General features: G+C 41.7%; 1 protein-coding gene across 1 annotated transcript; it reads left to right on the plus strand.

The window, feature by feature from the left end:
- Positions 1 to 49,746: 49,746 nt before the first annotated feature.
- On the plus strand, positions 49,747 to 50,808 carry CLDN14 (claudin 14). The gene has a single exon (XM_084617067.1). The coding sequence runs from the start codon at positions 49,822 to 49,824 to the stop codon at positions 50,530 to 50,532; it is 711 nt and encodes a 236-aa protein (XP_084473193.1). The 5' UTR covers positions 49,747 to 49,821; the 3' UTR covers positions 50,533 to 50,808.
- The last annotated feature ends 15,621 nt before the right edge of the window (positions 50,809 to 66,429 follow it).

Here is a 66,429-nt window from a genome sequence, read left to right on the forward strand (position 1 = left end):
GAAGTGAGCTGTAGCTCACGAAAGCTCGTGCTCAAATAAATTGGTTAGTCTCTAAGGTGCCACAAGTCCTCCTTTTCTTTTTGCCTGAAAACGTCAGCCCAAGTAACTCATCCGTAGCCACCAACTTCAGGCATTACTTCATTGATTACCGGTTTCAGAGTAGCAGCCGTGTTAGTCTGTATCCACAGAAAGAAAAGGAGTACTTGTGGCACCTTGGAGGCTAACCAATTTATTTGAGCATAAGCTTTCGTGAGCTACAGCTGTAGCTCACGAAAGCTTATGCTCAAATAAATTGGTTAGCCTCCAAGGTGCCACAAGTACTTCTTTTCTTCCATTGATTACAGCAGGATTCCCCTGGTGGTGGGGAGTCTCCAGTTTGTTTTGTGAAAAGGTGTTCTACTAGCAGAGACATCACCACCACATTTTACATTTGTTAAACATCCCTGAAAAGTAATCCTACAGAGAACTCATATTTGCTACAAAAACTATTCACCACTGGAACTTTTGCATGGTTCTGGTTCTAAGCTTTTACCATAAATTTTTACCATTCCAAGTACTAGAACCTAAAATCAGGACTCACATGCACTCACCTGAATAATATGACCAGTTAGGCAAGATAGGGTAGAAAGTTAGGCAAGGTGGGTAGAAAGCTGGCTAAATTGTCAGGCTCAACGGGTAGTGATCAATGGCTCCATGTCTAGTTGGCAGCCGGTATCAAGTGGAGTGCCCCAAGGGTCGGTCCTGGGGCCGGTTTTATTCAATATCTTCATAAATGATCTGGAGGATGGTGTGGATTGCACTCTCAGCAAATTTGCGGATGATACTAAACTGGGAGGAGTGGTAGATACGCTGGAGGGGAGGGATAGGATACAGAAGGACCTAGACCAATTGGAAGATTGGGCCAAAAGGAATCTGATGAGGTTCAATAAGGATAAGTGCAGGGTCCTGCACTTAGGACGGAAGAACCCAATGCACAGCTACAGACTAGGGACCGAATGGCTAGGCAGCAGTTCTGCGGAAAAGGACCTAGGGGTGACAGTGGACGAGAAGCTGGATATGAGTCAGCAGTGTGCCCTTGTTGCCAAGAAGGCCAATGGCATTTTGGGATGTATAAGTAGGGGCATAGCGAGCAGATCGAGGGACGTGATCGTTCCCCTCTATTCGACATTGGTGAGGCCTCATCTGGAGTACTGTGTCCAGTTTTGGGCCCCACACTTCAAGAAGGATGTGGATAAATTGGAGAGAGTCCAGCGAAGGGCAACAAAAATGATTAGGGGACTGGAACACATGAGTTATGAGGAGAGGCTGAGGGAGCTGGGATTGTTTAGCCTGCAGAAGAGAAGAATGAGGGGGGATTTGATAGCTGCTTTCAACTACCTGAAAGGGGGTTCCAAAGAGGATGGCTCTAGACTGTTCTCAATGGTAGCAGATGACAGAACGAGGAGTAATGGTCTCAAGTTGCAGTGGGGGAGGTTTAGATTGGATATTAGGAAAAACTTTTTCACTAAGAGGGTGGTGAAACACTGGAATGCGTTACCTAGGGAGGTGGTAGAATCTCCTTCCTTAGAGGTTTTTAAGGTCAGGCTTGACAAAGCCCTGGCTGGGATGATTTAACTGGGAATTGGTCCTGCTTTGAGCAGGGGGTTGGACTAGATGACCTTCTGGGGTCCCTTCCAACCCTAATATTCTATGATTCTATAGGTTATGGGGATTGCCAACTCCCATCACAATATTGACTGCTGCTGGAGGTAGCATACCAGATTTAATGGACTAGTGACGGCACTTCATGGGATCTTATTTTATCCAGATTCCTATCTATAAACCTGTGAAAAGGCAAAACCGATCTTAAAAACATTTAACTGCTTTGCGTACTACTTCTCCCCTCTTTTCCTCCTATGTTGGCTCAAGGCAACTCCCACTGAAAGCAATGGGAGTGTTTCCATTGACTGTAATGGGAGTTGGATCAGACTTCAAATGACTGTTAATACAGCATCACTCCAAAGTCTGTAGTGTATCCGAAAGCTTGTCACAGCTTTCTGACCATACAATTCTCTTTAATCTGGGCTGCACACACTTTTCCTGCACGTTCTTTGAAGTTGGGGGTGGTTTGGGGAGAAGTTGGCTTTACAGAAAAGTCACTGTTTCAGATATTCTGGTCAGAGCCAAGTTTTTAAAAACTTTGATACTTTGCTCCTATCAGGAAGGAAATTTTTTTCTTTAAAATGACAGATTTCTCATAAAGCCTGGCTCCTACCCCCAAGCTGCCGCTATGATGAAAGCTGCAGCAGGCTTTGGAGAGTTACCCTATTCTACAACCGCCATTTAGGGGCAAATCCCTGAATACAGCCTGTAGCTCAAATAAATGAGCTGTGAGTTCTGGGAAATAGACTTGGGACTGAGAAACAAAGTCTTCCAACTTGCAGCAGCCATGATGGAGCCACTGCACAGCTGCTTCTGTAGATACATCAACGAGAAATTAACTAAGACTGACAAATTTGACACCTCCCCCCCCGATTTACATAAGGCATCAAGACTCAGGCAGATTGACTCCTCCCACAGAAGAGTTTTGACAGCTGACAGGAGGCAGCAGAAAACTGACATTCAGCTCCCTGTGGTTTCTAAGCTGCACGCCATAAAAAGGATTTGGGGCACAGCTAGTCTCAGAGATACTGAATGGAAGGCTCCTCCACACCACTCTCCTGGTCCCTTTTCTTCGCCCTTCCCCCTCACCCAGCAGCACAATGTTCCTGCAAGAATAGCAGTGCTACTGACCAAGTCTTCTTGTGGCTGCTCATCAGAAGCCAAAAGATGCGGGTGTGTGTGTGTGTGGGGGGGGACACGGCAAGAATTCACGTTATGGAAGGCCAGCAGCTGTTCTGCTCCACTCCCTTCACCCATACCACAAGGGGACAGTGCTGCAGAGCAACGTTTCCTGCCTCCAAATGAAAAGGTGTTACACCCACATAGAGAGCTGGGGCAAAAGCTGCGGGGTGGTGGAATGCAGAAAACTTCCAAGTCATTTTTGTTCAGCAGGTTCAGAAGAACCATTTTTCATTTACTCAATTGGTGGAAGTATGGATGGAAAGGGTTAGTTTTCAAAACGTTTCACATTCCTCCTGCATCATCCCCCTCCCCCTTCCTACTGAAGAAAACGAACTGGCTGAAATCTTCCCCTCACCTCATTTGTTACAAAAACCAGGGTTTTAAAATAAATCCAGCCTTGTTGTAGCCATGTAGGTCCCAGGATATTAGAGAGTCAGGGTGGGGGACGTTGGTCCAGTAAAAGGTATTACCTCACTCACATTTTGTCTCTGGATTTTTTTTTTTAAATTAAAAGTGTTGAGTGTTTTGAGCAACTCCTTCTCATGTAGGATTTCATGCCCCCACACGTGGATATCAGAAGCCAGCTCAGTCAGTCAGTCAAAGTCAGCTTGGGTCAACCAACTGTTGCAGTAATGTTATTAAATACACTAACATTCTTCACCCTTTACTGAATAATTTTAGTAACAATTCACCACATACCCAGTACAGGGTTCCAAACGATACCCCTGAAAATTGTTCATCATCACTAATAATGCTGTTGAACAAGTCAACAATACACTAAGGAATTTGTATTATAGGAAAAGAAGAGCATTTTAACATGTTAATAAATGTAATAAAATAGGTTTATTCGTTTAAGAATAAGGATATTTTCCCTTTATCACTAGAGTCTTTCCTTTTATTTAATTGCAAGTCCTTGGATTTATTAGTGACTTCTTCAACAGCTGCTTACAGAGAAAGTTTTTTTTTTTTTTAATTTGCAAGTATTCTTGGAGCAGGGAGGAAAGGAAAGAAAAGAAATGGAAGATGATCTAACATTTTAAGCATAGGCACCAACTTCTCCTGACGCTGGTGGGTCCTCGACCCCGCCCCCATTCCAACCCCTTTCCCAAAGTCCCCGCCTCACCTCTGACCCGCCCTGCCCCATTGGACGCCTTCCCCAAATCCCCGCCCCAGCCCCCCCCCTTCCCCGCCTCCTCCCCTAAGCGTGCCGCATTCCCACTCCTCCGCACAGCTTGTTTCGTGGCGGCAAGTGCTGGGAGGAGAAGCGGGGATGCGGCGCGCTCAGGGAAGGAGGTGGAGGTGAGCTGGGGGTGGGGCAGGGAGCTTGGCTGCTGGTGGGTGCAGAGCCCCCACGGAGTCGGCGCCTATGATCTCAAGCAAATTTTCACTTGAAACAATTAACAGTGGCCAAGACTATTCAGCTGGGGTAAATCAGCAAAGCTCTCTTGAAGCCAACACAGCAATGCTCATTTACACAAGCTGAAGATCTAGCCCTGTATAACATGTAATTTGAACTTCAGTGAGTTCAGCTGCTTTAAGGCTGGGCACAGTTTAAGATTTCTACATTCAGTTTCACACACACAAGCTGGAGATAAGCCCCAGGTAAAACACAGACTTTCAGATTCCTGAATTAATGGAAGTAATGGTTAACGATAAGAAGTTAAGGCAATGTGCAAAATATCATATGGACAGTCTCCATATTCAGGAGAATGAAACATTTGTACCATAATCAGGACCATAAGCACACAAGGGACAAGATGTAGAGAGAGGAATAAGACACGGCGAATGGAAGGAGATTTGGTCATGAAGTATTAGTAAATCATTCGCCATATTGACCTGAGATCGTATTAATTTATTTTAAGCAAATGGATCCAGATTAGTGCGCAAAAACAAAAAACTGGCTACATCTTGAGGAAAATTAAAATTAAATAGTGCAACACTTAGCGAGTAGCCAAGCACATTAGGAGAGGCTGTGTTACCCCATTGGGATGGGGTCTGTTCCATATCCCACCTCTTCACTACTGGTGGTCTTCAGTACGCTATGCAGGTGTTTCTTCCATTTTCTTGTGAGGATATTTTTCAGAGCAGCTGGTTTCCATGCATATCCCCTTCACTCTACTGATACACACTGCACTGTGTTGTACTTTGGATCAAACAGGGAAAGATCTTTTTCAGGCTGCGTACCTATGGTGCCTATTAAGGACTGGTGAACCCACTCAGAAAAATGCTTCCTCTCTGTTTTTGTCCATGTAGAACAGAACCCATACTGAACCTTTGAGAGGGTTCTTGCACTTCTTCACTTTGTTAGTTGACTTATTTTCCTGTGGTTCTGCAATGCCAGGGTCCAAAACAAAGACTGCTAAAACTCTTTCCAGCCCACCCAGCAGAAAGAGGTACCAGTCGTCTCACAACAAAGCCTCTTCTAACAACAGGTCTAACCAAAGATTCAGATAGAAGGTGTGGATAAAGTTTGCATGTGTATGTAAGCTTTGGGTTTGCCTCAAAGAAACGTGTTTTTGAGCTTCACCCACTGCTAGTGCACCTGTCCTTGTACTGCCACTCCCCACCCCAAGAGCTTTGCCAAAAGATCTTCATTGAGGCATCTGATGAAATGTGGAATGTTACATGGTCATGGTAGGGGGAGTGAGGGGGCAAAGAAAAAGGGAAAGCATTTTTCATTCTGACCTCAATTTATGTCAGAAGCTAAAGTCAGCTCTCACAGGTCAAAAACTATCACTTTGCTGCCAAAGTAACAGATTTCAACCCAAGGTCAATTCATAACAAATCAGTTGTGCTTGGGGCTGGAATTTAGTCATGTTTGCCATATTAAGCTTAACATCTGAGGGGTTGCAAGTGCTTTGGAGGATAGGATTAAAATTCAAAATGATCTGGACAAACTGGAGAAATGGTATGAAGTAAATAGGATGAAATTCAATAAGGACAAATGCAAAGTACTTCACTTAGGAAAGAATAATCAGTTGCACACATACAAAATGGGAACTGACTGCCTAGGACAGAGTACTGTGGAAAGGGATTTGGGGGTCATAGTAGATTACAAGATAAATACGTGTCAACAGTGTAACACTGATGCAAAAAAAGTAAATATTCTGGGATGTATTAGTAGGAGTGTTGTAAGAAAGACGAGAAGTCATTCTTCCACTCTACTCCGCGCTGAGTAGACCTCAACTGGAATATTATGTCCAGTTCTGGGTGCCACATTTCAGGAAAGATGGAGGACAAATTGGAGAAAGTCCAGAGAAGAGCGACAAAAATGATTCAAGGTCGAGAAAATGGGACCTATGAGGGAAGATTGGAAAAAATTGGGTATGTTTAGTCTGGAGAAGAGAAGACTGAGAGGGGACATGATAACAGTTTTCAAGTACATAAAAGGTTGTTACAAGGAGGAGGGAGAAAAATTGTTCTTCTTAACCTCTGAGGATAGGACAAGAAGAAATGGACTTATATTGCAGCAAGGGCGGTTTAGGTTGGACAGTAGGAAAAAATTCCTAACTGTCAGAGTTGTTAAGCACTGGAATAAATTGCCTAGGGAGGTTGTGGAATCTCCATCATTGGTGATTTTTAAAAGTAGTTTGGACAAACACCCATCAGGGATAGTCTAGATAGTACTTAGTCCTGTCTTGAGTGCAGGGGACTGGACTAGATGACCTCTCGAGGTCCCTTCCAGTTCTAGGATTCTATCTCAGAACAGATGAAAGTTTGCCCTGGTTCACATAAACATCAGTTCTCTCATCTGATGGATAGATCTGCTCACTTCTGTCTTGCTTCTTCCCTAGACCTCAGTAATTAACCATAAGTGACCATAAGTGTACATAAGCATCCTGTACCTACCACTTTAGGCAGAAGAAAAGACAACGCCCATTCCTTAACAGTTTATAATCTAATGTAGATTTCCATGCCTGGGTCTACGTGAAGCTGTGACAAGGCTAGAGATGACAATATTGGAGGGATAAAGATAGGGTGACCAGACAGCAAATGTGAAAAATCAGGACAGGGGGTTGGCGGGTAATAGGAGCCTATATAAGAAAAAGACCCCAAAATCGGGCCTGTCCCTATAAAATCAGGACATCTGGTCACCCTAGAGAAAGAAGGCAGGACTAGGGTTTTTTTTAGTAATAACACTGTGCAGTTAACTGTGGCTTGTGATGCACACGTCTTAAGGGTTTCATAATTCAAAAAATAAAAATATACTGTTTTTATGAGGGGAAGACGAGGGTTTATAGGCCTCACAAAAGAAATGAGTTTTAAGGAGATACTTCAATAAATTATTCTTCCCCAATGCCCCATATCCTGTAGCAGACAATAAATTTTACGTCTTCAGAGGTGGTTGATCTTATTTCTCGGCTCCTTCCTCCAGCAGTAACTTTTCAATTTTGCATCAACAGAATTATAGATGTTGGAGACTGAAGGGACTGGCTAGGTCATCTAGTCCATCCTCTGCCAATCCAGAATTGTTCCCTACAGCATCCTAGCTAGTTGTTTGTCCAATCCACTATTCAATGAGTCAAGCAATGGGACTTCCAGGACTACCTCTGGGACACTATTCCACAATCCAATAAGAACACTGTTAGGAAAGTTTTCCTAATATATTATGTATTGATGAGATCAAGAGGGTGGAGACCCGACTCTTCTTAATAAAAGCTGTTTTCCCTTCTGCATTTTGCCTCTACTATTCACTGTAAAGCAGAGTAAGGACATAAATTAGCGTGCATCCCTTGAGCTCTAAGCATTTCCTGTATATCAATAAAAGGAAACTGTCCAGACATCTGACTGATTTGTTAAAAGCTATGTTTTAGAGAGGTTTTGAATGTACCCACACCATTTGGAAGAGGACTAAAACCTCAGTATTTTCTCCTACTTCAGGCCTACCATGGTTTGTTGAATCTGGATTCTTTTATTCAAAACATATAAACACACAGAGCCCAGGTTAGTCATGTTCTTAGCAAGAAATGATCCCTTGGAACAGCATATAATGAACACATTTTCCCAGGCTGCCAAGAGGTGAGCATGTAGTGCCAGTGGGATTTAAAAAAAATTAGGAGTGAAATGTCACAGCAAGACACTATGCAACTGAGATGGGCCAGAAAGCACCGGATTAGAAAAGCGACAAATGCTGTAGGTGCATGGGGGGGGGGGGGCAGGAGGGGGAAAGCAGGAGAGGGGATTCTGAACCCATATCTGGCTCCTCTCTTTTAAAGTGGCATGAAACCAAAATATCAGGCCCATGCACGCTTGAACTTCAGTGTACGTGTGCAAAAAAGAAAAGAAAAAAAGATCAAAACTTCAAAAAATGGCCCTGAGAGAACAAGGTGCTAGAGGCACATGTATCTTTATTTTGCACACGCCGCCAACACCAAAGATATTTTAATATTCTCCTAAAATGAAGGAGGCTGGATAAATTCATGATGGAGCCTTTAACTTAATAATAAAAAAAGAATAGCATGCAAAACAGGAATGCATTGCTGGTTCAGGCAAATTGCATCAGGAACTTCAAGGATTTCCTCAACAGTGTGTGCATATTCTTTAAAGGTCAGTGCATGTCAATGAAATTCACAGCACAGAAGGTCACCACTGAATGTTCACTCCCTGTTCTCCAGTCCTGCTGGATTCCAAGAGGGGTGTACATGTAATAGCTTCTGAGATTCCCTTGTCTTCTGAGAACTCTACAGTGATGCAGTTACCTGATTTGGTTTCAGCATTTCTCAAAGTGTTTAGTTCTGCAGCCCACCACGAAGACCTCTGACACTTCCCTGAGACTTTAGGGAAGCATGCAAAGAGGGAACATTGGTGTGGGAAAGACAGGGAGGCGAGATCATGAGGATCTCTTACAAAATGGTCCACAGAAAAAAAATATATAGGGACAGGGCTTAAACTAACATAATACTGACATCTAGTGGATACTCACAGAACTACTCGATTGTAACCAAGCTGCAGGCAACAAAACAATGTAAAAGGATATCTAAAAATGTTTCACCATAGCCTCGTTTCCTAGTCTGGTTACAGTCAAAGGCACAAAATTTGGTTTTCAAAGCACATGTTTAACACTGAGTAAATTTAGGCTTCAACTTTGGGTCCTGTTACTGGTTCACTTTGCTCCATGAAAGGGTGGGGCTTGTTTAAACTACTCATTGTTTACTCAACTCTACTCTTCAAAATCTGATAATCGATAAGTTTTTATCATCATAATTCACCCATAGATCTCAACATGCTTCACACAGGAAGGAAATATTCCCATTGTACAGATGTGGAAGCAGAGGCATATAGTGCTGAAGCAACTTGCCTGAAGTCACCCAGCGGACCAGTGACAGAAATAGTTTGGGTGAGAGTGGATTGCTGATTGGATGTGAAGCCTTTTCCACCTCTAGGAGACTGGTTCAAATCCAGGACAGACTTGCATTGATCATAAAAGTTCATAACCCTTGGGGATTCCAAGAGTCCTCTCCCACAATCTGGGTCACACTGCCCCCTCCCATGGAAAGGCTTGGAAGCACACTTGGGAGAAGAGGAAGTCTTTATGCAGGACTCCTTGGAGATTACAGCTGCATGGTTCTACTAAAGAGAAAGAGGGTTTAACCAACCATAGAAGAGTTAGCAGCACACACTGCAAGCTAGGAGGATTCTTAGGAATCCAGGATTATCTCTGTGCCTCACTAGTTTGGGCCTTCCTCCCCAGTTATGACCAGTGCTTGGGCCTCCAGGGAAGATGGAGGGGCTACATAGAAGAGATCACATATGCCCAGGCTGTATTATCTTTTCTTGCAGACTCTCCATAGGATCAGGAGAAGGAAAGAGGTACTCCTCCCCAGATTTAGCTGCCTCCACCTCTCCCTCGTACAAATCCAAGGTCCCCAACAAGTTTTGAGTGTGGTGAGACAGTGCCCTGAAGATTCCACACTTCTGCCTGGAATGGGGAACGAATATGGACAAGGGCAAATAGATCCTATCATGTTGAAATTTAGCAGTCACATTGAAAGGAAAGTTAATTAAGACAACAGCCCACCTGAGATGGAGTTCACCTCCTCTCTGGACACCATTAAATCATCCTGTCAGGGATTACTTACCTCTGGTGCTCATCAAAATTCTTCACTATAGCTTTTGAATGGATGAGACTGTGCTGAAGAGCAGATATTTTCAAGATGTTTCCCAGTGGGGAAACCCCAGTGGGATCCTCTCCACAAGAGCTCTCAGTCCTGCCCATCAGGTTACACAAGCCGAACACTTTGCTCGAATATATTCTGAGGAAGAAAGGTTTCCAGAATATATTCTTAATGCAATTTTGCTTGCCCAGTGAGGCCTGCCTCCCACAAGGGTTAGGAGAAAGCAGCGCAGACACCCTTGCTATATCTCGGGCAGAGATGGAAAAGATTGTGGGAGTCTCTTGTTACATTATTGGCATCACAGTCAAACATTCTTGCCCATCCCCAACTCATCTCACCTTGGTTACTATAACCTCTTTCTTTCTGGCTTTGTTAACACCTGCGTTACCCTCCTCAAATCAATCACCACCTTACCCCACTGAACAGCTATACTGGCCACACCTTTGTGCACTGCCTCATCCTCACACATCAAATTTAACTTCCTGGGCCAGTTACTCAGTTGGGTAAATAGGCAAAGCCCCACTTAAGGAAAGAAGTCACACCATTTTACAGGAGTGGAGGATCTGCCCCTTGATCTCACCTTCAAAGTTTTCTGAAACTCTGCCTATTGCCAGCTATAGGCCTTGTCTTCTGTTCTGTCATCCAGTGACTCCTAGTAGCGTAAGCTTAGTGTCTAATCCTCTGCGTTGACAGTCTATTTAACACAGTGGGTCAGCTCCTCAACTGGTGTGGATGGAGGTATGATGATTTTTACATCACAAGAGATAATGCCATTTTATGGCAGCTGACTCACTGTGTCTATCCTCCTACATTGTGTACCATTGACCTCTACTACTCAGAACATCTTCTCCTTTCGCACTCGGAGCTCACCAGGAGTTATCCTTACAAATGCCTTTCAGGGATCTATGAGATTGGTGCTATGCCCCAGCTTTTACAGTTTCTTGGAGGAACCCCTTCAGTGGGGCTGATGTTCAAGGAATCCCTCTTCCTTCAGGAGCCTCTCTGCCTCTGAGATCTCTGCCTACTGAGTCCAGCTGAGACAGACAGGTAGAGATTTGTATGCTCTGCCAGGACTAATGCACCCCAGCAAGTATTTGCAGTGACACCAAACAGCCTTTTCAAAGCAGAGAAGGGTTTATTAGTCAGCTGGAACAGAGCATTGGAAGAGCATAGGTTAACGGAGAAATAAAGGTTAACACAGTCCATTCTGGCCATCCCAGCACAATTGGATGGCCAAGCTGTAGTGAACTCCATTTCCAACTCTGTCTCTATGACCTCCTTAGACAGTCCCAGGAGGAAGCAGCCAGCCTTCTTGAGAACTAGAAGCCCACACTTTATCCTCTGTTGGTCATGTCACAGTCCTCTGTGCTCAGGTTCCCAGTTAAGTTGAGGGGTGGGGCGGGGAGGGGAGAAAGAACCTCTTTTCTCTTGGAGGTTTCCTAGGAGTCAGTGTTTGGTCATTGGGGCTTTTCCATTGTCTCTTTGGGATTCTGTATTGATAGAGGTCGCTCTCAGCAGGCTCCAGCTGGTTCCTTAACAACCCTATTCAGTGTGGCCCAGACAGCAAGTTGACACCCTCTCCTTATATCCTGTGCTCCCCCACCCCCAAGAGCAAATTTAACACTTAAGAGTGCAAAGTGCAGAGGGAAACTGAGGCATACATGGCATTCATAAAATTACTACATAAAATTTCCCCTTCTTCCTCAAACTGCTACCCTGACATTTTATAGTTAGGTCTGGTCAGGTCTTCTTTGGGTGACTCAGATCAAATGCATTAAGGGTCACACTCTTAATAAGAGTGACAGTTGAGTTTCAATGGTGACAACTCATGGTATGGCAACTATACAGCCAAGATGGATCTAAAAGAACAGACGTGTAGTACAGCAGAAGGGAACACAGTTAGAGCTTCAGAGCAAAAGCACTTTGAAGACATTTATTTAGGGCCCTGCGTGTGTCCTCCTTGGGTGGAATTTCCACACAAACAAAAAGATACCACACAACCATTCAATGTTCACCCAGCTCCTCCCACTGAAGGCAGGAACATGGTGGGCTTGTCTACACTACCACTTAAGTTGATGCCACTGACTTTGCTCAAGGGTGTGAAAAAGCCACCTTAACCCCCTCCCTGAGCTACACAAGTTACAGCAACCTAAGTGAGCGATGCAAGTTACAGCGACCTAAGCGCTGTCCACACCAGTGCAAAGTTGGTGGGAGACGCTCTTCTCCCAAAATACCTTCTGCCTTTCGCTGAGGTGGAGTAATTATGTTGACCAGAGCGCGCTCTCCCGTTGGCATAGCACGTCAGACGCGCTACAGCGGTGCAGCTGTGCCGATGTAGCATAGACGAGCCCTTTTATTCTTGACTTAAAAGGGAGTAGAGTTAGGGCAGCACAGATTTTTGAAAATGGAAGGGGTGGGATATTCCAAAAATGTCCGTGTGTTGTGGTTTAGGATATATGATTTTTTACCCAAAATCAGTGCACATCATGTAGCTAAAACTAACTGCAAGACTTTGAAACCAACAATGCCCTGAGGATAGGCCTGCCACCTGTCCAGGTTTTCCCAGGGATCATTCTTTTTTGAGGTAGCTGCCCTGGGAAGTCTATAAGCATTCTCAGTATACACAGTCAGCTGTCCACTTTTATGGACTTCACTGAGAGTTGGATGTCTCAGTTTTTTAAGCCGCAGAGGTAGCGTCCCTACCCAAGGACTTCCCAAAAGTAAAACCAATATTCATATATAAACAAGCCATAGAGCTCACAGGGTTAAGGAAATAAATAGTTAAAGCAAGAGAACAGGTTCCAGACTTACAGTGGACTAAGCTGCAGAATGCTACTCCCCCTACTGTCTGTAAATAGCAGTTGAATTTACACAAGCAAGCACTAAACAGTAATGAAAGCTTGAGGTTGGAGGCATTTGGATAGAGAAGGTCAGAAAGGTACATCTGACAAAGTCTTAGAAAGGCAGCAACAGCACTTCACAATTGAAACAAACAAAAAAAACTACACACCCAACAAAACACAATTAAAAATATTATGGGATTTGTTAGTGGCCACCACTACATTAAGATGAAAGCCAGGCCATTGGAGACACTCAAATATACTAAGTCTTGCTTTGCAGTGTTACCGCATATTTTCACATTTACAGACCGATTTCTCAGACTGCAACTTCAAAGTACATCATGCCAGAGCCTGGCCTGCCAACCTGACCCTGCCTAGCTATTGGAGGGGTGCAGGGAATTTTAAACAGCATAAGCAATCACCATTTGAAAGCCTGCTGAAGAGTAAGAATGTGTGAATTAATGTTCCTGTTTACACTATAAACGTACATTGGTATAACTACATTGGTCAGTGGTGTGACAAATCCACACCCCTGGGTGATGTAGTTATTCAGACCTTAGCCCCCTGAATAGATAGTGCTATGTTGACGGGAGAGCTTCTCCTGTCAACATAGCTACTGCCTCTAACAGAAGTGGATTCACTGTGCTAATGGGAGAAGTTCTTCTGGTGATATAGTAGCATCTGTATTGTAGAGCTGCCCAAAGTCATGTGCTTTTTTGTCAAGCCCCACTCCCTCCTGTCCACATAACAAGAAGCCAGTTTGTAATATAGCCCAAAGTCTTTTGATCATCTGGAGAAGTCCAAGAGTTCTGAAGGCAGGTGTTACACGTTCTGCACTTCTGGTGACTTTGGACTGAACTTCCCTCATGTCATTTTTTTTTTTTTACTATTATCACTGTTTCGTTATTAGGTGAAGTTTACCCTTCCCCAGGCAATGCTGAAGTGACTTGGATTCACAGGGAACTCTGTGGGAGTTGAAGAGGTGAAATTAATCCTCCTAACTCACCAGAAGGCTGCAGAACCATAGCACAACCTTTCTGCAGTTGCTATGCTAGCCAGTGAACTGGAGTACCCTGCCCCTCCAAACTTCCTGTGCAAGGATTTAGGCCACTGGATCTGCATAAGTGAAGTGGTGATCCAATAACTCAATCCCCCATTCCATTTGCACTGGGCTTTGCCACTTCAGTCTATTCAGACTTGGTACAGATTTCTCCATGGTGCGTATTGCTCAGCTCATGCCCTGTATTCATGCAGCAATGCACCACCTAAAGATTTTAGTATAGGGAGGCATGTACAGGCTCCCTCCAGTTGGAGGAATTTCCATCCTTCCTGCCCAGATTAAATGCTAAGTTACAATATGAGATGCTTGTTTAAGAAAGTCAGTGTAAGTGAAGTACTAGAGAGCAATAGTGTATATTGCATCAAGTGTATATATGCATCAATATTGCATTAGGCAAAGAGTTTTACATAATAAATGAAAGCAGTAAAGTTTCACATGACAGATGCTGGAGAATTAAGTTGAATGTCACTATTGACATTCTGTTTCCATACAAAGAACAAAAAGCACATGAGCTCTCTCTAATAGGAGTGATTTCACATTCAGGCACACAAGTAAGCACAACAGTTAAGTCTCCATGAGAGAGCACAATGCACGTTCCCTTTGATCAGGCTGCAGCTTCTTTTGAAAAGAAACTCTAGAATTTTACACCTATAAAGTTCTTGATTCGTTGAAAGAGGCAGTACATAAATAATCACAGCTGCGTACACCACAATATCATTCAAATAATGTGTAGGTCCAACAACATGGCTGCAATTGCATCCTAGGATATTAGCTCATTCCTTACTTCATAGATACACCCTACATCAGAGGTGGGCAAACTATGGCCTGCGGGCCACATCCAGCCCACGGGACCATCCTGCCCGGTCCCTGAGCTCCTGGCCTGGGAGGCTAGCCCCTGGCCCCTCCACCGCTGTTCCCCCTCCCTCGCAGTCACACTGCCGCACAGGCAGCACTCTGGGCGGCAGGTCTGTGCACTCCTGCAAGGCAGCATGTCTGGCCCCAGCCAGGCAGCAGCCCCTGCCAGACATGCTGCTCTGAGCGGCATGGTAAGGGGGCTGGGGGGTTGGATAGGGCAGAGGTTCTGCGGGGGTGGGGGAGGAACAGGGGGGGTTAGATAGGGGGTGGGGTCCTGGGAGGGGGTGGTCAGGGGACAAGGAGCAGGGCGGGTTGGATAGGTTGGAGGTTCTGAGGGGGGCAGTCAGGGGGCAGGGCCAGGCTGTTTGTGGAGGCACAGCCTTCCCTACCCAGCCTTCCATATCATTTCGCAACCCCGATGTGGCCCTCGGGCCAAAAAGTTTGCCCACCCCTGCCCTACATGTTGCTTTCCCCATACAGTTGTAAGCAGTGTCAGGATGAGCTCCACCCTGACATCTGGTGGTCAGGTGTGGCAAGTTGTGGAAAAGAACTTCAGGGGCCGATCTCATTTGCATAGGCACACCCACCCCGCCTAGAATGAGGCCATAGCTGCCCAGATGGTCACTTTGGCTGCTGTGGGATCCCCAGTGTCTCTGTTATTGGGGCAGGAAGAATAAATTGTTATTACGCTAATTATGGGAACTGTGCTTGGAACTGTACTTGGCCTTTTGTTATGATGGAGGGACTCACCATCAACTAAGTAGCACTCGGTAGGCAAGCGTCATGGGTTTTAAAACTCTGTGAATGGAGAGAGGCTGGGGACAAGTATTAATACTTGGTGGCATGGGCCCCTTGGTGAGGGCCTTACATGCTAATTGTACTTCCTCCTCTCTCCACTGTGGAATATCAGAGCTAATTTTGATTCCATTAGGAGTCTAGTTACAGGTTGCTGAGCTTGCTTTGGGCTAATGGTGCACCGGCACTGAGGCTCCCCTACTACAAGCTGAATTCGCCTAAGAGCTGAAATCACTGAGCGTTGTGTTAAGTAGTGGGGGAGCCTGAAGATATATTGTGGAGCAGTTTGCGGGAGGGCTCGAGTGCCTTGTGGACAGGCTGGTGGAGCAGTGCATAGGACGGCGGGAGCTGCTTGTGGGACGCAGAGCAGTTTGTGGACTGGCTGGTGGAGCAGTTCGTGGGACGGCGGGAGCTGCTTGTGGGCTGCGGAGCGGAGCTGAGCGAAGGAGTTTGTGGGGCGGCTAGCGGAGTGGAGTGGAGGCCTATGGAGCTGTGGGGCGGTCAGCTTCAGATCATGTAAGGTGCCTCTTACCCCCATCCCATCTCCACCCAGGTTGGGAGGTAAAGCTCCACAGATAAACTTTTGAACTCTGGGGCTGCCCTGACCAGGGACAGAGACTTTTGGGTCATTGGACATTTGGGACTTTGGGTGACTTGGGGTTGCTGGACTCAAGAACCAAAGGGAAAGGGGCATGCCCCAATTTGCTTGGGGTGGGTTTTTTGCTCATGGGTTGTGTTATGAATCCTGTTGGTGGTGTTTCCCCAACATAATGCCACATTGTTTCTCTCTGTTATTAAAAGGCTTTTTGCTACACTCAGATTATGTGCTTGCGAGAGGGGAAGTATTGCCTCTTGGAGGCGCCCAGCGGGGGTGGTATATATTTGTCCCAGGTCACTGGGCGGGGGCTCGAGCCGGTTTGCATTGTGTTATTGGAATGGATCCCCTAGATATTGAACCCGGCCCTTGTTGCTGCCAACTCTGACGGGCAGAAGGGTTACACAGTAATACAGCAAAGTGAGCTTAAAATACATTCTGCTGTTTTATAAAAGAAATGTGTTTCACTTACCCTTATGATCCTTGTTGTTGCTTACAATCACAAAGATTGAGGGTCTTACTGATGTCACTTACGATGGGATCCAGTCACCCAGTGCTGCTTGCAGGGTCTGAAGTGGCACAGGCAATGCAGGTCCTTGGAAATGTTTGCTGGATGTAGGCGCTAATTTGTATTCCAGTTCCTCCAGAGCAGTCTTAGTCTATTTTAAAAAGGGAGAGTGTTGCCAGCTAGCCTTTACAACTCAGACATGGCTATTTGATTTTGCTCTCTTTAAAGGAGGCCAGATAAGCATGGTAGAGGCCCACCGCATGGTCTGGTTTAGCTGTTCATGTCCCTGAAAGACTCAAGATACTAAAATCAAAGACACATCTCAGCTGCTTCATGTTTCTCCACCAAGAACAAATAGTAAACCTGATTCAAAAGGCCTCTTGAGTCATCACCATACCTAGAAAAGTCTTTTGACCTCACTACAAAGAAACTGGATCACCCTTCACCAGAAGAAGGCATACCTGACAGACAGGAGCACAGACAAGCTCTCAGTTTAAATATCAGCCTTTGTTTTCAAGGGGGAAAAAAATAAGACCAGTAACCAGCCCCTCACCCTTATCGCCCGGTTCTCTCATCAGAGGTAAAAAACAAACATAAAACCTCTCTTTTCTTTCGCAGACTAAATAAATGGTCATTTTTGCCCCTTCCTGTGTTATTTCCTGTTAATGTTATTTCCTGTGCTACCCACAACATACACAAAACCAGACTTCCTCTCACACAAGCACAGAAAAAGGGAAACCTGCCTTACCTTTTGCTTTATATTCCTGATTAGCCACAGCTGGATATTCTTCAGTCCAGTTTGGCAGCTTCTACAGGTGGGACTCATTATCTTCTTTGGGTCTAGCTGCCACCATTAACCCTTTCCCGTCCTGGAGATGTGTGAGGCAAACACATTCTATTATAACAAGTTATTAACATATGAATTGCACAGGTAGCTGCATGCCATTCACGGGGTTAGGAACGAGGTCTGTGCAAAATAGTCACAACAAAATGTGAGGTTTCTGCATTTAGTTTTAATTTTGCTAAATTGGTTGAACTTTTTGAAGAAACTCAGAAATTTTTTACTTCAGTGGGACTGCTCATGTGTATGAAGTTAAACATGTATATGACTATCTGCAGGAGCTGGGCCTTAGGACACAGGCCTACTAAGGCTTATGTTTGTGAGTAGTTTTAGACATACAAATAGTCCCAATGGAACTACTCACACGGTTAAAGTTACTTGTGGGCCTATATGGGTTTGCAAGATCAGGGCCTTACATAGAAGAATCAAATCTATTATGCACTTTCATAGAATTCTTTTATTTCTTTCATTGTTATTGTCAGAAAAATATCTCAACTCTGCATTTATTGACTTTTATGGGCTTAAAAATAATTTCAGTGTAGTCTTTGTGATTTAATATATTTGTAGCTCCCATTGGGTCCATTCTGAATTTGCCAAAAGATATGACATATAGATAATTAATTTGTGCAAAAGAAAAGGCAGGCCTTAAATCCCTTCCTGTTGGAAAGCAAACTGAAGTGTGTGCTCACCGGGTTTTTTTCTTGTAGTCCTTCCGATAAGGAGGAAGGTGATTTGTAAAAGCCCTCATTATATAGGAGTATCCATTTGTGGTGTTTGATGACATTAATTCAAACTTGGACTCCAGGTTTTAAACATTCCTGAGCAGGTTCTCTAATGAGCACTACTGTGCTTCAAATTGCAAGTATATCCAAACTGTTAAGAGCTCCATGTAAATAACTGCACATAAGACTCTATTTGCAATGCACAACAAAGAAGTTTTCATTGGTCATACAAAAGCCAGGAACTACACCATGTATTCTTGAGCACCAAATACTCATACCTTCTCTATTAGCTAACTATTTAATTTACATATATACAGGCATCTCTCCTAACACAAACTATTCCGTGCTCCTTCCATGTGGCTCAATATGGAAGCAATACAAACACCTAGGAATGACAGGTGGGATTTTTCAAAGGCATTCAGTAAACTCTCCATTGACTTCAAAAGGAATAAAGTTAGTCCATGCTGAGCATCCCACTCAACATGTAGAAATCCCATTGCCCATTAGAGTTGTACCTCTGCCAGATGCTGGTATATTCTGCTGCTACCATACAATGGCATGTTATGTCTCTAGCGGCTCTCCTTTTTTTTTTTTCTTTTTTTTTTTTTATTGTCCACTGGATATTGGTCACAAATGTTTTCCTGGTAATCATATTCAAGTGAAAGTTCATTGGTCAGAAATAAAAAGCATATCTGCTTTCACTGGGCCAGATTCTGTATCCTAACTCGTGACAAGTAGTACCGTTATGGCAGAAGTCACTGCGAGCACTCTTCAGTCTTTGAAGTGCCATATTACTGTTAGTTTTGTGATACTGTTGTTTTTTGAGGGAGCTATAGCAAGCAGCTCATTGCCTTAAGAGAGTTTGCTCAGTGCCTTAATCTAACAAGAGTAAGTTCTTGCAGCACAGCCACTCTCAGGGAACTGGGCACTTGTGAAGCAGAGGATTGCCTGCATGCTCTTTATGACCACCTCTGTTCAAGAACTGGGGGTATTTATAGTATACATAAAATATCTATTCTATTTCTATTGGTCACATGGGTATAGACATGATTATGCACATGCACAAAAAAACAATATGAATGGTTTAAATGCAAAATCCTTAACAGCAACTTCCTTAAGTTGTTTTAAAGAGTATGCTGACAAGCATTTTGCATGCTGAAAGCAGTAGTGAATAAAAAATGGTTACTAGCCTCCCATAACTGTAGTTCTTTGAGATGTGTTGCTCATGTCCATACCAATGTAGGTGACTCCCAAGAAGCTGCACAGGTGGAGGGTTCGGAGTTCATTGGTATGCTGATTATACCACCGCTCGGCTGAAGCCCGCATTGTCTCTAGCTTGCTGGGTGATGGCGTAGTGTGACACAAATGTGTGGACTGGTGACCACGTTGCAGCTCTACAGATATCCTGATTTGAAGATTGAAACCATGAGCTTCGCCTCATGATCACTGCAGAAGCCATGGAGAGGGCTGCGAGTCTGCCGCATCCAGTGCTGCCCAGAGGGATGCCTTGGACACTAATTTCCCCTCCTCCACTAGGGCAGAGAACTGTCCCTTGGATTCTTGCAGCAAGAGCTCCCTGAATTTTGCTATTGCACTCCAGGGGTTGAAACCATACTGGCCCAGGAGCACCTGATGGCTGGCCATCCTGAGCTGGAGGCCACCTACAGAGTAGACCTTTCTGGCAAAAAGTCAATTTTTTGGGCTTCTTTAGCCTCGGGAGTCAGCCCCTGTTGTCCCTGTCTCTCCCTTTTGTTCCTCACTGAAACAAGCGGTGAGCCCAGTGGAAGGGGGTGTGTACAAAAATTCATACCCCTTGGGAGGGATAAAATACTTCTTCCCATCTTCTTAGCAGTAGGTTGGAGGTTTGCAGGAGTCTGCCATACAGCTTTTATAGGCTCCAGAATGGCATTGTTCAATGGCAGGGCCACCCACAATGATCCTGAGGTTGCTAAAATATTCACTAGGGCGTGGGAGGATTAGGAGATCTCCTTCCCTTGGATACCCAGGTTCTGGGCTATCTTCCTCAGGAGCTCCTGTTGCACCCTGTAATTGTCTTGGGTGGGTGCATAGCTGTTCCCGCCACTGCTTTGTCGGGAGAGGAGGAAGAAGAAGCCTGTACTGGCCCAAGTCCCTGTACTTCTCCCTCTGCCCCAGATGGATCTCATGCGGGGAACCGATCCCCATTCTGACAGGGATGGCAGGGGAGCTCTTGACTCGGATGTACTGGAGTAGGACCTTCTGGACTAGGGGCCCTGGATTGGCTGGAAAGCCCAGAGATTCCAGAGTGGCCACTGCAGTGGCATTTGCCATTGCGCTGGTGGCCAGGCTGTAGACAACATGCCCTGGCTCATGTCAGCCATAGGGTGCCGTCAATCGGAGCTGTGTCTGCTTCTGCATGATGTGTAGGACTCTGCTTCTGAATTGGAGTCCATGGAGTCACTTCTTGGCAACCAGGATGGAGTGGTACTGACCAGCGCAGGAGAATGGTGCCAGGAGGGAGGAGATCGGTGCTGCGCCATCATGGCAGACTTGCCCTTCAACAGCACCTGTCTCAGTGTTGAGATGGTCCTTGCTTCCCGTGCTGCCACTGTTAATTCCCAAATGACTGGGGATGGTGGCACCAGGAAGGAGAGAAGGTGCCTCACTGCCTCAAATGCCTCCAGCATCGATGGCAGTACCAGGGCTGTCAAACCCCAGTGGCTCTCCTTTGGCAGGGAGTCCAATGGTACCAGACTCAATGGCTTCCTTCCTGGGCCCAGAGTCAATGTTACCACTCAACCCACTGGTGTCTCCGAGTGGCCTGGCACAGCGTCTCTATCAGTGTCTCTATTGCCTGTAGACCTTGGGGTTGGAGAACGCCCCAGACAGTCTTTCTCTGCTTTTTTCCTCAGCATCGGCAAAGGGGAGCAGTGCTGAGAGTTCCGTGTTGGAGTCGACTACCTTGGAGCTGGGGATGCATATCGGTGCTGGGAGTCCCGGGCTGTTGGTGCAGAGTCTTTCCGCAGTGCCGGGGAAGCAGAACTGCACTCTGCCTCCCTCCGAGAGGCCAGGGAACTTCTCATTGAAGTCAAAGTGCTCGGTGCCAAGTCCCCATGACTCAGCTCCGAAGGGAGACAGAACACTGCCTGCATGAGGAAGAACTTAAATCTGGTGTCCCTGTCCTTTTTTGTCCTGGATCTGAAACCCCTGCAGATCCTACACTGCTCCTGCACGTGGGTCTCTCCCAGACACTTAAGGCAGCTAGTGAGTGGGTCACTAACTGGTATTCGTTTGTGACACGATGCACATGGTTTGAAACCCTGGGACCGAGGCATACGCCAGCGCCCAGGGAAGTAGCTAAGCTGGGTTTACTACTACTAGTTAACTAACTAATTAACTTATCTCTAAAGAGTAATTATTTACAATTTTTACAGAACCAGTCCACTGAGAGAAGGTATTTGCAGAAGTGCAAGCGAGCAGAAATTCCAGTGACTATCAGGGGCAGTAAGAAGGAACTGGAGCGGTGGTGGGGTAGCAGGGCCCTCTATACTGGTGCCATGAGGACACGACTCTAGGGGGCACCAGAGCCAACCCGACGGATACCACTGAGGGAAAAGTTTTCTGGTGGTGGTGCTCAGGGTGAGCACACACCTACATTGGAATGGACATGAGCAAACACTCAAAGAAGAACAATAAACAGGCTGAAAAGGCGGAATGGATTCAATTTTGATCTTCTTCTTTACAATACCAACCTTATCTAAGAGGAATTACTATCTACTACTGAGAAAGATTTTCTTTCCTTTCTTCTTCTTCTTCTTCTTCTTCTTCCTTTTTATGTGTGTGTGTGCATGCTTGCACATTTATACAGGTGAGTTATCAAAATGTACCTTTCTAATTGCAATTGTGGAAGCATTTCCTGCTGGCTTTGAAGTTTTTCTTCACCATATGCAGCTTAATCCATGGCAACTGTGATATGACTGGCTTTGTTGGCTTTCAAGGCAAAAATTATCCAATTCAGTATGTTGCACTGGGAAAAGGCTCATATAGAAAGAGAGGCAAAAAGAGGTGTATGGGGCAGAGGATAATCACATAATAGAATTAAGGGGTTCCTATAGAATTTATTTCACAATTATGATAAACATACAAATAATAGAGCAAAAATATATCTTTATTGCATTGTCAAGCTTATTCTGGAGGGATAATAAAGAGGGGGTTGGATGTTTAAGCAATACCTAGAAATAACGTACAAATCTCACGGTTTGATACAGTTGTATCTCCAGCAGATAAAAAAGTATCCAAATTTAGGGATGACAAGAACATAGTTTGCTGTGGATTAATATGATATAAAAGCTTTATACTGTATTTGGTCTATAAATTTGGCAATAGGGATAGGTTTGGCTGCTTTGAAGGGGAAATGGAAGAATGTCATGGCTGGGAGGAGGGAGAGTGTGTGTATGTGAGAAGATGAAGGTTCTGGCCATTGGCAGCATCACAAGAGAACCAGTCAATATGTGTCTCCTGTTCTGTAAGATGTTCTCATGTGTTGCACTACCTTTATATATTTTTTAAAATAGGCAATTATTGTTTTGTGTTCTCTCTCAGACATGGTTCTAAAGCAGCTAAACAAATGAAAATATTTCCAGTTTACATGAGAAATTTGTACTGTGCCGCTTGTAATGATACCAGAGAAATTGCCGAGACTCCATTTTATATCCTTAGCCTCCATTTTACATAAGTAAGAATGACTCCATCATTAAATGTAGGCTAAAGGTCACATACTAAAAGTGAAATTGGCGGGGAAAAGAAAATGGTAAACAACAATGATTGACAGATCATAACACTGTGAGGTAAATAACGCTTGTGAGTCTAAACACAGCACTGACAGTTAGCAGAGGGAATGTATGGAATGCATGTGTCCAAAAAGGTCTGACAGGAAGATATTAGTAGAAGTGTCCAGAAAGTTCTGACCGTTGGGGGAAAGGGTATAAAGGTCAGTGTGTCAGTGGATGGTTGATCAGACAGCTGAGGAGTTCGTGGAAAGTACATCCCGAAGGAGAATCGGCCGGTCAGAGGGTCATTGAAAGAGGAACTGACAGAAACAGCAGCAGCATCATCAGAGGGAGTCCTGCCGCTGAAGCAAACAAAGTCAGCAGGCAGAATAAGCCTGTCAGTGATAGTATAGTGTAATGTGAGTGCCTATGTGTGTATGCCTGGATTAATAAAGAGGAATGTATGTGTGCTGTTTGTGAAGGGAATGTGTATATTGTAAAACTTAAAGAACTGTTACCTATTGCTGTCAGTGACCTATTAGAGACTGGCCATCTGTAACAGGGCCCAGCCATTTAGAGTCATCTTCCCTGTAGGTGGTTACAGTTTGGGGGTGCTCTTTAATTTGTAACGAATTTGTGGCTTAGATTATTATTGTATTAGGGATTGTTATTTGCACCAATAAAAAGTGTCTCGTTTTGGAAAGAATACTGCTTGTGTCAATCATTTATCGGAAGGTTACATCCACGTCCTCCAGATATTTCCTTCGCAACCCTGGAGACCCATACCTAATGAAAGCAGATTGGTTATAACAAGTGGGCTATTCTCGAGGTACCCTAAATCTGTTTTCAAGGTAAAAGTAACTAATAAATTAATTTAATATAAGAACTGGATATCAGAGACTAAAATCTGAGAGTTAATAGGTAAAAAAAAAAAAATAGCTTAAGGTTTAAAGATGAAATGCAAGAAATCTACAGACGTAGGCCTGTAAGATATTTAGTTTAGCCAAAACAGGCCTTAGGACTTAGAATAAGTTAACCCTATTATAAAGATAAGTTAGCACAAGTAAATTAATAAAGTTGCTGCACTTGTGTCTATGTTTCTATGCTGATAGTTTCAAAAATAACTGCTGAGTTTGTATAATTATGTCTATGCGAGATCAGTAGACACCACAAGATGACTGTTAGTAGCCAAGGTGACTTCCTTAAGGTTGTTACTATGGTGATAAAGTGACTTAAATGTTAATCAGTTAAAAGAAGTATTATGCAAGTGGCCTATCAGGTGAAGAGTCCCCTGATAATATTGGGATGAGATCCCAAACATGGACATGAGGGGGGTTCAACCTTTATGCATATTAATGAGCTTTGGTAGGTATATGCATAACTTAGTATAACTAGGGCCCAGCTGATGGCTGGAGGTTGTCGCTTCCTGGAGGTCATTATTTCCTGACCCTCACAGGAGCTGGCCACCTCCGCCCTTCTTCAGGATTTCATATGGAGATGTGAGTGAGAAAGAACTGGATAAACTGGTGCTGGGACATTTTGTTTTTTCTAACCTTTGCAATTTATGTGACAGTTCTATTAACTGGGGTTTTCTATGTGATAAGACTTTAAATAAAGGTGCATCTGATTAAATGAGGTTGTCGTTTCTCGCATGCGCCTCAAGTCTCGACTAATGATACTAGCCCACATGGTGGCGTTAGCCCTAATGTTTTCAATACTGGAGTAGCCATGGAGAGCAGACTTTTTTCTAATACTTGAGTTTTAAAGGAGTTATTGATATTATTTAATACCATAACTAATAAAGGCTACCGCTTAATTGTTTTTGGATTAGTTATTAAGTGACTATTACCCAAATTAGTCACAGATGAAAACACTACATCTGGAGGAGTGTAATCCATGTACAGACCCCAAACTTTCACAGAGTGTTTCACATGCTGATCTCAAATGATGGATTTGGTAGCTGACTATCTGAGTTAACTAAAAGATTGATAACAATCATCTATATGCAAACAGCTCCCTCTTGCCTGTGCATCCAGAGAGAATCATTCATATTGTTTATTCCTACAAGTAAATGGAATACATAATGTAAAAACAATCTGTCTTCTGGGTAGAATTCACCTGTTGGTGAAGGTCTCAGATAAGCAGGCTTGACAAAGCCCTGGCTGGGATGATTTAACTGGGAATTGGTCCTGCTTCGAGCAGGAGGTTGGACTAGATGACCTTCTGGGGTCCCTTCCAACCCTGATATTCTATGATTCTATGATTCTCTGTGCAGGTACAAAATTTGTATCCGCATCCAATCCATGATCTGCAAACATGGTCCACGGATATCCGCAGATTTGCAGGGCTCTAGATATAAAATTTGGATCCGCATCCAACGAAGAGCCGCAAACTTGGTCCGTGGATGCGGATTTCTGCAGATATAAAGCAGATATCTGCAGATTTGCAAAGCTCTACAGATAAGGCTCTTTGGGTAATATTTTCAAAAGCATGTGAGTGACTTCGGAGGCTAAGTATAATTGGATAAGTATAACTTAGGCTCCTGAGTCACTTAGGCACTTTGAAAATGTTATCCTCTGTGTCATGGTACACCTTCATGGGATATAGGGTTGTGGGATGAAAAGTAACACAGGGAGTTAGGCTCTGTACTGGTTCCAAAATATCCACCTGATCCACTAGAAAAAACTGGTGGAGCTACTCCAGTTTATGGATGGGATAGGCCAATCTACAGCACTGTGGACGACCCTGTGTGGCAGGAGGGAGGGTCGAATTTCAACCCCTTCAACTCTTGCACATGGTTCTGACACCAAGTTCTAACACCACATGTATGAATTACAGGTGCACAAGACACCACATTTTTAGTCAGACCACATCTAATTTGTAATCCTATGGTCTTCTATTGAGAACACCTACCTCCTGACCTGTGAGCCTCATTTAAGACCCTCAAGTTCAGTGGGTAAAATTTTCAGAAGTAGCTAAGTGACTTAGGGGCTTAAGTCCCATTGACCTTGAAAGACAAGACTAAGGCTCCTAAGTCAGTTAGACACGTCTGAAAATTTTAGCCATTCTCCCTACTGATCACAGTGGGTGAAGAAGGAACAGATGAGCTGTGAGATAGCTCAGGCAGATTTCAGAGTTTTAAGGATCAGGGATGAGATCCTTGAAGCACATTCAGAATTAGACCTGGAGTCAATGGGGAGTGCAGAGCATGGCTGAGAAGTGCTTTCTTTGGCATGTTCCGCTAAAAAGAGAGGCCTCTACATTGTGAACCAGCTACAACTTCTGATTGCCTTTAGTGCATTGCAATGGTCGAGGCTGGAGGTGAAGGAAGCATGAGTCAAAGAGCCTAGTTCCATATACGAAATGGAAAGGGTACAATTTCCTGGCTATTTGCAGAAGAGATCTGGTGTCCTTGGTCACTGTTATTTTGATTTCTAGAAGCAGCAGTGACTCAAGTAGGACCATAAGACTGCACGCCACCTCAACTGCGGGCATGCCTACTCTCCTCAACGAGCAGGAGAGCAGATGCTTCCAACAGTGATATGACAGTAGCTCCTGCCATTTTCTCAAATTGTTTCTTTCTGCTACAGTCACATAATCTTCCCCAGATTTACCTTGAACAGGCTTCCTTTTACCTAGTTCCCACCTTCCTTCAGACACTACCACAGCTAGAGAAAGCATTGTCAGTGCTGGGTATGGAAGAGACGTACAGCTGAATGCCACTGGAATGCTAATGGCACTGAAGCCTCAGGGTGGGGGTGGGGGATTTTCTCAAGATCTCCTCTAATGGTTTGACATGGATGACAAATAGGAGGGGCAACAGGACTGAACTCTGCAGAACTCCATAGATGAGAGCTCTCATGGAACAGGGTTAGTCAGTCAGGTTTTATTTCCTCCATCTGTAGTTATTTCAGCTGAACACTGACGAGATTGCTATGTTCTTCACAGAAAAGACTGAATGTCTACTTTGCACACTAAGCCCAGGTCTATGGGATCTGGCCTTGTGGACTTGGAGTTTCCAAGCCCATACTTGAGCATCCACACTGCATTATAAACCTGGGTTTACAATTGCGGGACCCGAATATTTCAGCTGCACTAATGTATCCATGCTGTACTACACTGACCTTCTGACTCGGTCTTAAGCTTCAGCTGCGTCCACACTGCAGAATGACAGGGCTTGGACCCTAGTCACGGTAGGACTTGGACTCTGACCCACAACCCGTAGCAGGGCCCTAGGACCGGGATCCTGAGTACTTATTGACTAGAGTCAGACTGATTTGTGTGTGGATGGAAGTGGGGGAGATTGGGCTCAAACCTGCAAAAAAACAAACAAACAACTCCTTGCAGTGAGACTCAGAGCCTCAGTCTAGAGACTCAGGCATGTGCTATGACGCTAAAAATAGCCATGTAAATGTTCCCACTCGGGGTGGAGGTTGGCCTCTGAAGCCCAGCATGAAGAGTGGGTCTCACAGCCCAAGTGGGAATGTCAACCCTGCTATTTTTAGCACTATTGCATGAGCCCAAGTCCGTAGACCTGGGCTCTGACACTTGCTGTTGTGTTTTGGTTTTTTTTGCAGGGTGGATGTATCCTGAGAGGCCCCGAACTAGTCCCTCTGAATCTTTTTATTGCGACAGCCTTGGGCTCCTGATCTATTGTCCTCTTCTGATATGGTTTCTGCTAAGGATAGCTGTATTTTTCTGGGTTCCTGGAGATCCAGCACCTGTGCTTCCAATAGTATGGCTGTGGTGCCATTACTAATAGGCCTGATTGAAGCCTCACGTAGCAAAGGGTACATGCCAAGCCTCCTCAACAAGCAGGAATCCACCCCACTAGAAAAGCCATCACTTGATTTTCACCACCCTGTCTTAAACTGCTCCTTACTGGAAAAGGTGTTTGCTTTTCAGAGCCAGGTTCACCCCTGTACCAATAACATCCTGGGTATGCTCCAATATGGGTTAGCCCTCCTTTTGTGGCTGAACCCTTATCACGGACAGCAATGAGCTCCTTAGGGTCACTGGACTATTTTGGTAATGCTGCACATTTCAGCAGCTTTTCGTATGCTTGCTCATGGATTGTTGCTTGCATGCCATAAGGACTTTGCTGATGTCTCTGAAACCATTCTCTCAGGAGTCTAGGCAATCAGCAGTGATGATTTCACAGTGATGAACAACTGTGAGTCTTTCCTACGGGCTTTAAAATTTGCCTTCCCTCGGTCCTCTCATCTGTTACCAATGTTGTTCAAAATATTTTATAAGGCCCCTTGGTGAGATAATTTTAAATATCGGATGGCGTATTGTCAGAATGCTGGCACACAACTGTTACTCTCTTGCTCTCTCACTCATGCTCTGCTATGGAGGAAAGCTTGGATGATACTGCTGCGTGGGTGCAAAAGAGCTCCCTTATTCACAACAGCAGAATTGGTGCTGGTGGTCATCACGGTGTTTGTGTCTTCCCATGTACTGCTAGAGCATGATTTGACCTAGCTAGTACTAATATTCTTAACTTGGCTATTTTTGACTCTGACCTGTCACTAGAAGGCCAAATACTGGATGGGATATGAAAGAGATTTTTTCCCCTGCTGTCTGCATAATTGCCACAGCCCGTATGAACACTTATTTATCCTGCAGTTATCTCCCAACAGCAACACTTGCCCTCTTGGCCATGTTTTTCAATTGCTGTAATTCTCTTTTGGTAGGGTTCCCAGCTAGTGCAGAATACAGCAGCACATTTGCATAACAAAATAGGCAGCCGTCATAATATTACAAATGCTTCCAATTAAATAGTGGTTTGACTCTGAGTTGTGCTGTTGGTTTAAAAGAGACCTGGCTATCTATCAGACCACTTCACCGGGCCTCACCTGATGGCTAGCTGCACTCCGCCACCACCCACCTTTTGAGGGTTCCACCAGCATAGCTTAGTAAATCAGAGACCACAATCAAGTCCTGAGAAAGGACCACTGGCAGCATGGTCTAGCTGGAGAGGTCACTGGACTGGGAGTCAGGTAATCTGGGAGTCTATTCCTAACTCTGCCACTGACCTAGTGGGTGACCTGGGGCAACTCAACATCACCACTCTGTGCCTCAGTTTTTCCATTTATAAAATAGAGAGAATGGCACTTACCTTTCTTTGTACAATGCTTTGACATCTATTGGTTGGATATAGTGATAGAGAAGCAAAATATTATTATTATTACTACCTCATTTTGTGCTTTGGGGATGAATTTTAGAAAGACTCCCCTATTATAAATTTGTACCAATTCCCACTGAGTAGTGAAGAAACACACCCTAACCCAGCACTTTGTTCAGTTATAGTGTGTGCCCAGCCTGACAACCAGACCTTCCCTCCCCACCCCTGAGGAAAAATCCGAGACCTCTCAGATAGCATCTATTCATTGTGTCTTTCCCCACAGCAGCTATCGTAATCTAGTCCTGTTCACCTGACAATATCATTTGAAAACAAAGAAGATTAAAGATTTTATATTCCACAAGCAAACAACGATAAAAGCTTTTACTGACCTATTGCCACTTGCCTCAGGACCTGGAAGCTAGCTACAAATTGCATGCCACGCAGCAGGATATTATACATTCTGTATGCTCTTCATTTCAAAACCAAAATGTTGACTCAAGTCCTGTGCTTTGGCAGAGCTGGCTGTCAGAATTTTTAACAGGAGGAGGTAAGGCAAGGTAAGAAAAAACGTTGTGCTGGTAGGAGCTGAGAGTTTTCTCACACAGCAGGTGACTTTCCCAAGGACATTCTGGTTTGTAGCATTGTCTATGCAGTTATTGTAATCCAGCCCCAGAAAAGCAAAGCTGAGACTTTTAGGCAAGTGCAAACCTTGCTGATCTGTTAACTCTTAGAGTAGTTTTCCTGATTTTCTCTCTATCCTGAGGGGAAGCACTTAAGTATGTTCCTCCCTTGCGACCTGGATCTGGCAAGGTGCTAAACACTCTCAACTTCAATTGACTTCAGTAGGTACTCAACATATCACAGGAGGTGCCTACTACTTTAAAGGCCTAAGCCCTTGATCCAGTTTTATTCTCCTTTTAAACCCCAAATTTATATGAATTTTGTGCCAGATCCGCAGCTTGTGTAAATCAGCTTAACTCCACTGACACTAATTATGCTATGCTGATTTACACCAACTGAGAATCTGGCACTGTGTCTATGGCTCTGCAAGGCTTGTGACAGATACACATACTGAGGGCAGTCGGCAGCAACACTAATGCTGTTTCCAACTCCCACAGAAGTGCCTTTCTCTACTGGCTCTTACATTAGTATGTGTTCCATGGTAGTGAAAACCTATTCAAGCTACTTCCTTCTCAGGTTTTCTCCCTTTGCATAATTTTTCCAACGGGTGACTCCTATGTCTGGCACATCAAGGCACTAAGAGGATGTCTCTTTAGTCAGCTTCGCTCTCTGACCTTTTATTTATTTTTGCAGAAACAGAGTAATATAATAATGGAGGCTTGGAATGCAGATTGCTTTCATGGTATATGAAATAAGACTTAGAGCTGTAATTATTAGAGGATCGTTTTTCATTTTATTGGTTTAACTTTTCTCCAGTATCACTAATTGCCAATAAGATTTTTTTTTTCTGGACCATTGGGTGCAAGTCAAAATAATATGCAGTGTAATAAAAATAGTAATAATTGAATAGTGATTTATACAGATGTGGCTGGTCAGGTTTCAGGGTTATTTTCTCAGTGGAAGTACCATAATTCTATGAGTCTGAATTTGTAATTTACTCTTCATTTTAGAAGTTGCAGTATTAAGTCTAAGAATATGTAGCTTTTACAAAGAGACTATAATAGATATAACATAAGAGTTTTAAAAACAAATTCGGGAAATAAGATTCAGACTTCCAGAATTTTAAAGATTATACTCAAAGCCTTGATGCCAGCTATTCAAAAATTATTCAGAGACCAGCAAATTCAGGATCAGATTCTGCCATTGTTAATCATAATGAGCATCATTTTACTTCACAGTAGTTCCACGGAAGTACATGAATCTATTATGGACTAAGGCACTACTCAATGTGAGTAAGAGTGGCAGAATTTGGCCCTATGTTACCTGGCATTTTGCGAAAACTGCAAAGTACTAAAGGTATTTAAAACACCTGCAAAGACTAACAGTGGTAAGCGAATGGATGATTAATATCCAGAAGTAATTATTATTGTGTAAAGCAATGACATGTCATTGCCTCACTGATCTTTCTACTACTGTACTAACCAGCTATTTGCCAGAATTTGTTTACATGCAAAAAACACCACATCTCTTTCTATGTTCATTATTTAAAATAGCATGTAATTGTATGAAAGAGTATTTAGTAAATATATGGATCCAGATTCACAGTTAGGAAAAAGCAACATAGCTCCGTTTGCTAAGGATCTCTTGTCCTTTATGTTTTACATAATGAAAAACGTGGGTTACATAGGGGAAAAGAGAGAGATAAAGTCCTGTGTAAATTCAGCATGTGAATCTATGAGCACCTTTACCCCGCTACATACCAAATACTCACACATGTCCGCATTGTCTAGTTTTGAATTGCCATCATAGTCACAGCCAGATTCATCTTTAGCTAGATTACCAGAAATTATTTTTTAGAGTCAAAGAATGCTATGAACAAATGCAAAGAGTCTGTAATATATGTAGATGCAGGGTTGAGTTGTGATGTATGAATCTGAATCCAAACCTGGATTTGAAACTTTCCAAAGCTCATAGGGAGTATGTAGATCCAAAATTTGGTTTGGTCCCATCTCTTGATTTATCAGAAGGATGCTGGAAGGACTAGATAAAGGGTTATGCTCTGAACTCAAGCTTCAGATTGATGAAAACCGGAAAAAAACACAGATGGGACATGGTTAGTGTCTGGCATATCTTTGTCCATTTGACAAGAAATCTGCTTTGATGATCATGCAAATGGGTCAAATCCTGAATTCTTTTCTCAGTTTTTCCTCAGCCCTTACTCTAGCAAAAGTCCCATTGAACTGAATGAGATTTTTGCCCATATGAGGATATTGGAGTTTGGCCGATAATAATAAACAACACCCATATAAGATGCTATCATAGGTTGATATCAAATTCTCAAGGAGAAGAAACTGCCAAACAAAAAAAGAGTCAGAAAGGGATGTTAATGTGTACATACATTACAATCAAACTCTGGGCCAAATTCTGTCATCCTTATTGGAGCAAGAGCTCCCATTTATATTCCAATCAGAGTTCTTCACCAACTGACAACTACAGAACTCATCCTTTTCTTCAAAAAAGTTAATGATAGTAACAATGATGAGAGAATAATCTTCTGTCTCATTCACAATTCAAGACCTGATCCAGCACCCATTAATGTCAAAAGAAAAGCTCCCCTGGAGATCAGCCCCTAAGAGATCTCCTATTTCAGGTGTGTGTCTAAGTTGTGTATTAAAAGATCCCCAAACAGATGAGTCATAAAACACCTAAGGATAAATTCTGCTTTCAATTACCTCAAAGAGGTTGCACAGTGAGGTTACAGAGGTGTATTTGAAAGCAGAATTTGGCTTGTAGTCTTTTAGAAGCTATTCTTTTATTTTAATTATTCCTTTTTTTATGTGATTCACCAGTCATGCACCAAAATGTATTGCACTGGTTTATCAATTGACATTCAAATGAACTACTCCTACTGGCCAATTTCAGAGGATGAGTATTCCATAGTAGATATTATGCCTCAGAAAAAAGAAGATTTTGGCTTTGTGGAAACAGCTTAGTATTTGTAGCCTTAATAAGGATATAAACTAGTCCTGGAGAATGAAAGAGTTCTCATGGAGAATCTGATACATAACATACAGAAAACTTGATCCTTTTACTGTACCTTTAGTCCCAGAACTGAGCAGCTGTTGTGATCTTCACAGGATATGAGATATTCCAACAATGTGATAGAATAGAAGACAAATAAAACGGAAAGGGTAATGGATTAGATAGTTTAGGTCTCAGAAGCATTAAACAGCCCTTGATAACTCCTGGGAACAATTTATTGATTTCTTCTTTGTGTTGCACATACCCATTAAGTGATTTCATTTCCTCATTTCCTCTAATCACATCACTTGGTTTAGAAGTCTTTTGGTCTCCAAAACCAGTGGATGCACAGATAAGTTCAGTTTCTCATGTGGTGGCTATACTTTTTATTATATATGAAAAGTTGATACAGTACATGTAACTCCTTGGAGCCAGCAGGTCTGGAGATTTCATCATTAGTGGATCATCACATCAAGGAAGCACCAGTAGGTTAATTGGTGTGGCAAGCCAAGCTTTAATTCCATTCAGTAAAACTGGGGTAGTTTGGACGTGTGGCTTTTTCCACCCCTGTAATGAGTAGTAGTAAGGTTCTTGGAAGACCTGATTTCAGTATGAAAAGTATACTTTCAACTTAGCACTAATACTGAGACCAAATGTAAGGTCAAGTCCACAGTAGTCACCTACATGAGAATGGTGATGAAGATCTCAATTGTGGGGACTAACTTACAATTGCATTTGCTGATGTTAAAAGTAACACGTTTCTCGTTTTTACTGAAGGAACATACACTCCATCTTATAATGGAAAGCAATGAAACGACTCCTTGATTTAAAATAAACAAATAAATAAATAAATAAATAAAAATATTAAAATCTGCCAGTTTAGCAAAATGAAACAAAATATTCCTCATTCCAGCTGACCTTCCTATTCCATCCTATGGGCACTAAGTGCTTTTACTGTTCCTTCTTTAAAGAGCTGCCAGATGCTTCTCAATAGTCAGGCCAACAACAACTAGAATGTGGAAAGTTCTCCACAACAGCTAGTTTGTTTTGATTGTTCCTCCATTTGGAACAAACAAAGTCACCTAAGTGTTTTTTTTGTTGTTTCCTGAAGCAAAGTTAGTGAAAGAGAAGGTGTGGAGAGAAGAGTGAAGAAGGTTATTCCCCCACCATTCTTCCTGAGTGTAGGCAGAATCTCAGGATCATGAGCTACCTTTTAGATTTTTCAGACAACTTAGGGCACAGCTCCAGGTGAACATAAATTCTCTGTAAAGCTGCAGTGCACTCAAACTGAGCATTGGCACTTCTCGCCTCCAGACATGAAGAAAAAAATCCACTGCTTCACTGGAACAAGAAAGAAATGAAAACAGACATACAGAACATTGGGTATATTTCTATTGGCTCTGGCTGCTGGGCACAGTATATCAGTAGCCTCTGGTTCCCGAAAGGTTCCTCCTTTGCAGATATTTACAGAGGCATCTGTAGCAGTCAACCGGACTACACTTAAACGAATAAAAAATAAATGTATTAAACCATATTTCCCATTCTGTGGAACACAGTAAAAGTGTCTCCTGTTCCTTTCATCACCTAAACCAGATACATTCATCAGCTCATGAAAAGACACTGGCATATGGTTTGGGGAGACTTGTATTCTAAGGAAACGAACCTATGTCACCCAATACTTTCCAAATTAAATAAATACCCCTGTCATTGTATATATTTTTGCAGACTGAGCTAGTAACGCTGTGAATAATTTTCTCATGTACTGTACTAAGCCCTTTGGAAGACCTTTGCTTTTACAAGGGTTTGTGTTCTTTCTCACACAAAAGCTTTCCCTTTATTTAATACAAAACCCCTTAAAGTGTTATTGGCTTCCTGTAGCAACTGTCCCAGTCATATTCAGACAGGTGATTTACTGCCGTTACCACATTTGCTTTAAGAGAGGGATCATGTACCATTTAACTTTAGCAAAAGTTAGTATATGCAGGTATATAGTGCTTGATACCATCTTGCTGTGGTTTTAAAAGGGAGGGGGCAATAAATCCCAGGAAAAGTAACTACAGTGAGCTTTATGAAGGGTCATGCCAAACTGATGTTCATCAGAATTGCATGCATGGATCAAGGACGCTGGATGGCTCTAAGTTTGATTTCAGGTTTCACATGGAGCTCATAAGAAGTGAAATTCACCCTACTAGAGAAAGCCTGCACAAAGCTTATTCACCATTTAACCCCTTTTTAAGGGGCTTAAGTGGTATATAGTTAGGTCTTGTGCTACCCCTCTGCAGAAGGGTGATTTTCACCCAAGAAGAACAAATAATAGAATAGTTGCCATCTGCTCACCACCCCCAAGAAAAAACAAAGGGGTAAAATTTTCAGAAACTTTCGAATCTTTTGAAAATTGTAGCCAATGCTAGTTTTAAAACAATGGTAAGTTTGCAAAATCAAGCACTCATAAAAGTCTAGACATTTAAAAACTTACTGTTTCTCCTTCAATGTTACCTCAGCAATGGTAAACATATGTACTGGGAGTATTTTCTATTCCTGTTCTCCTTGTTAAATGTAAACTTTAAAGTATTTTTGCTGAGCATTAACAGATACCATAAATATAGAGGATGTTTAATGTTTGCAGTCATCGGAATTTCCCAACTTTTGAGTTTAGAGGGCTTGATTGTGCAAGATTAACTTCACCTTTTTTTTTTTTTTTTTTTGCTTAGTATTATCATTTGTGGGTGATACTTATCCCTGTGCACAGAGGTGAAATTCACTCTCGATTATAAAACAATAAGACACCTCATATCAAAACTCTTGTAAGGGGTTTGTGAAAGCTTGTGATTTCTTTGGTTAGTGAACGTTCACCCAAGCTTTTTTGCGAAATAGGAACTCTTGTGGTGAAGAAACCACAGTGCTTCCCTTGCTGGCAAGCTAGCTAAGCCTCCAGAACAAATGGGCTCTACCTGAATTAATAACATAGATCTGTTCTGCAAAATGTTTAAAATACAGAATGATGTTTCCAAGCCAGATGTACAGCTTTCCTCAGATCTGTGTGTCATGGTTTCACTTACCATGAAAACCTAAATATGGTGTGATGGTAGTGTTTAGATAAGACAGATGGAGAGTGCAGTGCAAACTCGGTATTGTAGAAATGCTGATCCTTATAAATGAGCTGTATTGCTCAGTGGGATTTTCCTGGCTGACTTTTTAAAAACCCAAGCTCGATTAAATCATCACAGCTGGGGAGAAAATATCAAGAATTAAGTAACTATTTTATGAGTTGTAAGAGTGTGAAAGTTTTAAGTAGTTAAATAATTACAGAGCTCTGTGAGGGTTATAGGGAAGATGAATGAACTTGTGGCAGATGACGTTATTTATTCTAGCTTTATGCTGAAAGATAAATGAAAGTGTCAAGGATGAGGAAAGAATTTAATTCAGAACCAAAGAGATAGCAGTCAAAACAAATAAAGAGCTAAGTATGGTACTGAAAAGTACTATTCATTCACAGGACAAGGGAATGACGACACCTTGAACTCAATACTTCCACAAGCTATTTGGATTCGATTAAGTATCACAGAAATTGTGTAGAAAGTTAAATATGGCCTGAACGGCATGTAACACGGCTGTCAACTTGTTTGTTAACAACAATGGAATTCCATTAGCACAGGAATAAAGAGCAACAGCATGCATGTTGGTACACCGGACCCTCGCTAGAACATGGGATTTGGGATCCATATGCGGTACCGCGTTAATGCGGGGACCGCATTAAAATGAATTGCAATTAAAGTAATTAAATTTGGGCTCCATGGCCGCGACCACGTTATATGCGAATTCGCGCTATATAGACGTGGGTTCTAGCGAGGGTCCAGTGTATGTAGTTGTGGGGTTATAAAACTTCCATAGGATCATCTTAAGTGTCTTGTGAGGCTCTATCCTAAGGTACCTTATGTAGACTGGTAATGGCAAAACCCATCTTTAAATCTGTAGGCCTGATTCTGGTCTTATAGAGGGTTGCCAATTTTGGTTGGACATTTTCCTGGACATTCTCTCACACGAAGTAATCTTTAATTAAAGATTAATCTTTGATTCCTGGAGACTCTGGGACAATACTGGAGGGTTGGCAACCTTACTTATACTATTTTTACATGATTCACTTCAGCAGAGTTGACACCATCATAAGTGAGATGAAAAATCAGGATTTGTGGGTCTGCCATGCAACAGAGCAAAAGCAGTGAAGATGTGACACTGTCAGCTGTTTGTGATAGAAACCATCTTTTTGTTATGACTATGCAGTGACAAGCACAATTACAAAAATTTAAATAGTAATGATATGGATGATTTGAAACTCTACAGATGGTCACAAAATGAGATACAGAGATTGATGACATGCAGAAAAGTTTGGTGAAGATATAGAGCTACAGGTTGGCTTGGCTAAATGTGCATCCATGTCCGTGATGAGGGGCAAACTGGTACAATCAGATGCCATACAAGTTAACGGAGGCACTATCCACGGTCTCTCTCAGCATGACTTGTACAAATATCTTAGAACTGGGGAACTGTCAGAGTTACAACATAAGGAACTCAAAGAAGAAGTGAGAAGAGATTATTACGAACGAATAAGGTAAAACTCATCTCAAATAATTTTATGCAAGCCATTAATATGTGGGCAATATCAGTAGCATGGTACACTGTGGGAGTAATCAAGTGGAATCAATAGAAGAAGAAGAAATTTGATACTCAAACAAGAAAGCTCCTGGTGATTAACAGAGTAATGAATATCAATCAAGATATGGACAGGATGTATAGAGGAAAAGGGTTGCTATCTGTGGAGGAAACAACTGACAATGAGGTCTTTTAAACAATTAAAAACATTTATCACAATTAGTCGTGAAATTTTTAAAAAATCACGATTCATTGCAGTTTTAATCATGCTGTTAAACAATAATAGAATACCATGTATTTTAATATTTTTGTGTGTTTTCTACATTTTCAAATATATTGATTTCAATTACAACACAGGATACAAAGTGTACAGTACTCACTTTATATTATATTTTTGATTACAAACATTTGCACTGTAAAAAAGATAAACATAACAAATAGTATTTTTCAGTTCACCTCATATGCATACTGTAGTGCAATCTCTTTATTGTGAAAATGCAACTTACAAATGCAGAATTTTTTCTTACATAACTGCATTCAAAACCAAAACAATGTAAAATTTTAGAGCCTACAAGTCCACTCAGTCCTACTTCTTGTTCAGCCAATCCCTAACACAAACAAGTTTGTTTACATTTATGGGAGATGCTGTTGCCCGCTTCTTATTTACAATGTCACCTGACAGTGAAAACAGGTATTTGCATGGCACTTCTGTTGCCGGCAACACATTGCAAGGTATTTACGTGCCAGATATGCTAAACATTCATATGTCCCTTCATGCTTCGGGCACCATTCCAGAGGACATGCTTCCATGCTAATGATGGGTTTGACTCAACAATGATCCAATGCAGTGCAGACTGACGCACCTTCATTTTCATCATCTGAGTCAGATGCCACCAGCAGAAGGTTGATTTTCTTTTTTGGTGGTTTGGGTTCTGTAGTTTCTGCATTGGAGTATTGCTCTTTTAAGACTTCTGACAGCATGTTCCACAACTCATCCTTCTCAGATTTTGGAAGGCACTTCACATTCTTAAACCTTGGGTCCAGTGCTGTAGCTATCTTTAGAAATCTCACATTGGTACCTTCTTTGCGTTTTATCAAATCTGCAGTGAAAGTGTTCTTAATTCGAACAACATCTGAGACTGCTATAACACCAGGAGTGAAAGTAGGCCAGTTTGGGCTGGTACGGCATACTGGTAAGAAGTGGCCGCCAGTACCGGCCTGTACACAGCTGATATTAAAGGGCTATCACTGCCCCTTTTTCCCCCACCCAGGCAGCCGATGGGGGGGGCAAAAGGGGCAGCTGCCCCATGGCCGGAGATTTAAAAGGGCCCGGGGTTCCCAGCTGCCGCTGCTGCTATTGCAGTAGCAGCCAGAGCCCCTTACCCTTTAAATCGCCGCTGCAGCCCCAGGTGGCATGGGCTAGGCAGCTTGAGAACCCCCCACTTATGCCTGAGGCCCAGCCACTTCTGGGAGCCCGGAGTCGGGTCCCCGTACCAATAAGTGCTTAATATTACTTTCATGAAATATATATGGCAGAAATGTGGGTAAAACCACAGGGATAAAAGACATACAATTCTCCCCCAAGGAGTTCAGTCACAAATTTAATTAATTCATTTCTTTTAAACGAACGTATCGGCATGGATGCATGTCCTTTTTATTTTCCACGATAACGAGATTGCACTACAGAACTTGTATGAGGTGAATTAAAAAATACTATTTCTTTTATCATTTTTACAATGCAAATATTTGTAATAAAAATAACAAAGTGAGCACTGTGCACTGTGTGTTCTGTATTGTAATTGAAATCAATTCTGAAATGATCTTTTATTACATTGATTCTTTCTTTCTTTCTTTCTTTCTTTCTTTCTTTCTTTCTTTCTTTCTTTCTTTCTGTATTTTACATTAAATGAACATTAAAGGTATGAGGATGCCCAGGCCTACTACAGAGAACTTTCACTCCCTCCATATGTACTCCTGCAGAGATGGCCAGGTACAATGCGGCTCTTGAGCTACCCAGAGCCAGAATGAACTATGGCTTGCATTATAGCTACTAGTATCCCCCCAGGCGGCAAGGAGGAACAGAACTAATCCAACTCAGGAATATCAGGGGCACTATATACTGCACCCTGTATAAGGATGAAGCAGAGGTGATGCACTCCTGGAGGCATTATGATTGCTTCCAGGAGCTCCTGTTGGGCTGGCCCAGCTCTACACCATCCTATGCTGCAAGCTGGTTCCTAAATGCAAACTGAGCCCTCAGTTTATTATTTAATATTTTAATATATTACATCCAAAAACCATGTTAAAAAAACATTAAGTTTTCAAAGTCAAGCACTCAAAAGCGAAAAATAGTCAACATTAAGGATGTCTGTGCAACCTTAATTTGCCCCCCTTGTGCATATGCATTAATACATTCTTTTATTATATGAGCACATACTATTTTTTCCACAGAACTGCTGGCTTATTCAGTGCACAGTTTCTTTTTATCTTCATCATTCATTGCGCATATTCATTATTTACTTCACACCATCCAAATCCACAAGGCTTGTTTTTTTAAAATTTCCTCGTGGCCCTTTCCATTATATTCTCTTTGTAATAGCTTAGTGCTTCACAAACATTGATGAATTTATCTTCAAAACAGCCTTAAAAATTATCCCCGGTTCACACATGGAGAACTGAGGCACAGAGGATAAGGCCAAAATTGTTTAAAGAGTCAACTAATTTTTGGTGTCCAACCTGAAAAGCCTAGGGCCTAATTTTTCAGAGTTCTTAGCATTTCATAGTTTTTTAAAAGGCCAGAAAAGCTTTCCTATTGACCTCAGTTGCAGCTGTGAATCCTCAACACTCCTGCAAATGAGGAACAGACAGTGGCCACCTGTAAAAACTTTGGTTTATGTCACTTGCCCAATATGGCATAGGAACTCTCTGGCCAGGGCTGGCTCCAGCTTTTTTGCCACCCCAAGTGGCGAAGAAAAAAAAACGAAAAAAAAAAACGATTGAGCTGCCGCCGAATTGCCGCCGAAGAGGAAGAGAAGGAATGAAGGACTCACCACCAAATTGCCACCGAAGACCCGGACTTGCCGCCCCAATAGCGCACAAAGTGCCACCCCTTTCTATTGGCCGCCCCAGGCACCTGCTTCCTTCGCTGGTGCCTGGAGCCAGCCCTGTCTCTGGCAGAGGTAGGGATAGAATCGAATTCTCCAGGGCAGCATTCAACTGCCCCAATCACAAGACCATCCTTTCTTTTCCTGCAATCCCCTGCCTCATTCCCTACACACCTTTCAACTTCTGCAACAAATGAGGCATGGATCCTCCAGACAACAGGCTATTTCACTTTACAACCCTGTTTCACTCCCTGAACATTGTTCATCCTGGGCACTGAATAAGGCAGGAGTCCTGCTGAAAAAAATAGTACGTGATCATGTAATTACAGGCTGCACAGAAATGCCTCTGCACAAAAGGGCCAAACTAAGTTTGCATAGTAACACTCACAGATTTTGGCAAGGTCACAGTCAACACCAGGTACACACCCATTTTTGTTGCGTCCAGAGCATCTGTGCAGAAGACAGAGCTTTCTCGGGAGCCAGTCAGACTATGGAATGAACTCCCACAGGAACTAAGGACCATCAAACCTCACGTCCTTCTGCTGCAAGTTAAAGGAGCATTTTTTTTATCCTGGCCTTCTCTAACATAAATACAAAGCAATGTGTATATTAAAACAACCACAAAACAACAAAACACTCTTCCAAAACAAGACATTCCACTGCACACACTTTTCCGCTGAGGGAGAGGATGAGAGAACAAACAACAGATGACAGATGTGTAGTCATGTTTCTTCTTATGTTTATGAGCCTTAATAGAATAGAATGCTCTTTTAAAGCCATTAATATTATAATATCTGAAGGAAGGAATAAAGCACCTCAGGGCATGAACTGAGTCCTGTAAAAACATTATTTTGGGGGTTGGACTAGATGACCTCCTGAGGTCCCTTCCAACCCTGAGATTCTATGATTATTCCTTATATTCTACTCACTTATGTCTCTATCATCTCACTCATCTCTATTATGGATGTTGACACTCAAAACTGGTCACCTTGACTGTATTCACCAATATTTGAGTGGGAAAGCCCTACAGCTTGCTTGTGCAAAGGGACATATGTGTATGTGCCACCCAGATAACTACATACACAAATGCCTCTTTCTGCAGGCATTTATCTGTTTAGGTTAATATGATTTTTCTGTGCACAAATCTTGCAGGTGGAACCTACGGCCTAAATTTAGAAAAGTGACCAGTCATTTTAAATGTCTCATTTTTTCAATACTCAAATTGTGGCACCTTAAAGGGATCTGATTTTCAAGGGTGGATTTTGAGCATTTTAAGGTATCTCAAGTTGAGTACCTTGTGATGCTCCCAACGGTGATGGAAGAGCATGAGTACCAACCTCAGGGTAGACTGTTAAAAACCAGGGCACAAACCCCACATTGGTTGTGAGTTCTAAGCTTAGATTTCACCAACCAACTGCACCATGTGCAAACTCCATAGGCACATCAACATCCTAAACACGAACTCACAGATAGTCCCCTTAGGTAGTCCAGACTGTCTTGACACCCAGGTAAGCATATCTCTGTGACCGACGGGTGCTTACCCAAGAATCACAGCAATGTTTAGGGTACTCCTAATCCCAAAGGCCCAATCACTTACCCCAGGTCAATCTTGCTTTAGGTTTCACAATAGAAACAATGCTTGTAGCCAATCCTCCAGTAAACTATATGAAGACTTATGAAATAGGAAAAGGAAATTAAAGTGTTATTTACATTGTTAAAGCAAGCACACATAGCCACATGAATGAGTTACAGTCTTAGGTTTCAAAAGGTAATATAGGCTTCTACAATCAGTAAGTTCTATTTGTCCTTTAGTGCTAACCCAGGCTAAGCAGCTAGTGATTTCATGCTTATGCCTAGAAACACCTTGCCCCCGAGCAGAATAGAGATCCTTATTTCCTTTGTGTGTAGTCCCCTCCTGCCATGCAAACTCAGCTGATGGGAGAAGTCTACTTGCACAACTCATTTTCAGAGGGAGAAGAGCAGAACAACTATAAGAGTCTTTTGTCTTGTTGTTGACAATTCCTCATCCCAGATGCAGGGAGTTTTCAGTTGCAAGATCCACCCATAGCCTGTTTGGTATCAAAGGGTCTCCTCTTTCGGCAGGGGCATACAAGTTGTGTAGAAGAGCAGCACTTCACACCAATTAATGCCCCTCTCCTGTATGGTGATTCACAGAGGCTCACAATATACCTGCTCAAATATTACATTACAATGTGGTGCGCAGATATTACAAGTCAGATTAATGCATGGACAGCTCGCAAGCATCCAGGAGAGTCTAAACACTTTCTTATAATTCTAATACCTATTTTATCAATATTAATCCACAAGTGAGCCAGTCAGATTCCAGCTATGTAACTGTCTGTCCAGTTGAGACATAGGGACTTTGGCATGAGCTGGCACCTGGCCTGCCAGCATCACACTCCCAAAATCTGAGACTTGAAACACTAGTTACTTATAAAAATTTTGGCCTACGTGCCAAGATTTGAAAATGTAGTCTTTTGGGTGTTCCTTCATCGTGTTTCCATACAGCACTATCCAAAATGTTTCATTCCATTTTCAGTCCTGGCCACTGATCTTTTTTCTTTATGTATTTTCCAGTGGTATCCATCATGTACCTTATTTATGTCAAAGCAGAATGCTTTATTTAAAGTGGGGGAGGAGAGAGGATGTTTTTATGTCATTTTAAAAAGTTAACCTCAGATATTTCTATGATGGAAAAATATGGAACCCATCCAAGAGCATTTCAAAGTCTACAGAATTTGGTTTACAGATATAATCAGTCTGTGTGACAAAAAATGAAATTCAAGAGATACCACTGTTATTTGAACACAAGTATAAATGACAGCTAACCATAGTGGTAGCCAAAACAGATATATGAAAGAACTAATTCACAAAAAATCAAGTAGGTGTTTGTAACAAGGCTACACTACATGTATAAGAATACAATGAATATTGATGTATTCTGGATAGTTTCTTCATTCTGAACTGGAGTTAATCTTCTTGTCAGGCATTTGTCAGTGCAGCAGCAGTGCTAAAGTACTCATTGTCAGCATTGGCTTTAGGACTGTTACTCTGCAGAGGAGAGTGGGGTAGAGTGGGTGAAAGATCAGAGTTGGACACAAAGTGCCTTTCAAACTTATATTGATCTCCTAATCTTTTCTTTAAAAAAAAACTAGATTTTTGCTCGATGCCTTGTAAGCCAGCAATCAGCTCCACACACACACACACACACACACACACACACACACACACACACACACACAGAGTAAACAGTTCTTATAGTAAACAAAGTTGATTTCCATTCCCCCCCCTAAAAATATTGAAACCAGGGCAAGCAATCAAGTGCATCATGGTTACCTGAAACCAGAGGTGGATTAAGCTTTTATGGGGCCCTGGGACAGAGCAAGTGGGGGCCCCTCCCCTCCCTGCACTTCTGCTGGGGAAATGGGATTGGGCACAGGGGCTTGCCCTGCTCCGCCCCGCCCCCCTGCCCAAAGCTCCTGCTGGGGAGCGGGGTGAGGGCGTGCGTGATTCTTGCGCCTGCCTGGTGCTCCTATCGGGGAGCAGGGACTTCCCCCACTCCCCGGCAGGAGTGCTGGGCTGGTGGAGTGGGGCAAGCCCCTGCGCCCTGATCCCGCTCTCGGCAGAAGCGCCAGGCAGTCACACGGAGCGGTTCAGGATGCGGGGTGCCCATTTTTCTGGGGCCCCCGATTGGCCGGGGACCTTGGGCCCGGGCCCCATGGGCTAATCTGCCACTGCCTGAAACACGGGGGATCAACATTTAGGAACATGGTTCCTTACTCTGCTCATACAAAGACATTATATGCTTAGACCCTAAGGCCCTGATTCAGCAGGTACTCAGGCTTGGTCTACACTAAAAAGTTAGATTGACCCAACTATGTCACTCAGGGGTGTGAAAAATCCACTCCCCTGAGTGACACAATTCCACCAACCTAACCCCCGATGTAGTCAGCACTAGGTTGGTGGAAGAATTCTTTCATGGACCTAGTTACCACCTCTCAGGGAGGTTGATTACCTACACCAATGAGAGAACCCCTGCCACCAACATAGGCAAGGTCTACACTGAAGGGCTACAGCTGTGCCTCTGTAGCATTTCAAGTATAGACAAGCCATTAAACCCAAGCCTAACTTTAAGCATATGAGCAGTCCTATTCACGTCATGTGGGACTATTCACATGCTTAATGTTAACACATGCTTAAGTATCTTGCTGAACTGGGGCCTAGAAAAGGGAGTACATTGCTCCTGTTCTCTACTGTGTTGCAACTTGAAAGTAGATAGTCAAACATGTGCAAAGTGAGTAGAAAATGTTACCAAACCAGTATGGCAGAGACTTACTCCTGCTACTGAATGCTTGAATTGCAGTCTAAGTGACTGTACAAGGTGCAAGGCAGGGGACAGGATGACTCCTTTTGTCTAGTATCCTCATGGTGTGTGCATACAGCAGCACTGACAGGCTACAGAAGTAGCTGTATTCAGCCTTCTTCTTGTCCACTGGAGGGAAATTCCTTGCAATTCAAGACCTTTAGCACTGGGGTAAAAAAGCAGACAACTGAGGGATGCTGGAGTACTCTATAAAGGGAATTTGTTGCACGTGAAAATGAGAGACGAATATCCCACGTAACTGATATTATTCACGTCACTTTATGAACTACTGGAAGGTGCTAAAACAGTATGATGATGAGAGTGGTATAATAATCTATGTAGACCAGAACAAAATATCAATGAAACGGACCTTCTGCAGCTAGACCTTGTGTGAGCTTCCTCATACAGTTCTGCCAATGCATCTCAGATCTGACTAGCATCAAGTCCTGGACCTCTACTGAGAAGAAGCGAGAGGAACAAGTGATACCAGTTATAAAATAAATTCCCCTTTACATGTCATACTGTGTTTCTAATTATTTAACTTAAATGTATATAGAGTACAAAAGCAAAGATGATTATACATCGTTTATTTAGCCTTTGCTAGATAGTAATGAAGAGGAAAATCAATAAATTTTTAAAGACACACAAGGAAATAAAGGGACACTACAGTATATGGAGCAGTGGGTTAATACACTTGTGAAGTCCTGAGTTCAAATTTCAACCGAAGGCACAAATGGAATGCAATAATTTCATGGTTTTGATCCTACATACTAATGAATATTTGCCCAAATAAAAAATAAATAAAAACCCCACCACAAACTTTAGCATCATTGCTCACAAAGGCCCATAAATAACAGGATTTGTTGTGTTATAGATCAGGATCGATGAATACTGAGTTGCTTTCTGTTTGGTATCACTATGTCCTTGTTCTGGCAAGAATTTTCAGCATTTCACTTTCATGAGCACAAATTTGAATGTGGTCTTTTCGTTTACTCGTGAGAAGAGAAAGACAACAAAAGACAAAATAATCTGAGCCCTAATGTTATTTTATCAGATTTTCAGTGTTATTAAGAGAAGTTAAAGTGGAATTTGAGGGGTTGAAATGAAAACAGAGTTAGGTAAGGATATAGAGGGAGAGAAAGGAATTATTGGATTAAAAATTCCATTGGCAGAACTTTATTATGAGCAGCAGAAGAAAAGAGGGATGAGACTCACTGCAGTCGGCACAAGAACGAGGCATTTTATGGGTCTGGAGAAAGCACTTGTAAAAGAACAGCCATGAAAGGATGAGATTGATATGGGTGGAGAAATAGTAAAATGAGAAACAATGAAAGAGACATCAGTGAAACCTGCATCCGTCTTTTAATTCTGGGTAAATACACAGATTAGAAACATTGGTTTCTACTGCTTAATTGGAGCTTAATTAGGAGACAGGTCTCCCAAAACGAATACAGCTGTAGTATGATACAGGGGAGAACAAACCAAAAGAAGTATCCTATGTATAGTGAGTGCAATATAGCTATTCCTATATCACACAGGTATTAGACAACATAAAAGTTTATATGGAAAAGCTGGCTTTCCTACCATTTTACTTATTAAATAGAGATGGCATGAGCTGGCATAAGAAAACAAGTTTTTCACAGCTGCTCTTCACAGATTTTCACATTACTTTTTACAACCTTTTGGTTTGCGGATGGGCTGAGTCATGAAAACTCAATCTGAATGCTGTGCAGGCTGTCCTGCTTCTCCCTCGCCTTGTTTAATTCTGGGCTGCAGTGCAGGGCCTGCTTGGAGTTATGGGACCATATCACTTAATGAAATACCCCAAAATAACAGTGCCAACTAAAACAAGCTTTCTTCACAGGTTGGATTGCTTCTCTGGCCTGTTAAGGCTACATCTCATCTGCATTTTCTTAAAATGACGAGAACCAAGATCAGTGTAGAATGGATGGCTTCGCCTACGCTCTAGCATGTAACCTGCGCCCATCTGCAAGCTATTGACTGCACTATTCATTCAGCCATTCACAACAGGACACAGCTCTACTGCTGGTGGCCATGTTCATAGGGTAATCTATTAGAAACAAAGCCATAGGTCAAGGTATTTTAACAAAACGATTGACGTTCTTTGAGATAAAATGTGTTAATTTACAGTTATTTTTGCCACAACTAAGTAAAGAGTGCAAAGGTGTTCTACAGTAGTTAAGCATTACTTAACACTAGTAGAAGTCGGCCGCAGCTAAACACCGAACATGGAAAACATGACGTCAAACAAGTGGGGCTAATTAAGGCCAGTTTCCTAAATTAAAAAGACCTTAAGAGCTAAGGTTTAAAAATAGCACCTTAATGATTTCTAAAAATAGCTGCTGCCAAGCCTGAGTGTTTTGACCTCCATTAAATCTGGAACTCCATTTCCTGTGACTACTGGTGTAAATCACATTTAACTTTTATATCCCGTTTTCTTTGGGATTAACTGCAAAGCCTAATGCCTGACCTTGAAAACCTTTTGCAAACATCCAGAAGTAATCTAAAATGGACTTGCAAATGATGCTCAATATGCAACTATAATGTGTTCATTGATTAATTAGATGGATTATAATCTGGGGTTCAATCTTTATCCATGCATAGGTAAACAATACCAAATGGATCAAGGGAGAAACCGGACAACCATGAAACTGAGACTGAAGGATGATGTTGCGTCTAAGGAACTGACTAGGAGGCAGGAGACCTGAGCTCCATTTTCAGATCTGTCACGGACTGCCTGTGTGATCTTAGGTAAGTCACTTAGCCCCTTTGTGCCTCAATCCTCCATCTAAAAATGGAGATAACACCACTTCCTGACCCCACAGGGGTGTTCTGAGGATTAATTCTTTAATGTAGGTGGAATTCTCAGGTACTACAATGAGCATCATAGAAAAAATGAATAGATAGAAATAATAAAATATTGCACAGAAAGAAAAACTAGAAATACGGCATTTAAGAGTTTTTCTTGCCTGAACAAACTGTGGTAAATTGAGTATTTTGTATTACTGGAGATTTCCATTTTGTTTGTTCCTATGACTTGCTACATGCTCTGCTTTACCCTGGATTATGTCCTGTTATGGCACATTACTTCAACTCAGCCATGACAGAGAGAAAGAAATCTGTGGTATGATCCCACCTGACACCGTGCAGCGAGATGCAGAAATGTTCTGCAGGAACAATGATGAGGGGAGTTTCTAAACAAAATGCTGTGACTTTTATCATTATCTTAATTTTATCATTATCAAATCAAGAAGATTACTTAGCAACAACATAAAACATTCCATTGTCATTTAAAAAATAGGCACAGTGGAGCTGAAAGATCATACAGCCATAATAGAAGTTACAAACAATAAAATACCTTCTAAAAGTAGTCAAGCAAAAACAAAGCTATTCTTTTTGTTTTGCTCTTCTTTGGTTTTGCTTTTATATTCAAGCCATCATGGCTAAATTTGCCAGTTACCTTTCCACTGATGTCAATTAATATCACCCTCATTCCCACTCTGTATCTATGTATTAATATAGAAACTAAAAATTAGAAAAAAGAATTAACATGTATGACAATGAGTTTATCTCACAATCTTCATTGTTGTGTGCAGTATTGTTGTCGCCGTGTCGGTCCCAGGATATGAGAGAGACAGCACGGGCGAATATCTTTTATTGAACCAACTTCTGTTGGTGAAAGAGAGAAGGTCTCCACAGAGCTCTTCTTCAGACCTGACCTCATCCACCTTGTCTCAATCTTGTAACCTTTGTGCTTCCGTAAACCACTTAATCCCACCTTTTGTTTGGGTGGATAGGGAGCAAATCAGCACTGATTTTTGACTCTCTGTTACTTCTTTATACCAAAGAGTCTTCAGAGTCCTGTGTACTTTGGTAACTAGTCCGACCAGTCATTTTTTGTGTGTGCATGTATCCTTTAAGGCCCAGTCCCCCAAATACTTATGCACATTCTTACTTTTAAATACGAGTTTAGCCGGTGCATAAATCTTTGCAGGACTGGGATGTAAATTTGCTTCTGTTTCTGAGTTCCTAGCTGGACTTTGATGCATGAGTACTTTATGTATTAATATAGAAAGATTTTGCCCCCACAGATAATACAGACCTTGCAAGGGAGCAATTTAGTATAGATAACTGTAACTAAGATTTATACAGAAGGAAGAGTTCCTATTTCTTGTAAGGGCTTTTTATGGTAGAATTTGTTATGAGATATTCTTCTGAAACGGTGAGGCATTGCTCCTCAGAAGATGTGTGATGCACATCTGGTTTAACATGCTGTCATGTAGCCCACAAACTGAATTCATAAACTGAGTCTCCATAGGGACTAATGAAAGTTATTCTTCTTTGAGTTGCTTTAATAAAATAAAACCTCAAGAAATACTGGCAACTAGGGTAGGGAAGGAAACTTTAATCCAATACTTGTTATCCTCTTCCACAGATTTTAAATCACTCTCTCTGCTCTCTAGTTTGAGCAAATATACCCTTATTGTTTTTGTAGTCCTGCTATGAACTTTTGGAAATGTTTTCATCATGTAAAGTAGCTTTCAGATGTCTGCTTTATAAATCCAAGTGTTAACACTTGTTAATTTTCTACTTTAGAAAGGAAGTCATGTTTCTCTGAGGAGTCTGTTGGGAAGAAGAATATTTTATTTTAAAATATTTTTTCAATTGCATAATTTGCCTGAAGGTTTTTCCCCAACAGGCCATGGAAGCCTGTTTACATAAGTGAAGAGGGAAGCTTACTTTCCCACTGCTTCCACAAAACATCATTAACCACCATAACTATGCTAATTGCACTTGAAATGCATCTTACTGGTTAGAGAAATAATGCATTTAGGTAATATTTAACTTCTTTTTCCTCAATTACCTTTTATTAAGAGTCCAGAGGGTGTCAGAGTAAAACTGCTGCATATCTCCCAGGAAAAGCTTGTGTTTTCAGAAGGAAGCCAACCAGAGATACATTATTAAAGGGAATAATTAGGACAAACATTAACATGGCAAGCATGGCTGTTCAGTTATTGGGCTTCTTACTAAGTCTCTTTGGTCTAATTGGAACATTAATTACTACTATTCTGCCTCACTGGTGGAGGATGGCACATGTAGGCACCAACATTATAACAGCTGTGGCATACATGAAGGGGCTCTGGATGGAGTGTGTCTGGCATAGCACTGGCATCTACCAGTGCCAGGTCCATCGATCTCAGCTTGCACTGCCTCGTGACCTTCAAGCAGCTCGTGCCATGATGGTGATTTCCTGTCTTATTTCCACACTGGCATGTGTGGTGTCTGTTATTGGCATGCATTGCACTCGATGTGTCAAAGGGGCCTCTGCCAAAAATTCTCTCGCTGTCTCTGGTGGAATCTTTTTCATCCTGGCTGGTCTCATATGCCTGGTTCCTGTTTCTTGGACTACTAATGATGTGGTTACAGATTTTTACAACCCCATGCTTCCCAACGGGATGAAGTATGAGATAGGGCAAGCTCTTTACCTCGGCTTTTTCTCTGCATCTTTGACTATACTTGGCGGAGCTCTACTGTGTACATCATGCCAGAGTGCTGGGAACAACATACCTTACCAGCCACAACCAAGAAGCACAACAAGGGCTGCTCCCTCATATAGACCACCAACTGCCTACAAGGGAAACCATGCTTCTTCGCTGACATCTGCTTCACAGAGTGGCTACAGATTAAATGACTATGTGTGAGTTCCTTAAGATTCACCTGAGAGTCAGAACTGCTCTATAATGGATGTGTATGACATACAACTAATCTAAAGAACACTTATAATTTATGAGAGTTTTGATACAAAGTTTACCATTGTGCATTTATGCAGAGAAACAACATGAAATTGTTTGCTTTGAAACTGGGGGGGGGACGACTTTGTTGTATTGCAGAGGTTGCAAATTTCTCCCTATGTGAGGTCAACAACCTTAAGCTGTGGATGTGGTCAGTTCTGATTAAAAGTAAAATTTTTATTTTGATCAAGTTTCTGATACTAAAACCTGCTTTCACAAACAATAAAGGGTTAACAGTAGAGCTGGTTGAAATTTTTTCAATGGGACAGTTTTCCATTGAAAAATAATGTTTCATCTACATCAAAACATTTCAGGGTAACGTTGATTTGGACTAAATTATTCTTTCAGCTTTCTCATTTCATTTCAAAAACATCAAAACATTTAGATTTGATTTGATCATTTTGTTGGCTGTATATTAACATATTAAACTATGATATTATAAGATTATATTTCATATTATACACATATTTGATATTGTGGTATAATGTTTTGTCCTTATCCAAACAAAATATTAGGACATTGTCAAAATGAAACAGTTCAACATTATTGAAACAAAACATTCTGACGTTTCCTAATCAAAATTGCTTGGAATTTCTGTTCCAAGAAAAATTTCAACATTTTGACTTTTTGTTCTGATTCAGAATGAAAACAAATGTTCTAATGTCAGAATCTACCACAGTACAATGCTATTTATTATCTTGATTACAATAACACCTTTTATTATCTTGTCCCAGAAATTTCAAAGAGTAATCAAAGGTATTAATTTTTTAGTCTCTCAATTATATTACTTTATTGTACACCTCTACCCCGATATAACGCAACCCGATATAACACGAATTCGGATATAACGAGGTAAAGCAGCGCTCTGGGGGGTGGGGCTGTGCGCTCCAGCGGATCAGCGCGTCAACGTGTCTGGCTCCGACATGCTGCTCTGAGCGGCGTGTTAAGGGTGCTGGGCTGGGGCCGAGGGGTTGGATAAGGGGCAGAGGGTCTCGGGGGGCGGTCAGGGAGCGGGGAGGGTTGGATGGTTCGGAGGTTCTGGGGGCGGGGTGGTCAGGGGACGGGAGCGTTGGATAGGGCATGGGAGTCCTGGGGGGCCTGTCAGGGGCAGGGGTGTAGATAGGGGTCGGGGCAGTCGGGAGCAAGGGGGTTGGGTAGGGGGTGGGGTCCTGGGGGTGATTAGGGATGGGGGCATCTCTGGATGGGCGGTCAGGAGACAAGGAGCAGGGGGGCTTAGATAGGGGGTGGGAGGGGTGGTTAGGGCGGGGGGGTCTCTGGAGGGGTCAGTCAGGGGACAAGGAGCTGGGGGGGTTGGATGTGTCGGGGGTTCTGAGGGGTCAGTCAGGGAGCGGGAAGTGACTATTAATAACTGAAATGCTCGAGGCCAAAGCAAGTTCGATATAACGCAGTTTCTCCTATAACGCGGTAAGATTTTTTGGCTACCAAGGACCACGTTATATCAGGGTAGAGGTGTATTTGGGGCCTGACTGAAAGCTCACTGAAGTCAAGAGGAGTTGTTTCCATTTACTTCAGTGGGATTTTGATCAGGCCTTGACAGAGAAAGCACGTATCAAGCCAACTTCCAAAACATATAGGGATACGTACAATTTCAAAAAACATGGATTGTACCATGGATTGTGACTCTTGCTGGACAGAGTCAGAAGTAAAGCCAAGGCCAAAACACTGGTTGAAAGCAACTTACATTTAAAATCATGGCAAAATGAAATTATGCCACAATACATGCAAATAAAAATGTCTGTCCTCATTATATTGCAGGAAAGGCCAACCCAACATGTAATGAATGCACAGTACAAAACTGTCACAAAGAATAAAAGCAGTAGATTTCTGTTAACCCCACTGGAGCAACATATGGGCCTACAGACTAACAGCTAATAGGGGTAAGAAAAACACACTCCACACCTGAGAGTCAACTGAACTTGCTGCACTTCACTTGGCAAAAAGCCTGTTTGTAATTAGTGTCACCTGGCAGCACCTCCACAGCTCAGATTCTGTCAATATTTCCAGTGTTTTCACTATAACCCTTTTTTTTTTTAAAAAAAAGAGTCTGATCATCCAGCCATTTTTATTCACATTTGGCTTGAAACTTGACATGGACGTTTTCAGCAGAGGTACAATTTATTATCATCATTATTATTTTAAACAGACACTTGATTGGTAAAACTAATAACTTTATCTTTCAAATTGATATTAGATAGCTCTGCTGGCCAAATATCTATTTGATGTTTTTTTTAAAACTCATATTGATCATTATTTCACATATGGTTAATACAGTCGGCTTTCCCTGCTGTCGATATTGTATATTATGTGAAACCCAGGCTTTGTAGAGGGACTTTATTTCAAGACACCTATCTTAAGTAACCACACAGGGGACAGACAAAAACCAGTTGTTTGACACAGGTGGTTTTCTAACAGGTGAAGCAGAATTGTGCTTCGTACATTTGGGGATTCTTTGGGATGGTCTTTTAGGACAAGAGGTAGCTTAATAAAGATTTCTTTTATGGAGATTTTACTGTATGCACATTACAATGGGTCCAGCCAAGCAATTATGATATCAACCTGGAGCAAGGGTTTTGTGCAGTCATGAATACAAGTCCAAGTACAGGAAATGAGCTATGTAGCATGCTTACTACATACTGATAAATTATTCCACTTGCCAAGATGGTTGTGCAGTGGGAATACTAATGTGTAGTACTATTTTTACTGCACAGATTCCCAGCCAAATGGAATGTGTGTCAGTAGTAAGAACAGTTTGTAAACTCCTGGCAAAAAGTCTGGAACTGCTCTGATGTCAATAAAAAGAGAGGAATGGTTTATGTCACAGTGTGTTGTGGACCAGTGGATCTCATTCCATGCTAATGGGATGAATTCTCCCGCACCCCCTTTTTTTTTTTACTATTGGTTTAAAAAGATATTCTTATTTATATAAATAAAAAAGGTCTGATTTCAATTAATAAAGGAAAATATAAATAAATACTAAATTTGAATTCATGCTGCCTTTAATTATAACTCACCCTCCTATTATGCCAAGCTGTTGCAACACATATCATTGGGGCAAATTCTGCCCTCAGCTGTACACAAACGGCTCCCACAGAATTGAACAACAGTTGTACATACACAGACCAGGGAAGGATTTGGTCCCATGACATGTAAAAGGATGCACTGCTCTAAGATCTTAGCAGCTGAGCGAATTCCCAATAGCCTCACTTCTTTAAGTCCCATTGTCTTCAGTGGGATCTCCAGGTAAATGATATAAAGTCGGGGGGTTGGTTTCATGGAACACTGGGCTACCTTTTATGAGAAAAAGGAGCTGTACACTTTGGATGGCCTCAATCTCAGAAGTAGGGGAACAAATCTTCTGGGTGACAGCGAAGATAGACGAGTCTGGAAGGCATTAAACTATAGCAGGGGTCAGTGTTGATGGGACAAACAGTGTATCAAATGGAAGGTATCACAAGCAAATTAAATCAAGATGACAAGGGACCTGAAGAGAAGCCAAATGTTCATTGCCTCTATGCCAATGCTAGAAACCTGAATTTGCAAGAGGAATTAGAAATGCTCATGAGAAGAAATTTGACACAACTGGTATTATTGAAACCTGTGGGATGATTCACACAATTGTGATACGCCTCTTTGGGTCACGGCCCAGAGGGAGGGACACCCTTTGTGAGGCTACTATATATCCAACCCAAATTGGTGGTCAGGGAGAGAGTGGGAAATCTGTGGTACCTTGGCTCCTCCCCCAATGCTCCAGCCTGTGCAGCTGCACTGCCACGAGAAAGATGTACTTGTGTCAGGTAAAGGGCTGGGAGAAACCAGTAGGCAGATCGTAAGTCTCCAAGTCATAATATGCTTTCTGGTCTTTTGCTGGGGCAGCACAAAAATGTGCTGACCACAAATGGTGACTGAAGCAAAGCTACAATTAACCTCTAAATATGTTTACTAATTTGTCCTAAAAGAACAATAAGGTTGCATAGTGAAGCACTCAAAATTACAGAAATGGTATGGTAGTAATCACTACTACAGTGTGCCACAAACATGTTTCTTATAAAGAAGAATGGCAATGTATTATGGTATATTGGTTAAGAAATAGTACTGAACATTAAACTACAATGCATGAGCAAAAGAGGGCCATTTTTTTTTGAGTGCTTCATTTTGCAAACTGAACATTCTTTTAATATTTTAGTTTTTGTCTGCAATTTCCTAAATGTTTAAAAATGAAAATTAGAAAACAAGTTCCATCATGTGCAAATTATGTGCTAAACAGCATCACAATGCTATGTGATATGTGCACTGATGCAGGAGCCTTGCCTTCCTCCCTATGCACCTGCAGTCATAGGAGTGTTGAGTTCTGCTTTGATCCATTGTTCTCGAGAAAGCCCAATTGGTTTAGACTGGGCAATAAAAAGGCAGATGGAATTCAGTGTTGATAAATGCAAAGTAATTCACATTGGAAAACATAATTCCAACTATACATATAAAATGATGGGGTCTAAATTAGCTGTTACCATTCAAAGAGATCTTTGAGTCATTGTGGATAGTTCTCTGAAAATATCCTCTCAATGTGCAGCAGCAGTCAAAAAAGCAAACAATGTTGGGAATCATTAAGAAAGGGATAGATAACAAGACAGAAAATATCATATTGCCTCCATATAAATCCATGGTATGCCCACATCTTGAATACTGCGTGCAGTATGGTCGCCCCACCTCAAAAAAGATATATTGGAATTGGAAAAGGTTCAGAAAAGAATTATTAGGGGTATGGAATGGCTGCCATATGAGGAGAAATTAATAAGACTGGGACTTTTCAGCTTGGAAAAGAGATGACTAAGGGGAGATATAATAGAGGTCTATAAAATCATAACTGGTGTGGACAAAGTAAAGAAGGAAGTGTTATTTACTCCTTCTCATAACACAAGAACTAGGGGTCACCAAATGAAATTAATAGGCAGCAGGTTTAAAACAAACAAAAGGAAGTATTTTTTCACACAATGCATAGTCAACCTGTGGAACTCCTTGCCAAAGTATGTTGTGAAAGCCAAAACTATAACAGGATTCAAAAAAGAACTAGATAAGTTCATGGAAGATAGGTCCATCAATGGCTGTTAGCCAAGATGGACAGGTATGGTGTCCGTAGCCAATGTTTGCCAGAAGCTGGGAATGGGCGATGGGATGGATCACCTGTTCTGTTCATTCCCTCTGGGGCACCTGGTATTGGCCACTGTCAGAAGACAGGATACTGGGCTAGATGGACCTTTGGTCTGACCCAGTATCGCCGCTCTTATGCCAAACCCCTTGCTGCAGAGTTTGTGAGGCCCCAATAGAGGTCGGCGTATTTCAAGCATAAAGAAAGCATAACAATTATTTTATTTCATGCATCAATATTAATGATAAAATATTTTGTTTCCTATGTCAAGAAAACAGATAATTTTGTTTTATGCCTCAAAGGAATAGATACATGCAAGATTCCAAAAGGCGACTGAAAATTTCGCAGTGTAAATTTTCTTTTTATTTGAGTTCATGTTAAATAAACCTCTTAAGCAGTGCACCTTGTTAATTATCCCTTGTTTTAATATTCTTTCTTCTTCTTCCATATATATATATATATATATAAAACTTGTTAAATATATATATTGTATCTAGGTTATGTGTTTCTACTGGTGGCGCACATCCTCATATCACCTCGATATTGGTGCTGCACATAACCAAATTCATTCCACACATGGATGGAAACAATCTGAGGGAACACTGCCTGCATGTCATTAAAGATCTCAATCAATATCTCTACTTTCTACAGATTGCTCCTAACTTTATGATCGCTGTTTGTCAACTAAAAGGCAAATTAAGTACAGATAGCTTTTTAAATATCTTTCACTTTCTTAAGAGGTAATTCTTATAGCAAGACCCTAAGTTCTGATCTTCTCTACAATCTTTCTTGTTCTTACCAATAACCAACTGCAGCACCTCCTTGTACACATTCTCAGTTTACGTCAGCTCTTCTGCTGCTGTTCTATCATCAAGATAAGGAGGCATGTCTGAACATACAGGGCCACTTCCTTGCAGGTATAAATCAGCAAAGCTCCATTGAAGTCAAACTTCCAATTTCCCTCTTTTTCTTTCTCACAAGCAGTACATTTCATTCAACTACTTGATGTATTTCTCAAAACCAAGAAAACTGCTTAGTTTGCAATACAGCAATTCTCACTGACAAACATCTGAATCGGGCATAAAGGTTGCTAGAAAGAAGACATGCAATATACACGGACTGCTCTCGCTTTTCCCTTAAAAGGTACTCCTCAAGAAGGTCTCCTGGGGATTGGGGAGAAAGTTGTAGCTAACTTTCTTTTTTGCTTTCAGTTCATTTAAATGTCCCATCAGCTCATTTAAATTCTCTATACCCTACTGAAATCTCATTGGTGAGGAAATTGCTAGGAAATTCGGTCATTAAAAAATAAAAGAACTTGTGTGTATTCAGGTGTGCTGATGTGATCTGTTAAATATAATATATGGAGAAATTGTGGCTCCATTGACTTCAGTGCCACCCACCCACCTCAGCAGGTGGGAAACTCGATGGGACCATCAGCAGCTGGGACAGGCCTCATCGAATGGAGGAGGAGAGCACACACTGAGGGGATGCAGGGGTCCCTTCCCCTACAGAATCTCTAGCTACTCGTTAGCTGGCTTAGGCATGAAGGGAGCTGGTTGATCCCTCACCCTCCTCTTTCATTACCTTAAACTCTAGCCTGGGCCACATGGAGCCTCCGTTGGCACCATTCCAGCAGCCTCACCCTCCCCTCCGGGTACTGGAAGCCTTGGAGCTGTGTTTTGCCAATGCTGCAGGTCTGACTGACCATCTGTTTTGGGATCAGGAAGGAATTTTTTCTTCCCAGAGAGGTGAAATTGGCAGAGCCCTAAGGAATTTTTCACCTTCCTTGCAGCACCCTGGAGGTGCAGTTGAGTAAAAGAGGACTAGGACTGAATAATTAGGATAGCACTTGGTAAGGATGTTAGCTGGTTGCAACTTGCAGCCAGTTTCCAGTGTGGCTAAAAGGAACCATTCCCAGAACTAACAGAGCTGGGATTTTACTGATTAGCCTTGTGCTCGTGGGATGGAGGAAGACCTTGTAGCCTTCGTGGGCCCAGGTCCCTTCACAGGGGGATGGGTGGGTGGTACGACTCAGAAGAGCAAGCTGAGTCCTGGGGGTAGGCTGAGGAGAATTTACCCTGAGTATGTGTTATAAGGTAGGAGCCCTGTAACCCCCATACTGGAACCACTTAAAATACCTGCTAGGTGAGAATCTGGTGACTAACAGGGTGGACACTACCCTCTTCCCCATGTTAAATTTAATAAAGTTGCGGTCTGCTACTTAAAATTCACCCCTGTGTTTGTCCTCATTTGCCACCATGTCTACATTAATGGGGTCAGGATTTCACCCATAAGCTTGTTATCATCATCAATACTTCCAAGTCTACTGTACAGCATTTAGCTAAAAGACCTCTGCAGCATCAGTAAAAAAATGAAGCCATTTTACTGACTCTGTTTCATATGGAGCTGGACAGTCATTCCTCATGCCACATGGGGGTTCTCCCTTCCACTTCAGTCAAGGACAATCAATTTTATTTTTAAAATGCCATAATCATTTATATTGATCGACAGTTGTGAATGGCAGTGCTTTGGAATCCATATCTGGCTTGGGATAGTGTTACTTTGCAAACATTTTGTGCTCAGTTAGGCAGGCTTGCTAATGCATGGCAGTTTCATTCAATCTCTCCCATGTTCCCAGTGTGAGAAAAGGGCCAAGCTGACCAAATAATCCCACCCTTGACTTGACATTTTACAGTGAGCTGCCCACTTTTTTCATCCATTCAAATTGTGAATGGCAAAGAGTTAGTTACGTATAAGATGCACAAGGACAAAAGTTGAGGCAGATTAATAAGCCTTGAAAAGCAGAATTATGAGGCAATTGCTAGTGCTTTAGAGCAATGGCTTTCAAACTTCTTCTATATTATGAAGCATTTCTTTAAGACAGAGACACACTCGTGGACTATTATAAGTAGCCACTGGAGTTGATGGGTAATGATCCCTGTCATGAGACAGGGATCTCTGCCTTCAGAGCTGTGCCCAGGTCCTGTGAATGGGCCAGTAGGTGAAGTTTCTGTTTCCTGCCAGCTTTCCTGTGTGTAGGATGACCAGACAGAAAATGTGAAAAATCGGGACGGGGGTGGAGGATAATAGGAGCCTATATAAGAAAAAGACCCAAAAATTGGGACTGTCCCTATAAAATCGGAACATCTGGTCACCCTACCTGTGTGTCAGACCTTTATTATAGACCAAGTCATTTCACAGTCCTGATACCATACATTCTCTGTAGCATCATATTAGTAGAGCAGCATTAAAAAGACAATATGAAAATAAACTTGCTTAAACACAATGAGTATGGCAGCTTAGCTATGACTCTCCATTTTGCATCAGTGCTGTTCATTTCCTATAGCACTTTTCATTTCCTACTCCAAAATGCGTCTCCTTGGTTCCAGTTCCTCCAAATTTGCTCTGATCTCTTAAGGTTGCTTTGCAGATTGGTTGTGTCCTCCTGCACATTTTTTACCTTATTAGTTTGGGGCTGCCCAGAAATCTGCACAAGATTGAATTTAGAGGAAAGAAATGCCTGTCATGTAAGACCTGAAGCCATCAAAGCCACGCGGAAGGAAGAAAAAGGTTTGGGCTTTTGGTTGAATTGGTCAGAAAAAACATCTGAAAAACCTACCACTAGCTGCAAGCCTTACAGTTTGAAGACTGATAGATGGCAGAAACGGCAATACAGACCACCTGGAAATGCCCTGTGGCTCACTAGCAGTCTGAAAACCATATTCTGGGAACTTCTGTGGTGGAAGAAGCTGAATTTAGAAAACAGAAGTCTGGGTTTTCATTGAAAACTGAGGAGGGAAAAAAAACACACTTGGAAAATTTCCAAAAACAATTTTTCATCAGAAAAAAGTTTTGAATGAAAATCTTCAACCAGCTCTACTTTTGATTTCAATGGGAGTAGTATCAGGCCTATAGATAGTATGCTGTACATTTTGCAGAGGAACTTTAATTTGAACCTTATGCGTGTTCATAAACCAGTTTGTGGATTTCATGTGTCACAACATTACTGCCCTCTGTGAATGGTTTGTATGTTATTCTGGTTTTGAAAGTAACTAAAGACTACAGCCCTTTAGCTGTAGAAAATCCAAATCCAGATGTTGCGCCTTTCCCCCTGGTTTGCTTCAACTGCATCACTGCCTTTTATATACTTCAGCTTTAAAAGTTACACTGCACAGCTATTTCACTATTAAAAAAATGAAAAGAAAATTCATAATTCAAGCAACACGATTGCCAATGCCTGTGGGCCATATGCCAGAAAGACTGAGGCTAATAACATACTTTAAACTTCACTGCAAGTAGTTATTAGCATAATAAATACACATATATATGTACCTGATGAAATACTTTAAATTTAGGAATGCCACTGTAAATGTGGTCCACTTGTAAAAACATTCTCTTTTACAGTAAGTATCAGCATTCTCCAGTGGGGAAAGAAGTGTCAGGTAATCCATTATAGATTAACTGAAAAGCTTTTATAAAAAATTAAAATGTTGAAGAGCCCAAATCAATAAGGGGTGAAAATTCACCCCTCTGTAAACAGCCAGCACTTAAGCCCACATAACAGGACTCTTCCACTGGCTGCTCGAGTGTGGGGAAAGCTTCTTGTGTCCTATGCACACCCACAGAAGGGCCAGACACATTCAGTCTTTTCTCAGGGAAGCTCTGATTGAAGCTATTGGGAGTTTCCCTGCATTCCCACCTCAGCGTTTGGCCATGTGTGTGAAAAGCTAACGGGACATAAGCGCAGTCAGTGACTTCCAGTATTGCACGGAATTCAGTAAGGGCATTAACGTCTTTCTTTCCAGCTCATTGGGAGGGAGCAGAACTTGCAAGGTGGATCTTCAAAAGCACTCAGCTTTGGCCTCACTCTGCTCCTCATTGAAGTCAATGGTGAAACTCTCATTGATTTCAGTATCAGCAGAGTGAAACAATATGACGATGTGTCTGTCATGTACACTTGCCAAGGACTAAAAATGAATGTACAGGAAAAACACAAGCTCAGGGTGTATGTGGCAATGTATGGTATATTGCACACTTCTTTAAGGTAATTGTCAATGAGTGCATATTACGTGATGCATTGGGTTATAGTAATGCACACCCCTGGTTACTTAACAGTCATATCCTTTTCTATATGAATTACAAATTGAAAGCTGGAGCTGCTTCTAGGCACTGTAAATTGAGTATTATCTTTTCTGATACATTTTCAAATCTGTACTTCATGCGATAAAGCTGGAACAATATACCATCTTTTACAGAACTCCCTCCCCCTTACTAATCCAGTCGAGTTTTTGGGGGGAATGATCAGGTTTCATTGGGGTTTTTTGGAGGAGGGCAGGGATTTCATGCTTTTTCAGTTTTTGAACATCTATATCACTCTGGATTATTTATGTAATCATAACACTTATTTGAAAGTGTTTTGATACCGGAAACATTAGGTTCGAATTTCAATCTGAGAATAAAAACATTATATTAAAATGTTTAAAGAACAAATTCTTTTTTTTTTTGTCTATTAGAAAACAGTAAGAACATTTCTAAACTGTCTAGAAATTTGGAGACGGGAAACGGGTGGAGTCATCAGAGTTTTCAGAGATGGACATGGCTAGTGAGTGGAATCAACTGTCATTGGATGGTAAAGGAACAAAAGCGGATGGACTTGTGAACTGATGGTGGGATCTGGTTAGCTAGAACTTCTGGGAGGTGGTAACATATCTGATCACATGGTGCTATACAGAGCTGGCTGGCTAGAGCTTATTATTTTTCAATTTTTGGTCCTCAGTGTCAATTTCATTAAACGGTTTTCTCATTCTAACTATAGTGAATGTGAAAGCTGTTAATCAATACTGCAAATGGATGATTACTATTTTAGTTATTACCAACTAGCAATGAATGAATTCTATTTATTCATAGTATGAATTCTATTTATTTGATTCACCATGCCTAGAAGAAATTAAAAGTGAAGAAATAGAGGAAACATTAAGGAAGAACTAAAAGAATCAACATGAATGTAAGATGGTTGGTTAAACATAAGAAATGACTCAATAGTGGCAACAAAGATCCAGGCAGGGAAAAAAAATCCCCTCCTGATGAATTGATGCTATTGATTTACATCTGAAAAGAAAACTGCATAACACTGTATCCAAATTGCTGAGGTGCCATCCAAAAATAGAGAGAAAAATATGACAAGAAGGTCTTTGTCATTTGCTCAAAACAGTGAAAATACAATGACAAAAATGAGAGACTATTTCAGGGAAAATTATCCTAAACTTCTGTAACATGGGTGTTAAGCACTGTATGTAAATCTAATTGTGCATTAAAGCTGTGTTAGGTATTACTTCTTTCTCAATGCGCCAGTTAAAATACTCTTCTTTAACTCTCATCAGACACCCACTTGGTTGATTAAAAAAGTAGTTGTATGCCCGGTTCCAAGTCATACCCAGTGGAGCTCAGGAATATTGGGTATCATATTTGCATCTAATTACCGTAAGTATACTGAAGTGTGTACTGAGCATGAGGAGGATTTGATCTAAGCCTAACGTATTTTGTATAACAAGGAACTCTACAGAGATTCACTACATTTACTAAAGTAACAGAAGGAGGCTTTGGAGGGACTGGACAGATTACTGATTGGTGACACTATTATCATAGTCTCAGTGAAAATTTGGCTTTATCTAGTTAACAAAAAAATTGAATTATACAGGGTCAAAATCAAAAGTACTTCAGAGAAGCTATGGTACTTTTCCATTACTGCGCCAAATATGACTGAAGCCAACTACAAATAGCCTGACTACAGAACAGGAAGAAAAGCCTGAAATGTAGATGATGGAACATAACACTAATTTTCTCCTTTTTATTCAAGCATTTAAAATTCAAGATCCAGATTCTTACCCCAAAGCTACATTTGTGAAGGAGGCTGTCTCGCTGTTCACTGCCTCATTACAGTCAAATCTATACCTTACATAGAGATTAATCCCCAATAACTGCTCTTTTTACAGTTAATATGTAGCTCATACCTCCACTACCACATTTCAATGATAGCCTCATTAAAAAACACTTTAATGTAATTAGTGTATTGCCTAATATACACCCCTCAACAGTGGGAGCTAGCAGACTTGCTCCAAAAACACAGACCTCTTGGTTTTCAGTAGTGTAAAGCCTATTTATCCTCTTTGTGGGTGAACCGTCGGAGGAAGTATCTTAAACATCTGAGCTGTCCTTTAAACAATGGGAAGGGCTACACAAGTGCAGTAGCCAGTACATTACACCAGTTATTGTATAAATCATTAATCTTGGGGGTGGGGGGGTCTTTAAACGTTATTTTAACTCTTATAGGAATACAACACATCACCTTTTACAAGGTGCTTCAAATACACAATTTCAGCTCATCAAAGGACAGCTAACTTTTTTGTTCACAGAATAAATTTCACTACAGTTATTTCAGACAATCTCTCAGAAAAAGATCAACAATTATTAGTTTGTACTATATTATATTAAATTTGTGTTATATTATGGACGTCATTTCATGCTCAATTTAAATCATCTCACTATGGGAAGAAAGCTGTGAATGAAAGGGTTAGGTGTGGGACTGGTTTGAGAAAGCATTCTGCTGTTAACATTCTAGTCATGACCTAATCCCTGTAAATATTTCACAGACACATCTTCAGTCTGGTATGTTAAATCTACTGTCAGTATCTCCAAGAGTTTTATGAAATCACTATTTTTTCCTGTACATTGAGGGACCTATCCCCATTCTGCTGCTATAATTAGGGGGCTAGTAGCCAGAAGCTGAAAAGGTTTGGGGTCATTCCTTTCCCCAATAGTACCAAAGAGTTCATTTGTCATATCAAAGGTATATTCCTATTTCAGTATTTCTTTGTTATGCTTCCTGATCTGTGTTCAGGCATTCACCCTGTGCATCATTAGCTGAATACCAAATGTTCTAAAGCAAAATCCGGCTCACCTTATTCACATGGGTACTCTGAAGTCAGCTCTTCTTCTATCATGAATAAAATAAGCAAGCTTTACCTCCTATGGAGTATAGGATATTTAAAAGTGATCTCAATGGCTTTTCATAGCTCCAGGCTTAAATTCATGATTCCAAGTATCTCTTAAGTTCTCATTAACTCCTAAAAAGGCATACAGGAAACTATTACTTCTATTTCTCAGTCAACTAATGAAGCGGAAACCTGAGCACAGTTCTTGGAAGGTAAAGAAGATAGATGGATTTTACAATAGTTTTAGAATTTATTTACTTATTTTTGATTTTTTAAAAATCTATGACATACTTTTATTGATATGGGATCTTAGGCAGCTTTAATTAATTATATTTAAAAAACGTTTCTGCGTAGCTTTCAGTACAAAATTCCTCAGGTTGGTGGGAGACTCTTCCATACGTTTACTCCTTTCTAACCTAATTACAGCATCCAGACATTATACATGGTTCAGCTATAGGACTTGCATATCCAGCCCTAACATTCTAATCTGTGGGAAGAAATAGAGAAAATGTCTATAAAAATTAGAAAGAAGGAACATCTACCCCTCCAGGAATTCCCAGTAAAGGCTTTCAAATGGAAAGAGTGGTGAAAAAATTCTCAGGATGTGCTGGTAAATTTCTAATGAAATTTAATAGTAACATAGAAGATGTAAAACACGCCAGGCTGAAAGGGACACATATTCCGACTGGTCGGGGGTTAATCCTAGTATTTGTTGCTTTATTTATGGTTGACATTTGGATATCAAAGTATGAATGTGGGAAATGTTCCACTTATAAGAAATTATGCAACACAACTTGGTTGAGTTTTATTCTTATGGGCACATGATATTGTATTTTAAAACATTATCAAATATCAGACAAACTACTTTAAAAAATGAAAGTGGATACAAAAAAGAAATTACAATTCAGCTGTTTCCATCTGTCACCTTTATGTGTTCCCTTTCCAAGGCTTTCATCTTAAATTAAAGAATTGTCCTGTGTTGTAACATCTTTGGGCTGCCAATGTGCTGTTCTTTCCATCTTGTTCATACCCTGACATCACTGGCCAGACTGGAAATTTTTCTCCTTTACACCAAAGATGTAAATTTCCATAGTCAGAATAAAAAGTTGTTGTCTGGGTCTGAGGATGGGACAAGTCATCACAGAGACAGGCTGAAGATGGAGCAGGTATCTATAATGTTATAGAAGTCCCTGGTGTCATGATATAAAACCATGCCTATAGGCTATTGCATAGCAAAAATAAATAAAACAATCTGTCTCAGTAAAGTAGGTCAGTGTGATAATCATTTATTACAATTTACTTATGAGGTCATGGACTACTTAGTCTTGTCTTGGGCTCAGTGTAATATAAAGCTTCCAGGAGAAGTTCTCCTATGGTAGTAAATACATGGCAAAGGCATGGATTCGTGACATCTGACAATCCACTGTATTCTTTCTTTCTGTCCATCTAAGCATTTATACAGTGCTCATCACACCAGGGTACAAGTGTCTTCGGCCCATCTAACTTTGTAATTCAATGAATATAAGACACCTGTTTATTTCAGAGTCAGGAAGAAGGAAGCCTTTAGCAACAGAAGGTTTCCATTTGTCTTTATCTCCTTTATCTTTATTTCCTATCCTAGGGAGTTAGTTTGCCTCTCCCAGTGTCTTGTTGCCCTCCCTTGTCATATCACATGTGTAATTAGATGGTAAGCTCTTTTAGGGCAGGGAATGTATTTTTTCTCTTTTTTGGCCTGATTACTGATAATACTACGAGTTAAACTCTGTCTCTGTCTGTTTGTCAGCTTAGTGTCCAATCACCTGTTTCCAAGGGCAGGATGTGCATTTTATAGTGTAAGTATCATGTAAATGGAGATCTTGGAAGCACAAATTTCGTAAGTCTCCATTAGCATTTTAGTTCTTATGATTTTTATAGCTCTTTGCCCAAAATCATGGATCAGTCAATGGCATATTTAGATAGAATCACAGATTTGTGACTTGCCTTGATATTCTGTATAACACTCTTCTGCACTAAGCTTTCCTTCCCGGCAGCACGAGCCCGCAGTAGGTCTTCAGCCTCCTGTCCCCTTATCTTTTAATGAAGTGTACATTTGGAGGAGAGAAGGAAGTATTGTACTTTATTGTTAGACTACTAAAATGGACTGCACAGCCAAATGTTAACAACGGCTGGCTTCAAATGTGCTGATTAGAATGGTTAAGGTGGCTGATGGACACTGATGTGAGAAGCATTTTAAACGGTTTTCTCTACAGAAGTTCATAAATATTTTTCTAAAATGACAAAATCAAAAATTCAATTGCCTCTGAAAAAATTTTGTGCCAAATTTGAAGACTAAAAGCAAAAAGTAAAGAGAGAGAGTTATTTTAGTCCTGCTTTAAGAGCAAATCTCTGGGCAACCTTAACTATGGAATCACTACAGAAATCATGTGTGTGAGTGTGAGTGAGAAAGAGAACTATATACCTGCTTTTTTAACTACACTTCTTTGGTGGATTAACACTGATCTTATGTAACAAAGTATCTTAATATAACAATTTTAACTTATTTTTGCTCACATCTTTAAAATAAAACTATTTTTTCTAAAAACTCCCCCATCACCACACTTTCGCATCTGCACTTCTCTCTGAGCTTAGAATCATAGAATCATAGAATATCAG

This window comes from Lepidochelys olivacea (genome assembly GCF_965140295.1).
Source record: "Lepidochelys olivacea isolate rLepOli2 genome assembly, chromosome: 1".
Classification (NCBI taxonomy): Eukaryota; Metazoa; Chordata; order Testudines; family Cheloniidae; genus Lepidochelys; species Lepidochelys olivacea.

What these genes read in the sequence shown, in the direction of transcription:
- CLDN14 (XM_084617067.1), top strand. Translation starts at nt 49,822, where the DNA reads ATGGCAAGCATGGCTGTTCAGTTATTGGGCTTCTTACTAAGTCTCTTT.